Source organism: Phoenix dactylifera, chromosome 1 (genome assembly GCF_009389715.1).
Source record: "Phoenix dactylifera cultivar Barhee BC4 chromosome 1, palm_55x_up_171113_PBpolish2nd_filt_p, whole genome shotgun sequence".
Lineage (NCBI taxonomy): Eukaryota > Viridiplantae > Streptophyta > Magnoliopsida > Arecales > Arecaceae > Phoenix > Phoenix dactylifera.
In genome coordinates this window covers 18,735,407-18,805,981 of record NC_052392.1, presented here as the reverse complement: position 1 = coordinate 18,805,981, position 70,575 = coordinate 18,735,407, and the positions used below count along the sequence as shown (strand labels likewise).

The window sequence follows — 70,575 nt, the reverse complement described above, 5'->3', positions numbered from 1 at the left end:
GACAGAAATTGAAACAAGACAATTGTTTATACTACCTTTTCATTGAATATAAACTAAAACATCAGTAGTTTCTGATGATTCATTACCAGAATTCAGAATGATATAACATCATGCCAGGACATAGAAGAGTCTGATGATTTCTTAACTTGGTATGAGGTACATAAATGTAGAACTGACTTCATTACTTGTACTGATGGATTAGCTCTACTGCAGTTTGTCTGCAGATAGCTACCAATCCAATTTGGATCCTGATAAGGATTGAACCATAACTTGGTTGCAGAATTAAGTTTTCTGGAACTTGAAAAGAAAAACATCCTCTCATTAGTCAGATAAAGAAAGAAAACATTTCTCCAAAGACTTAAAAATAAATAAATAAGTAAATAAATAAACAAAACAGATTATGGTAGTGAAAAAATAATGAGGCATAGATAAAGTTATAGTGGAATTTAAACAGAAGACTAGGCAGAAGAGAGAAGTGAGAGGGAAAAAAAAGAGGTACTCAAGTTGAATACATGCTGATTATCAAATTTGCAACTGGAAAGCCCTCCTTTTGCAGGATTAAATAAGTGCCCCCTGTATTTTGTACTCTTTTGTTTTTATGCTTCCAGCTCCTGTTTTCTACCTCAAACTTGTGACAAGCTACTTTTTTAAACTAGAGATTGAGCACAGGTTTGTTAAATTTAAGACATGAAGCAGTCTGCTGTTTAGTTGCCAACTTTTATGAAACGAGGCCGACACAAAATATAATGGACGAAATTAGCATTACAAAAAATAATGTTTGATCGCTTTTCTTTAAGGCCAGTTTAACAAAATGACAAATTATAAAACCTGGATCATTAACCAGAACTATAATTGGCACTTAGGAGGCCTTTTTGCACCCTTGGCTCATGGAAATATCTCAGATGAGAGGATTGCTTGCTCTGATTGGTGGAGAACCAGCATAGCAGGGAGGTGAAGCGTGCAGAGTACTGCAGCAAATATCTTCAGCTTATTATCTAGCTTTTCTAGTGCTTATGTACTTGCTGATCAGCCAATGCAGACAAAATTTAGAAAATTAAGAGAAATACTAATAATGCCAACCCACATATATGGGATGAGGCTTGTAAGTCTTCCTCTTTTTTATTTTTCTCAACATCGCAGATAACTATTTTCCAATCATATAGCATATCATAATTTTCTTTAATAATGAAATCCATTATCCTGTAATTTAGTGACAAGGAATTTACAAAGAGATGGATCTGGTGTTTTCCTGTTCTTCTTGATAGATTATATACCTTGATTTTTAGTGCCAACTCCAAATATAGATGGTTCATCCTGTGCATCTAAGTTAAGCTGCAAGCAGCTTGCTTCGGATCAATCTGTGCCTCGATCTCAGGCCATGAATCAAAGATTCCTCCTAGCGAGCAGGACCATGAACGTGAAGGAAACGGCAAAACAAGGTTGCTTGCTCTCAACCGCAGCCTCCTTAACAAAATAGAACGTTTCTTCTGTAACACAAGGCTGATATGTTTCGTAGCAGCCAAGAATTAGTTGATCTATTAGGTTCTTCGATTTTTTTCTTGTTTGGAGAAGAAAGATCCAAACAAACAAAAAAAAACATCTTTGATTATGAGGAAGGCTCCCGTTTCCGATTCATGTTTGGACCTTCACCATCAATCATGAAGCAATCTAGAAAATCCTTGCTTTTAAATTTCTGTCAATTATGTGACGGTTGCAAAAAGATACACCTGGTGTTTCTTTTCTTTTGTACAGGACAGATGACGACTTCATTCCTGCTCAGGCATTTTCCCATCATAATGGCTGTTCCCAATTCTCCGAGCTCCTTCGTTTCGCGCTCACTAAGTAATCCATTGCTAAAGAGCAGCAGGACCTAAAATACGTCTCTAGGAAAATACCTTGTGGCAAGAGTGCATCACTTAGAGCATCAAAAACTATAGAGGAGAAACCATTCTCCACAATTAAGGGAGATAGCTGATAGTATGAATTAACATTCTTATTATTCCATCTCCAGAAATTCGAGTCCAACCCACGGCCTTTGAAATCGCACAAATTAAATCCTACTGAACAAATTTTCAATCAAAGAAAAAAAAATCCTACTGCACAATTCAATAAACTGTTTTTTGATGTTCCAAATCAGCAGATTTTTACCATGAAAAAAAAGAGAGAGAAAATATGAAGAAAATGAGATGCCATCACTAAGAAAAGGTACAGCATGTTCCGAGCAACTCCAATCCGGGCAATTAAATGAACTTACCTACACGATACATAGGGTATTTCTTTTCTAATTTCATCGGAGAAACCTAATCTCAAATTGCCTCATTTTAATGGAAGTAAGTTACAAAAATCTTTTGATGTTAGGGATAAATTATATTTTTCTTCAATAATTACAAAATCTATGCTTATCTTTTTATAATTTATATTTATCTAATATTTTAATTTACAACTTAACAGAGTATTAGTTAAACCGTTAATTTCAAATGAAATATAAATATCATATTAGAAAAAAGTTTCAGAAATGATCAAAATAATCTTAGTGGCATAACAGCCACTCAAAAACATAAGAAAATATGCACATCTTCCTAATTTTAATTTTTCACATAAGGTAAATAGGTCCACTACCATCATTAATTTAATTCGGTGTAAGTAAAAATTTTACAAACTATTAGATATAAATGCAATGATTATAAATCTTAAAGAATTTTTGTAATTGATTTTTTAAAACAATTATAGTCTTTGACCAGAACTCTATCTTCATGTAACGGGCGATTGATTATATGGTGGGTAAAAATCCCTGAGCAAAGTTGCGGGATCTGGAGACGGCTATTCGAAGCACGTATCGTGGAGCTGCATCAATTCCTAAGAATGGCATTGAATATGCCTGTAAAGGAGGATGGAAGTGGAGGGACACTAAAAGGTGAAACCATCGCACTATTGTTCGTACCACAAGGATTTCCTTGTAGATTTAGGATCCGCATCAACAGTTGTTTCGTCGCAGTTTCTTTAGGATCTCCCTGCAGATATAGCATTTTGATCTGGACGATTGATAATTTTTTTTATGCATATTTCTTTATTGTTTCGGTTTTAGTTTCTTGTGATATGGTTTGATGGTGTTAAGGTTTTGAGGATTTGATAGTTGTCTTAACAAAAACAAGGTCATCATGTAAACATCATCATCCCACATAACACAAACATCAAACTCTTATTTAATATCCATACTGCTTGTCAAAATAAAATTTTACGATCATGGTTAAATATATATTTGGGCATTGTTCTATCTCATGGGTAAAATGTATCTGTGCATACGTACTGCTTCTTTGAATAAAATAATATTTAAAAAATCAAGATTATTGCCAATTTTCTCTCTAGATGAGCGTATACATCTGAAAAGGAAAATAATATTTTCTTATTAAAGTGTCATTACTTTTTCCATTATTTTCGATTTTATAACCAACTATCGTAAGAACTATTATTGAATACTGAAACATATGAATCACGTATATTGTAGGACAAATAACAGTCATCATAACTATTATAGTAATCAATAATGATTGGAACAAGCGTGGATTAGAACAGGATAAAACCTACTATTAAAAGCTTAATATATGCTGAATTCACCTGTACAAGTCGTTCCCTTTATTTTCTCTCAGGTTGATCGAGGTCATCCGACTGTGCCCCCATAAGATTCCAAGTCCTCATCAAAGTGGAGTTCGGATCGTCGTGATTCGAATCACAACCATGGTTTTGCCTTTCCCTTTGTTTGTTGGACATTATTTTCGATGTTGTGGTACTAATGGTAGCAAAAGCAGTAACCTAATCTGATTAAGTTGCAGCACCTCACAGGCATATGAAAATCGTAAAATCTTAAGAAGAACATGAGGCCATCCCCAACTATAAGCCACCTATTCACAATCAATTCAGAGACCATAGCAGACACCACCATTTGCTTCAAAACTTAACCACATGTATTGAATCCAAGAGTAAAATAAACTGTGCAATTATTTTCCATAAATATTAAGCCTCAAAGTGCTACCAGTGTCTCAAGGCAACCAAATCTATAGATCCACAACATCCTAATGACATATTCAACTGCCATCCAACTCAAAACCAGATGCTGCAGTTTCTTTGTTTTTTCGGCATATGATCCTGCAATTCTTTTCAAGGACTTGGCTTATCACCATCTTCACCCACCTCACTTTCTCTACATTCAGATTGATCGGCAGTTTCGGGGCTCTCGGGAGTCAAGTAACGGCCACTCAGGGGATCAACAGGACGGGTGTCACGCGGCCCACCTTTGCGGGTCATTGCAAGCATTGGTGGTGGTGGTAGAACACCTGCTCTGAAGAGTATGCGTTGGACAGGCTCTGAAGGCTGTGCACCAACTGATAACCAATACCTACAGCAGCAGAAACAAATAAATAAATAAATAAATTGCTGACTTGCAAGCCTGACTGAGGAATGCATTTATTCATTATTCTAAAGTATGAAACAATATTCCATGACTAACATCATTTTGTGTATTTCCTGTATATCTCTACATAATTCATGGTTAACTTGTGAGGAAAATGCATACAACTGCTTCAATAGACACTCAATCATCACAGTGCCATTTTTTAAATAGTCCATAACATCACCAAAAGTAATAATATATTCTGAGACCACGACTCCTTATCTTTTCATCACAAGGACGTGCATATCTGGTTTTGGTGTCAGCAAATTACTTGTTCTCAGGTATCTGACTGGTAAATAGATACACCGACTGCACGTGGTGTATCTTATCACCCATATATGAACATAGTAAGATCTTATCATTCAAATCCCGCAGGAAGTCCCTAAGACATTGCGAATCATATGCAAGTTAAAAAAATGATGTACTAATTAGTTTTTTTCTTTTAGAAACAAGGAAAACTGATATCGTTCTGCACTGCGGATGACGAAATTGGTGAAGGCACATTTGCTGAAAACAGATGTATGGGTATCAGACAATTCCAAGCAACATGACAATGAAAAAAATGATAAACACAAACAGTTCCATCTATTTGGAATCTGAAAAATGAAATTCCTTTTTTTACTACGATAAAATTGTTAAAAAAAAAGCAAAAACAGGCCTTAGAATCAGTCTCTGAAATGTCACACACCCCTGGGTGACCGAAAAAGGACACTTTGAAAAAGAATTCATAGATGTTGTTTCACACTCCTGCCCCTCCCATTCATAGGAATAAAAAACTTATCAGTTATCAAGGCTGTAAGACAGAGTCTTGATTATAGGATTTTGCAGAGAACGTCATTGTTGTGTCTAGCATGTAATCGGTAGCCAGAATGGGAGCGAGGCATCCTGATCTATTTATCCTCCCAACTGTACCTCAACTGTGTTGAAACCTTGAAATATGAAAACTTACAAAAGATAAAAAAAAACTTATTACTCCTGTACGAAATTACAAATGAAATGATAGCAAATAACATTGCAATCAAAGTGACTAAACAATTGGTATGAAAATGCCTATGACATAAACCAACATGACAACCATAGCAAGACAAATCTCATAAATATAAGAAACTGCGATGCCAAGAGTAGTTTCCTTCTTACTTCCATTAAATTGCTAAGAATTCAGAAGTGGCCTAAATAGCACACTTTTGTAATTTGCTATTTAACCTACTGCCATCCAGGTAGCTATAGCTTGAGTTGGTCCAGTAGAGGCTGGTACGCATTGATGAATGTTAACCACAAGCTCATAGAAATGGAGGCTTTTGGGGGTTAACAAATTCCATATTGTGCAATAATTGCACATGATTGCTTGGAAGCGAGAATAGAAAGAATATGAGCTAGAACAAGGCATTAACAAACAATGTTTTACCATCTAGATGTAAGCTATGCCAGGCAATTGCTTTAAATAGTTAATCTGTAAGTTATTAAACCATTTCTTTGCAAAATTTACATGCATGTTTAAAAAATGTTATGACAAGAATAAGCCCATATTAAGATCATGGAGCAAACATCTAACATCATAATGGCAAGGATTTTGTTACAGTTGTCACATGTCTTTTTCTCTTACCCAACTCTCATACTCCTTAGCATTTTATACATCATACCCAAATGTCTCATTGCTTACATCAAATTTGACAAAGAATTTGCAACCCTAGCAATTCCCGTACAACCATAAGTCTGCAGGTTTCTTAACTCCTATGATAACATCATATACCAGGGTATTAATTTCTCAAACAATGAAAAATGGTAGCATTGTCAATGTGATGAAAAGAAAACAGGTTCATCAAAGGGTAGACCTTGTAAATCCCTATCATGGCTAACAAAGTGGAAGGAGAAGGTCTTGAGAACAGGAGTAAAGTCTTAAAAGTCTGGAGAGGCCATAATGCATAATGAGAGCTCAAGTCCCCTGGACATGTCAGGAAACAAGCCCAACATCCTGGAATCGTAGATTCAATGTGGCTTTCTATAAAGGAAAAAACATACAACATGCTAGAAGGGCAACTGGTTCTCATAACATCAACTGATTTGTCTTTTCCAACTTACCTTACGTCACTCAAAGCACATTGCTTTTGATTTTATGCCAAATTAACTATACTGCATTTGTAACTATTCTCTAAATTGCATTGCCATCTAATCTTTATGATGTTCTCTAGGGGTATATATTGAGGCAATGGATCTACAAGAGCATCACCTGTACCGTTTCTTATGGGTTTTAGCATCAACAAAATGTTCTTCAGTACATGTATTTCATTTCATAACAGAAAAAACTACTGATGTTGCCTCTGCTTTTCCTTCTCCAACTGAGCACTCAGCTCAATTGTTTTAATATGGACATAATTTTTGTGGCTTGGTTTTTGGATAGACAATATGACTGAGAATTGACCAATCCTAATTTCAATCTCTTTCTGAAAGAAATTTCTACTTAACATTTTCTCTCGGACAGTGACTTCCTATTCCAATTTGATGGAAGTGGTACATGAGTTACCAGCGTTAGCCAGAGAGCAACAATTTGCAGCAACACTCATTTTCTGTGGACTTTATAGTAATAAATGAAATGAAGTTGACAGTATTTTGTCACTAGAAAACATAAACCATCATAAGCATATACATGTCTGTATAAAGCACTCTGCAGACAAGTTTTGAAAATACACACATTATACCTTCATAGAGCAAAGCAGATTAGCCAATGGAACGATAAGTAATGAAAATATAGTAGAAGCAGATCCTAAAATCCAAAGAAAACTTATTTCATATACACTTATATTGCTTGTAAACAATAACAACTTGAGTCTTCACATTCATGGGCTAAGAACTTATATTGAAAAGAAAATCAAACATTATTAAACATCAATAGCGACACAAGTGTTAGCTGTCAAGAAAGCTCGTTGGCTAAAAAAAGAAAGAAAAAAAAAAAACACTTACTTCACCCTGTCAAAATTCAGCCCCATTCGTTTCCCACCATCCTGCCCTGAAATAGCCACCAATATATTTGTTCATTCAGTGATTTCACAGGAGGGAGGAGGGGAATTCATCTCTGGAAGTCATAGTGGCATCCATACGAGAAATCTAATAAGTGGGTGATGCCGTGATTGTTACAACCGATGCACCACCTATACCCCAACTAAAGGAAATTTACCAATATAGCCAAGAAATAGGGGAAAACAATTTTTTTTTTTTGGGAAAAACAATTTCTTTTTTTTTTTGGGAAAAATGTGATTCTATGTGAGAGATCCAAGAAGTGAGTGATAGATAGATTACAAGCTTGGAATCTAGGCAAAGGGGGAAGTCAAAAAAACCTAAAAGATACCAGGTAACGGATTATAGTAGCCGAGGACTTCGAGATGCTTCCCATCTCTTGGAGACCTGCTGTCAGCGGCCATCACTCGATAGAATGGCTTGTTCCTGCAACCAAATCTTGACAACCGAATCCGCACAACCATCTTTCCTCCTCCTTCGATCCCACTTCTCCCTTTCTCAGCTGTTATTAATCCAGGAAAAAAAAAAACCTCTTTTTACATTATATTTCACCCATATATCAGAGATTAAGAAAGAACCCTAACTCGGATATGGGTTTAATTTGAGAAAATATCTGAAGAAAAAAAGAGGATTTAATCGATCACCTGGTGTGCAGCTTCTTTTTTGAGAAGAAGAATTACGGCGCCCCTTCCTCCTCCCCCGCTCCTTCCCACCCCTCGCGAGAGTGAGAGCACCTCATAAACCCGCTCAACGGGGTTAGACCCGCTTCGTTCGGTGCCAGTGCGGCTCGGCACGTACCCAAATTGAAGAGGGTTAGCCATGAATTTAATTGAGGGCTTAATATTCAATTGGTCCCCAACCTAGAACAATCCAAATATAGATTTCACTTGATCTAGAAAATTTCTTGCACCACTCCATTGTCCCCATACGGCGATTGGTAGCAGCAGGCAAATGGAGTGGTGCTAGGAAGAAGCAATCTTTAATTACAAATAGAAAAGGAGAGAAAATTTTTGGATTGAATCTTAGAAATGTGGATCGAACCAATGAAAAAAGATAATCGACTTGACGTATACCCAATCTACTTGGAAGGAAGGATAGGGGAAAAGAAAAAGAAAAAGGCATCTATTACTTATGTAAGCTACTTTGCCTGGAGGGACATCGAAAAATAATTTTCCATCGATTGGAAATTGGGATGTTGTTTTCTAAAACTACCCTTCAATTCTCAAAATTTATATATTAGACTTTTTTTATTAAGGATATAATAAATATATCGCAAAATCTTCTCAAAATAAATGCTCAACCAAACGTAAGCCACTCTGCAATGACCACTTTTTTGTGGTCAACTAAATATGCCGAAATTATTTTCTTAAGCATCATATTTCTAAAAACCAGAATTCAAAAAAAATATTTCGATGAAGAAAATTTGTTTACGCAAACCAAATGAATCCTTACATACTTGCTCTTCTGCTCTTCTTTATATCCTTTGCTCTTTCAAGATAGTACCTTTGATACAATCTGGTTGATGTTCCAATAAATTGTGATTGTCTTTTTTTAAATTTAAAACAAAAAATATTCATGTATTTTTTAAAAAAAAAACCTTCTTATTTTTTAAAAGAATTCAATTTTTTTATCAAATTAATCATCGTTTTGTTAGGCGCAAAGGATGTTGTTTTAGGGCTCAAAGACTATTGTTCTATCCAACAAAAATGCTGCGTTCGGGTTATTTATTTAGGAGGGGTAATTTATTCTATAAAATAAGTTATCTTTTGGCGTTTGGTCGAAGGATAAGTGAAAGGATTCATCACAAGAACAAAATTATCTTCCGTCTTTTGGTGTGTTTAAAAAATGGATAGGGGCAAAATTATAATTCAAAGGGAAAAGTCCCTCTCATGTCGTGGATAAATTTATTTCACTATTTTGACGGAACAGAATTATCCAAATAAATGAATTTGTTTGAATAAAATTATTCCATGACCTTTGGGATGTTTAGGGGATAATCCCTACTTGGGGAGATAAACCCCATTTATCCCCCTACCAAACGCAGCCCAAAGGGAATAAGCGCGGGCCAAGCTTTGGTGACAACGGCCCCTCGTGGCTGCAGGTGTTCCAGCTCAAGTTAGCGTATCTTCAAGTCATCAGTTGTGGGACAGAACTCAGGGCTGTCTACGACGGTGTTTCTAATACGAGCCGAGTTCTAGAGTTTGAGTGGATTCTACAGAAGGAGCCGGAGGTTTTCGACCATCCGTTTCTAGAAGACGGCTAGTGGCTACTGCAAGAGTGTGACGTCTTTTAGGCTAGGCATGTGTTTCGAGAGGCGAATAAAGCTTCTGACTTGGTCACCTCTTTACTGCTCATCATTTTGAAGAGGTTCTTTGGATTTGTTTTGTATCTGTTCCTCTACTTTACGAAGTATTTTGTCTCTTGACTCTATGGGCTCGTTTGGTTTGCGAAAAACATTTTTCCTCCTAGGAATATGATTTCTGAAAAGCAGATTCCTAGAAAGAGGATACCTAGGAAAGTACTTTTGGCATGTTTGGTTGACCATGGGAAAATGATAAATTTCCAAAGTACTTATGTTTGGTTGACCATTCACTTTCCTGAGAAAATTATGTATAATTCCTATTATACTCCTAATAAAAATTAGGTCTTTAATGCCTGTTTAAGACTTCTTTAATGCTGAAGGGTTTTTTTGGGAAAAAAATAAAAATGGAGTGATTCCCGTCGCCTCATGGGAAAGTAACTTTTTCATGTTTCTCATGGAAAAGACTTTTCCATAAAATGTGGGAATCATATTTTCATGAAAATATAACTTTTTTATTATTTTTTTTTGTGTGAAAACTCCAATCAGACATCTCATTATTTTTTCGTTAATGATTTTTTTTTTTTTCCCCGAATCAAACGAGCTCTATAGGTAGTGCTCATGCAAGAGGGAGGGAGGGAGGAGCAAGGAAAAAAAAAAAAGAAAGAAAGCAAGAAAAAAAGAAAGGTGGAGGGATCAAGAGGCTTCCGTTACCGTATGCCCAATTTACTTCGTGCCATGGCCGCATCCTTGCTATTTTCGTGTCTTTTCTCTTCCCTTCCATGCATTTGTCCAGCGACAGAAGTTTGGTCCCGAGAAAAAGTAAAAAGGATGACAGCGTTGACGCTTTGACAGCGCATCTAATAATATCGGCGTTGATAGATTTCTGCTTGCACGCATTCCAAAGATAGCAATACCCTTCGACTCTCTTTTTCTTTTACCGCCAATCTCCGTCTTTCTTGTTTTCTATTCTTATTTCGTCCTCATCTTTATCATGACTTTCCCCTTCCCGACAGAAGTTCTCCAAAAGCAAAGAAAAAATAATCACTAGATATTTCCTTTTCTCCCCGTCAAAAACCCCATAATTCTTTCACAAAATACGCCTTCTTTTCTTCTTCCTTCCCAAATTCTCCTTCAGTTTCTTTCTCCCAGGAATCAAAAATTCGGCATTTGGGCCTCCGGTAATTGGAGACAAGGCCATGGCCACGTCTCAAGGTGAGACCGCGTTGCCCGAGCCCTTGTCTCCGTCGCGGTCGTCGTCCTCCGGGTCGAGATTCTCCAACCTCCGGGGAGTCCGATGGCGGATCGATCTTGGGATTTTGCCGAATTCTCCTGCTTCGGTAGATGATCTCCGACGCGTTGCTGCAGATTCCAGGAGGAAGTGAGCTTACAATTTAAATCGATGAAACTTTTTTCTTTATTGGTTTATTTTTTCCTTGAATTTTACTGCGATTTCGATTGATTTTTTTAATTTAAATGTCCAAATGAATTAAAAAAATTTCCTCCTTTCTCGTTCTCATGTAAAAATATCCTTTTTATGTAAATCTCTATCGATTATTACCTTAAATTCTAGGGTCTATTTGCTTTGAAGCATAAAAATGTTTTCTTTATTCGATTATGGTTCGTACATGAGCTAAATTAGCTTATCTCAACAATCATTTTTCTCTTTTTGTTCCATGCATCTGAATTAAGACCTCGATTACTAAATGCTATGGAAAGCATACAGTTCTGTATACACTATTCATTTTTCTTCACAGATTTCATAAGAAGAATTTACTTTGTATTGATGGAAACTTCACGATTTTTATCTAATCTATTAATCTATGCTTGTGCCTCGGATAGATATGTTCAATTGAAGCGTCGTCTTTTAGTCAATTCTCATCCCTCTAAGGATGAGAATAGATCATCTGGTGTTGTCATGGATGATCCGCTATCGCAGAGTCCAGGTAAATATATGTGTTTCTATTTCCTTCTGAGGAATGTTCATAGCTTTCCAGTTTATCTCAATGCACATTTTGCTTTAAGGTCCCACCATAACCAAAATTGTTCAGGGTTTTTTTTCATTTTTCTATTGCCCATCTGACAGTTCATTTTCTAAGAATTTGACAGTTCTTCATGCATTTATATTTCATGGTCATGAATCTTATACTGTCAAGAATTCTACTTCATAGTAAAAGATAAAGAACATCTTGAGACACACATTTCACCATACCAGCTACAAATAACAACAGTAATATTAGCGTAACAAAATCCTTGCAATCTATTTCAACAGTTCAAAAAAGAAAAAGAAAAAAATGCAAATTTAAACTGGACACCCTTATGTTACATTCAGCATTAACATCTGTTCACCTTTTAGATTTAAATATGCAAAGCTTGATTATATCGTTCTTTCTTTTATGGTTTAATTAGATTTAGATGCAAAATTTTTTACCACCAACCACTTCTATCGATCATATGCTTCATAATGACCCAACCCAATCTGTTAGACTTCGACTGTTAAAAGTTTATCACTGTCAGATTAGCTTTGTCTGAGCTATTATTGGTAATCTTGCATACTTTCTTTTCAGACAGCAAATGGGGTCGCTTTTTCCGGAATGCTGAACTAGAGAAAATGCTAGATCAGGATTTGTCACGGCTGTATCCCGAACTTGGGAGCTACTTCCAGAAAGCAGCATGCCAGTCGATGTTGAGACAAATATTGCTTCTGTGGTGTCTCAAGCACCCAGAGTATGGATACAGAAAAGGCGAGTTCTCCTTCTTGTTTGGATAATTTGCATGCATTTCTTATTGGCTCAACACTGAGAAGTATTACTCAATCCCTCCTTTTGGAATTCTGAAACTGAAACAACCAAGGTACTGTGATTTGCAATTTTTTTCTTTTTTAAAGATATGAAAGTTCCTATTTCCAAATAGGATCCCCGTACCCAATTCTTTACTAGCCTGAGCTAATATTTCATAATAGTTATATATTGCCGTGTGGATACTTCTGTAAATATTTCTTTAGTTATTTCTTAATGGTATTTTGATATTGCGTGGATAAAATTCAAGAATCTTTCCTTCAAAGTTATGAAAGAGGCCAATAAATTTTTATATTGTTTTGCTTCCTCTCCAATAGTTGCTCCAATATATTTTAAAAATATAAAATGCATTCAAGAAACTACAGGAATGCAGTTATAAGGAAAAACATTTTTTGGTTTGGTTCATATGGATTTGTACCTTGATTGACTATTTGTGTCAAATAAAAAAACCTTTTAGTGGTTAACAGTGTTATCACATATTAATGTGTGATACGTTTTGGTTATTGCCATATTTTAAGTAACACATATACGCCTTTATTTGTTGACATAGCATGCTTTACATGCCACTTTTCTGAGTATAAAGAATGGCGGATAAGCTATTCATAAATATTTGATCCAACTGAAGTTTGCTTGTTCATGACAAAGGGTGCCACTTGTATTTCACAGGAATGCATGAACTATTGGCTCCTCTGCTTTATGTACTTCATGTTGATTTGCAGCACCTTTCCCAAGTTCAAGAGCTCTATGTAGACCATTTTAATGATGAATTTGATGGGACCTCATTTTCCGAAAGTGACATGGTTTCTGATTGCAGTTTTAAAAAGACCGCAAACATGAACAGAGGGACTGACAGTGAGAAGCATTTTTATGGAGGTGCTGCCAAAGTAAGTTGCCTAGATAAGCTTGATCCTGATACAAGGGAGTTATTTTTGATGAATGATGCTTATGGAGCAGAGGGTGAGTTGGGTGTTATCTTATCTGAGAAATTTATGGAACATGATGCCTACTGCATGTTCGATGCTGTAATGAGTGGTTCCCATGGTGTTGTTGCCATGGCGGACTTTTTCTCTACCTCTCCTGCTATGGGATCTGGTACAGAATTACCTCCTGTAGTCGAAGCGTCAACTACATTTTACCATTTGCTGCATATTGTGGATTCATCTCTTCATAATCATCTTGTTGAGCTTGGGGTAGAACCTCAGTATTTTGCACTCCGATGGCTTCGTGTTTTATTTGGACGTGAATTTTCACTCAAAGATCTTCTACTAATTTGGGATGAGATATTCTCTTCTCCTAATCATGTATCACCTTCAGATATAGCAAATGATGCAGACTTTAACTTAAGTCTACTTTGCTCTCCTCGTGGAGCCTTTATTTCAGCAATGGCTGTCTCCATGCTTCTTCATCTAAGATCTTCACTGCTAGCTACTGAGCATGCAACCACATGTCTCCAGAGGTTGTTAAATTTTCCTAAAGATATGAGTGTGAAGAAGCTGATAGAGAAGGCCAAGTCTTTGCAAACTCTTGCTTTTGAAACAAATCTCTCATCATGTTCACCCTGGGGAGGAACGGTCAGGAATAAGCGAGCAGTAAGAAGAGCACATAGTCTTTCATTTGATTCAGCTTCTCCTAGAGCTTCACCGAGCTCATTACCGGAAAGTTACTGGGAAGAGAAATGGAGAGTGTTGCATAGAGCAGAAGAAACTCACAAAACAAATGGTGTGTCAATTTTAAGTAAGATTAGAAATGGTTCGTTAAAAGAAAAATTTGGTTTATTTCGAGTCGAATTGGATGCCTCTATGATGGAGACTGCGAGTGAGAAAAAGGATGTTCAGTCTTCCATTAGGCATAAGATTTTAGATAATGCATGCCAAGAAGGAGACCCTAGGGTGAATCTTGGTGAGATTGGATGCAATGAAAATCCTGATATCTCAGGCACCAAAGAATCTTTCTACATGGATGCAGAAGTTGGGAGAGATAGCCCTGGGGAGCAGGCTGATCAAAATTTCATGGGAGGGAGTTCAGGTGTGGCTGAAGAGGCATGTTTGAGTGCTAAGCAGTTGTCAGTCTTATGCACGGCCGCTGGTCCTCGTAGAATGGCCAGTGAGCATGACTCAGAGAAAAGCAGCGTCACTTCAAATTCTTTTGTTTCTGATAATGACTGCAAAACTGGCCACAAGGAGGAGTTATGCAGTTCCAATTGCCGCAAGAAATTACTTCAAGACTCTGAAGCTACTTCTGTTACTGATGTCAAACTTGGACAAAGAACTAGTAGCACACAGAAACATGCAGCAGTTTTAAAAGAGCAGAGACCTCTATCTGGTAAATTTCAATGGCTTTGGAAGTTTGGTAGAGTCTCTGGTGAAAGGAACTTGGATGATGGAAAATGTGTAGAGCAACAAAAATTCTCTGATGTTGGAGGAACCTGCAAGGACATATCAGAGCCTCTGACTTGTGATGGGTGCTGTAACTCCTGTGGAGTCAGCAGAAAATTAGAAGCGGAACACAAGGAGGTGCCGGGCACTCTGAGGTCTCTTGGGCAATCCATGCTTGAAAATATCCAGGTTAGATATGTTTAGTTGATTTATTGCTGATGCATTTTCACCACAAACCTCCACTCTCAGCTCCAGTACGAGGTGTCAAAAATTTGCGCACAGAGCATTTGTCAAATTTTTCCTTTTCCCCGTTGTGACATACCGACTTTTTAAGATTTGCATGATGATTTCACTGGAGGTTTTATAATGATTCCTTTTAGAATTGATACATGCTACTACCAACCCTAAATTTTATGTCTACCTTGTAATAAATAGTGAGGCCAAGGCACAAAATGGATCATATCATTAGGTACCATGGCTTCAATTAACATTGAGATACTAAAAACAGTGCTAGCCTGTTGTTTGATTTCTTGTTCAGAAAGTGATAGTGTTCTTTAGGTGTTTGGCCTGTCACTTGCTGGTCTAGACCTTGCTCTCATATTGTTGTATCCTTTCCTGAAAGATCATCATGTTGTTGTATCTTGTATGTACTAATTGCTTCCCATCCAAGTATGCTAATTGTTGTAAATATCTCTTGCCGTAGGTCATTGAATCAGTCTTCCAGCAAGAACAGCGCCAGGTCGGCGTTGCGGATAACTCATCAAGCACCATTCTCGAAGCTCAAGGACAAGTCAAAATAGCCACTGCTCTCGAGGAGCTTCGGAAAATAAGCGGCTTACTACTGGAGATGTGAGGTCTGTTGTATGTATTAAGACAACTTTAACCGCCATTGCGCCATGCTCGATAAATAATTGAAGTTTGTGGATTTCCTTTTTGCCATGCCTTACATTATGTAAATATTTTCCCCATTCCTTGGGGTAGCTATTCAAATCTTCTTTGAGATTCATCAACTCCTGCAAACAAGTTGGCAAAGCTGGTCCATCAATTAGTCTGGCAAAGGCATGCAGCTGTTTCCATGCCTATTTGTTCTGTCAACAAAATGTATCATGCAACGCAACTCCCAGGAAGTCAATCTCTTTGGTTAATCTTGTGAAGAAATGGTGGTATGAAACAGGATTGAAGCAAGTAGAGAATGGTTACATGCACAAGTTGGATGGTGAGTTGAAAGGATCAGTTACATAGGCCATAGAAAATGTTTTCTTCTCGACAATAGATGCTAGTAAAAAATATCAAAAAGAAGAAAAAAAGAGTACAAGTTACAATGGCAACAGTAATTCCTCATATACACACACACACACACACACACACACAGATATATATATATATATATACACATACACACACACACATACACATATATATACATACACATATCTATACATACACATATATCTATACATACATATATACATATACATCTATACATATACATATACATATACATCTATACATATACATATACATAGATACACACACACACATACACATATATATATATATATATATATATATATATATATATATATATATACATATATACATATATACATATATATATATATATATATATATATATATATATATATATACATACACACACACACACACATATATATATATATATATATATATATATATATATATATATATATATATATAGATAGATAGATAGATAGACACACACACATACGTACACACACACACACACACATATATATATATATATAGATACACACACACACATACATACATACATACATACATAGATATATAGACACACACACACATACATAGAGAGAGAGAGAGAGAGAGAGAGAGAGAGAGAGAGAGAGAGAGAGAGAGAGAGAGAGGGGTGTTAATTTAGGGAAAAAAAATTACATTAAGTACATGTGGTATAGAAGACGGGTGTTGCCATGATAGCACGTCTAGACAGAAAACCTACATGTGTATCTAAATTCTCCCCCTTTTAAGATATCCTCTTGCAAGCCATACAGGAGCACCACAATCTGAATTGCATTATCGATTTCCTTGTTGACAATTTGTTTTTTAAATCAAAAAAATTAAGAGTGTCTTTCTAATTGCAAAAGTAGCATTCTTAAAAAAAATGATTTGCAGAGATGGTCTATTTTTAACTACACTGAACCTCTATCAATTTTACATCAAAAAAAAAAAATGGTGGTCCGCATGAACGTTTATAGCATCATTTTTATAAAGCCTGCCAATAGTCATCATGTATGTATTGACAGAAATAATTATGTGGAAACTTTTTTTTTCAAAAAATAAAGTGCAAGCACCTGAGGGAGTGATTATGTCAAATAAAGTACAAAAAATACCAATTCCCAAGGAATAAAAATGGCGCACCTTAGTTTTTCAAAAATATATCTTTACAAATATGAAAAAAGATTTTTTTTTTCCAATGCAAAATCGCCTTGTGTATTCCAGTCTTTTCAGCTAAATTTGTTTAGAACACCAAATTGTTTTTTTCTTAAAAAAAAAAAAAAAATCCAACAGAAAGCTCCTACCAGTCAATAAGAAAGCTTTAGGACAGAGAACTAATGATTCAGTCTTTTTTTACTGAAGACGAATCTGGCTCGCTCATGACATCCCCTATACCCATTGTCGAGTCCACATGTAGTAGTTACTTCTCAAAATAAAAAAAAAGAGCAAAGTTTTTTTTCCTTGCTAACTTAGATAACAGAAGCAAACTTGTCGGCATGATGACATCATTAAGATCATTTTCACCCAAAAATTAAAGCAATATAATTACAGGCATCACTCCTCAAACATGCTGAATACGTTAAATACAAAATGACTGGAGGACTTGATCATCAACCAAAATCATATTTCGTAACACAAGGTGAACAAGAGGAACAACGATCTTGCTGACCAACACAGAAGCGACATCACTCGAGTTAAAAACCATGCAAATGGATATGCCGTTGCTAACAAATATGAGTATATACAAACATATTGATCAAAAAAGACATTACTTCCTGTAAAACAAGAACTTCTTATTGTTCTGCTTATGTCTCAGTTGCGAAAAAGCTACATCCAATAGATTGCTTGCTTTGGGATCACAATATGGAACCTAATCATTGTTATGATAACCTGGAAGAAGAGAAGCGACGAAACCAACAACAAACAGCTGGATCTCTTTCACAATTCCCCACCAATTGAAACCATTCCCCCCCTCTGGTTCTCTCTGGTTCTCATTTGCTGCTGGTGGGTCCTGGTTTTCCATAGGCTGATCCAAATTCTGGTTTTGGTTCTCATTCTCAACTGCAGGATTTTCTCCTGCAAATGTTGTAATCAGTACTTGATTTTTCTTTTTTGTGAAATTAGTTTTGACAATGCACGTTTAGGTCCGTTAACTGTCATAATGCGGCACCATTTCTGTGTTAAACTAACAAACTTGCAGATGTGCATCTAAATTTGTATTGGCATTATATAGCAATTGTGGATAGAGAAATTACCAGGCTGAGGATTATTCGCATCACCCCGGGCAACTGGAGGGCCATTATCTGGCTGGACAGGGGGCCGGGGTTGGGGAGGAGCTCCTGCTCGTCTAATCCATCTTATAACAGGGTTAAGGGCTCCAGTCTGATACCTGTAGAATGAAGTAGTGAATAAACAAGGCCAGCACAAGTCAAAAGGAAGCGGCCAGCCAAAATTCTTATACAGTAAAAAATGAGAACAAGGTCAAAGAGCAGAAAAAAAGTCTAGATCATCACTGATTAACTGGCACTAAAATAAATACTTTTTCAGAAATTTGTTAGTATCAGTACTATCAATGGAAATGCACAGGGCAACATATCTGGGTAGTGCTCACAGGTACACAAGTGAAGCAAAGAACATGAGAAGAAAGAGCCTCTGTCTTGATCCATCCGGGTTGAGCAGAAAAACTACTGCAGCTAACTTAATGATGAGAACCAAGTCAAGCTGAAATGCAAAGTGAAATCTCCTCACAACTACTTGTCTCTGAGGCCCCTGTTGCTGCCTAGCTTGTCCTTGCTGTTCACCAGCCGCTCCAGAATTTTCCCTCCTGAAAGTATGCATGAGCACAATTGATGAAAAAAGAAAAAGAACTTTACTAGCTCATGATATTCTTTGCATCACATATTTATGTACTTCTTACTATGAAGATAGGGAGGAAAAGAAAAGGAAAACTATACAAAGGATAGTATAACAGTATCCTTTATTTATTTTTAATTGGAGAAGAGAACATGCATAAACTGTAGAAAAAAAAAAAGAGAGACATTTAACGCTAAACGAAAGGCATTGTTACATTAAAGGATGAATGACTGCAAGCCCTAAAGAGCATGAAGTCCAAATCAATATGATAGCTAGAACCCATAAAATAAAATTGAAACATATTCACATCAACATCAATAATGATTTGTCTACAACTTGTCTGACAACCCCATCCTTGGAAAACTGGCATGCAAAAGCAATCAAGGTCCATTTGCTCTCTCTCTCTCAACCCACCCATACAAACCCGCCCACTTTATCCTTTCTTTCCTTTTCCCTTTTCTTCTTTGTTTCTTCTTACCTTGTTAGCTGACATAAATGGAACAATCATCTTGCTACAACTTGCTATACCCTGGTCCAAGCATTGCAGTAACTTTTTTTTTTGGTAGAAAGAGGCTGAAAACTACATTACAAATAACAGTATGACAAAATATAGACATTACATCATAGCCCAGGAAGACCAAACATCCAGACATATGACCTGGAAAAGGAACCAATAATTGCAATAACTTGTTAAAACCAGTCCCACGTACAAGCATATACTGCCATTCTAACAGGAAAAAAAAGAATCTAACATATACTTCTCGCATATCTGGCTGCAATAAACTGCTTTCTTTCAGCTGATTGGATCATTAAGCCGATCAACAATCAGACCTAGATCCTTTAGCAAGCCTAGGAAAAACCCCGAAGTGCTTTCTAACCACCAGTTGACCTAACATTAATTATCCCTTCAATTTTCAACAAAAAGATTGATTGTTTAGTTTTCCGAATGGGATTTTCTTCACAATAGAATCTCGATTGCGTGTTTAGAACTAGTAAAAACATCCCTTTTCCAGTGCACGAGGGAAAGTAGATCCAGAGTTCTAACTTTGTTCCATTCATGAACAAGTTCAGAAGGGTATAAACTTACAATACCACTTACAGTCTCTCTTAGTTTCGCTAGTCTAGTTTACAATCTAAAGCAAATTATCTCATTTGAACAAAATATTGTGTTAGCAGGCAATAACCTCGGGGCATGGTAAGGGGATCTTCTGTGAACTTCAAGGGAATCAAGGCATGCTAGCATAGCTTGTCTTGCCCAAACAAGCCATTGATTGTAAAAGCCAAGATGTCATGAAGTTTCAAGGCGAACGATCATTAACTATGGCATCTACTATAATATAGAACCACTGAGGAGATTTGTAGCATGTTGTAAGTCTACTTAATGAACAATCTACATATCTTAGGTGATTTTTCATTAATGTGCACTAAATATTTATTTTATCTAACTTAATTTTACTTTTACATGTAAAGGAAATGAATAAAAGCATGAAGAAAGAAATGGGCATAATTTCAAACCGCTTCCATTCTGATGAAAACAAATTAGATAAAAAAAAAATCAGGGTTCAACAGATTAGAAGGAAAAGCTTACGTGGGTATATTATATTTCAGCGGAATAAGAGTGTTGGGAGGAAACCCAACCATCGGCCCCATGAATGGACGAACTGGAACAGCATAGATCCCTGGACCATGATCGTTGTTTTCTGTATTCTGGAGAGGAAACATTCCTGGCATGAGGGCAGGATACATCATGGGAAACATCTGGAGAGCAGCATCTGGAGAGCGTTGGTAACTGGATGCATTTGGTATCTGAAGCAACATGCCAACAATCACTAGATGCGATAAGAACCAGAAGACAAGGAAAGTAGATAGAGCCTGAGAACACTTGATTAGAAAGCTAAAAGAACGAAGAATGTCCGTATGGGTTAGCTGGGAGACGGAATAGTTTGTAAACTATTGGAAAAGACCTCTAATTAGCTCAAATATCACACCAATGTTTATAGCGAAAGGAGAGAAAAAAAAAAAAAGACATTGCAAAGGCCTTTTGAGAACATATCAAAATGAGAGAGTTCTTCCATAAGCTCCAATTCTACCACGCAAATTTAATTTCTAGTCTGCCTATTCTACTTCAACGAAACCCATCATTGTGACCTCATATTCTTGATCATCCACAACGCCACCTGCCTCAGATTGCTCATCACCGGTCAGAATTGTCATAAATCGTTCGTTCATAAAAACCTTCATTCCCAATCCGTGGCATGTCAACTCATATATATAAGAGAAGGACATGCAAAGGGAGAAAAAAAACTATAAAAAAACAAAAAAAGGAGAGAGAAATTAGTAAAGATGATCACACCACCGCGGGCATTCCATCATGGTAAATGGATTTGGAAAATTTTAGTAGCTTCAATTATCAACCTGTTCACTATAAAATTAATTCTAGGGCTAAATTTGTAGAAATTTATTCCAAAAATCCTGATTATGAATCATTAGAAACATACGCAGCAACTGAGATCCCTAGACGGACGCAATAGATAATGAAAGCAAGGTTAAAAAGGGGGAATTTGATGCCCTCGATGGAAGGATACGAACCCCAACCCCGTATCGATCTAACTGGGTATCGAGATCGGCGGGGGGGGGGGGGAGAGAGAGAGAGAGAGAGATTCGGAGGATCTAACGATTCCGCGCACCTGAGATTTCGCGAGACCGTCATCGGTCGGGGCGGGATGCGAGGGAAGGGGGTCGGAGAGACGGGCTTCGGCTTCTTCGTTGGCCATGAGAAGCGAGAGACCTTTCTTTCTCGAACCCTTCTCTCGCCCGGCAGAGGCGCGGCGCGGTGCGGTGCGGTCTGTTACTCCCGCAGTGAGAGGAGGAACAACATTAATAAGGTTTCCGTTTTCCTTTTCCAGCGGTGCCGAACCCAAACGCAGCCATCTAAGCACTGCGTCTACGGGCTGACGTGGCTGCGCGCCATTGGAAAAATCATGACATGGCAGCGTGTGATTGGAAGGGAGGCGCAAACATGGTGGGGCCGCAGCATTACTCTCGATTTTGAAATCCAGCGGTGGTTTGTCCTTTGGGCTAACAACTGTAAACTTTTGTTTAGGCATGACTCAAATTGCAAGATTGCCATTATGCTATATTTATTTTAGCTGTTTTAGAAATCCAGAATCGAATCCATACCGAGCAAAGATGGATTTGGAACAAAGAGAATCATAGGATATGCATAAATACATCCCGATGTTTATTAAACATATTTAAAAATATAATCTTATTACTATTTTTTTTTTGCACTCAGAAATTCACTTCATGCATCCATACGCAACAATAAATAATAAATCGATCATAGGGTATGATCGGCGAAAAATTATACAAATTTGTATTAGCAAATAGTAAATTTATGTAAACATTCTTAAACTCCTCACTAGTATTAAAAAGAGGCTTAATTTTTTCACCTATAACTCAAATGTAACCATAATCAGATATTCTATAAAAGATAAAAATGTTTGTATAACAACCCTCATTATGTTTTCCTCTTAAAAGATTTAAACATGCTAGACTTGATAGAAAAACGAATTCTCACGTCACTAGGCTTTGAGAACAAGAAAGAGAGGAGTATGAGAAAAAAAACTCAATTTAGCTAAAAGAAAGAATTCAAAAACTTCTAGAAAAAGTATATTTAGACGTTTAAGAACTTTCGAGCAAAAGACAAAGGAGAGCAAATATAACACACTATAAAAAAAAATAATTAAGAGACTATTTTGAATTTTGATTAAATTAAATTAATTTTAATTTTTCAATATTCAGATACATTTGCACATGCATTATAATGATTTCATGCAATATATATTAGAATTATTGTATAATATATATAAGAAAAATCCTTGTTTTTTTTCCTCTAGGTTTCTGAAAAAAATCATCCTTTCATATGCGAACTACATAAAGCACATCCTCCACGGTTCATCTGTTGAGCCCTTCAAACTTGTATGTCCTTGCCTAATGTGTTTTAGGATTCAAATATCTCATTATCGGCAAGGAGGAAACTTTGGTATGTTGATGTTGGTGGTGTTATAGAGGGCACAGATAGCAGCAGTGGGTTTTGAAAGAAAAGATTTGGTACTATTGAAGTTTTAGAAACTCTTGGGATCTTATCCAGGATGAGCCAAAAGATGGAAGGTAGGAGAATTTTTAGAATAAAGGGGATCTTGGGCAATTTATAATGATTGAGTATCATATCAACTACAATAGTTAAATGAGATTAGTTGCACTTGAAGGACTCGCTCTGATGTTTAGCAGTTAATAACTCCATAGAAACTGTTAGAGTAGGAAAAGGGGTTGCATCCCGTCACGAGGTATTGTCTGTTTTGAAAAGACCCCCCGTCTTTCCAGGACGGAAAATACCTCTCACAACTTTGTCCAAAAGGTGCGTCGCGAGAGAAAGAGGATGGAGACCCTTATAAGCACAATCTTTTCCATTACTCAAGCAGTATGGGACTAAAGGTTTGTGGCCCCCCTTTACACCCCTAAAATTACCCCCCAAGTGGGAAGGATTGTGCGGAGGAAGGTCCACGCACCCGAGTCGCCCTATCTGTTAGAGCAGAACAAGGGGTTGCATCTTGTCACGAGGTATTGTCCACTTTGGGGAGACCCCTCCGTCTTTTCAGGATGGGAGATACCCCTCATGGCTTTGTCCAAAAGGCGCCCCGCGAGGAAAAGAGAATGGAGATCCTTTGTAAGCACAATTCTTTCCACTACTTAAGCAGTATAGAACTACAAGTTTGTGGGCCTCCTTTACACCCCTAACAGAAACGTTAGTTGAAAACTGTATTAAAAAAAAACTTGAGATATACTAGTTGATGGATATTAATCCTTTATAAGCCAGTGTATGAACAACCATCATATTATATTTGTTGAGCAGCAAAAGCTAAAACTTTACGGAACCCATTGGGTGCTCCCATCTGCAATTTAGTATCTTTGACCAAAATAATTTTAAAAAAAAATACTGTAGCACTGCAGTTAAAAACATGTCCACCAGGATCGATTTTGCTTGATTCGTTGTGCCAAAATATTGGTGGCTTGCAGATTGATTGATCAAAGCCTAACATTATAGAGATTATATTATTCACTTTTTTCATCATTAACGTCATGGAAGTGATAATAAGTTAAATAATTAAAAATAATTTGTTATTTATTTGACTTTTTAAAAAATAAATTCTATTTTCGTTCTACAAAATCATATGCCCAAGTTCTGACAAATCACAAAAAAAAAAAAAGTTCTGCTTTAGTCAGAAAAGTTGACCGTTACATGCTGTGTCGGGGACGATCTGCTCTTCAGAGAAAAAGCAATCAGATGCCAAAAAAAAAAAAAAAGGTTGACTATTTGCAAAATTAATTTTGTACGCCACGCCCACGCGCTGATATCTACTTGAGGCACGGTAACCTGGGATTTTACTTCAACTGTCAAACATCGAATCGTAGTTGACAAATTGTCAAAGTTGCTGATTGACAAAGAACCGTGAGACCATGAAGTCCAAGCAAACAGTGTAAGACTGGAGCCTGTAATAAACACAAGCTTTAAGACTCAGACAAACAAATAAAACAAGATATGAAGGTTTTTATCTGTAAAATCTTGACAGCTGAGTATCATCTTCTGAATAATCACGCATATTTGTCTATGATGAATGCAAACTTGGGCTTGTCCCACTTCTCACACCCTTCCGCCTTGCAATCAGAGGTTCTGATATCAGGAACACAAGATTAAATGATCGTGGTTTGGAAAACAAATACCATTAAGGTGAGTCTACCTGCACTTCTTTCTGATAGACAAGTCCAACTTAGATCCTCTTTTTTCTGGGAAAAAAAGATCAACACATGCACCCGGAAGCAATTTACATGCTTGCGTCTCGATCAAATCATATTTTTGCTCAAATCAGTGCACTACGTCTTCAAAAAGTTCACATATATAACTTTACAAAACACGAGACAAACCACAATTTCACATTTGACTGGTTGCGAACATGAAAATAGCTCACAATCCATTCCCTATATGGATCAGAAAAGCATAGACGAGCAAAGACATGTGAAAAACAACAATATTATCAACTCAACAAAAAAGAGCATTATCCACTCTTACAAACATTTCCAAAACTTCATAGAGGTAGATATACATACTGAGTCTCCTTCAATAATGTGTTTGAAATGAAAATATAGGTCGTAGAATAAAAGGCTTTAGATCCACTTTAAGATTTCAAAAAAGCAAAAAAAAAAAAAACTTGATCTCATCCTCATGGTCAAAAATCCATCCAATTATCACTATGTCTGCAGTGCCCCATCACATTTTTTCCTTGCTGCAAGGTACAGATTGGTCAATTACATCCTAAACTTTATTTAACTGGTATCTTGACGAGAACAGAATATTACATCAACAAAAATAAAAAAAAGTCAGAACAGAACATGCAAATTGCATTTAAGCTTCAATATATAGGTTTATCAGCAACAGTCAGTGGAAGGATTTTATGATGTAGAAATATTACATCAAATGATTCCAATTACCATGTGTGCGAAGAGCATCATAACCTCCTTTCAAGCAAAAATGGCTTTTATCTTTCATTATATTTCCTCTTCCCCCAGCTTTCATTGACAATAATTTGCATTAAGAAAGAAAAATAACAAAGATAGTACCACTGCTTCAAAGTCGGTGAAAGAGCATTTGGTTACAAAAAATTATGTTATAAATTCTGTGAGCCAACCTAGTCGTAATGGGGATTGTGTATTTCCTACTACATTCATAAGAGCGATTTCAATTTTGTTTCATCTTCAAAAGATTCAGTCTACATGCCAAAAATTGCATGTGTTCAAACTTTAAATTCTTCACAAATGGAAAGATTGTGCATCTAAAAGCACATTCATTTTAAAAAAAGCCCATGCATGTCAATTTTTTTTTTAAAAAAGTAATATATGATTTATACCACACATATGATGCAAAGAAAAAAAATTTCAGCTTCATAGGGAAAAAGTTTATTCTGCACATCTAATTATAACATCAACTTCTAAAAAATTATGATGGGGTTAATCATTCAAAAACCTTGCAGTACTCTATCGTGCTCTAGAAATGTATGTTAGCATGTAGTCTCAATGATCAGGCGAGAGAATACATGTTACCCTATGAGTTCTAATTAATATTTTTTTTAATAATTATCAATTACCAGATCATGGCCAGCAGGATTTCAGTTCATGCTTCAATATTATTCATAAAAAAAAAGGGTTCACAAGGTAAGCTAAGATCAAATAATTTTAACGACCACTAAAACTACAAATCAACATCCACTCTATCAAGATATTCAAAATATTTTCTCATTATCAAAGTTTAATAAAGAAGCCTGCATTGTTTCTGAGAAAGAGGTAAATCCAATGTGAGAATAGCTAGGTTAGGAGTAAGCAAGGAATGGGGTAAAGCTTCAGAACATAAGTCATAGCATAACGGAAAAAAATTACATACACTTCCAACATTACATTTTTCCAATTAGTTGCGTGGATATCAAGTAGCAAGCTAACTATGTGGCTTGGAACAAAAATAGACAACAGCGTTCGCTAATATCTTTTCTCCTAGGTGAGGGCAGCAACTTACTGACTAGGCACATTAGTAAATTAGAAACAGACATTTGGGCGGAACTTCTAACCTATAATTTATCCTGCGGATATAATTATGTCTCCCTAGATAAATCTTTGCTCTCTTGTCTGACTATCTAGGCTCTTTTCAACTCCGCAGGTATATCTATGCTTGCACAATATGCAAAAACCGAAACCCCAGAACTGATAAAGCAGACTCCTCACTGGCTCCGACATCTAATGGAAAGCACTCCTCTTGTACAAAGCTACCTCAGCAAGAAAGATGTGCGTGCCAACCATAAAATATTTTAGACCTTGGTGAAATATAACTTGAACCATGACCCATATAGATGGAAAAAGGTTCTCCTGGTTCACAATTGATTGTGTTGTTCCCTTTTGCTTGACCCAAACTCCTAGTAATAGTAAACAAGCTCCTTTAAAAGTTTTTAAGTGATCTTGAGTGAAAACTCGAAAGCAACTTTACTTATTCTGAAAGCAACTTTCACAGTACACCTTATTTCTTATCTGAAATAAGAACCCTTGTCTACAAAACCCTGTGTCATCTGAAACAAAGATAAATGGAGACCAAATTATACTTCGTTTTTACTTAAAACATGTAAGATTTACAAGGAGAGATTCTTGTTATGTTGTTTATAGGAGGTACTCCTCCTTAAAGGCCTCCATACCATTGTTCTCCAGAAGCCAAAAAACGCTAGTACAATCTCCATATTTATGCAGACAAAGATGGTATAAATTCAAGTTCAAACTAAATTCTCCATCAAATCTAATATTATACGCTTCGATAAAATCAAATTGTAAAGTAATTTTGTGTTTGGAGGATAGAGAACGCCTATTAAGGCCGTTGATTCCTATCAAGAGAGAATAGAACAAGGTAAAGCACCGAATCCGCTAATCATCCCAGGAAAACATCAAAATCAGTCCAAGAAGCCCTAACCTGAGAGCCGACTAGAACCGATGCAGCTCAAGCGACGACCAATTTAGGGCTGACGCTTGAGGGCGGGGGTTGCTTCCTCTCGGGATCGGGGAAATCCTCGGGGTTGTAGATGACGGTGATGAAGAGGGAGCAGCTGGGGCAGCGGGCGATCTCCTCGCCGGCGCGGAGGTCCTCCCTCGTGATCTGGAACAGGTCGCCGCAGGGGCACGGGTACGTGAACACCTGCAGCTCGTCGTTCCACTCCATGTCCTCGATCTCCACCTCGTCGTACGCCGCCATCCCTTCTCTTCCCTTACCCTTCCCCTATCGGTATCCAAGATCGCTCCTCGCCGCCGCCGCCGCGAGACCAACGGAGATGGAAAAACGCGCACGTTGGTATTCCCTTCTTTTATTTATACCCGAGGGGAAGAAAGGCGGTTACGGGGAACTGGGACTCTGATTCTCAAAGGGCCAGAGGGGGCTGTGATTGGACGGTTACGATTGGTTTCTGCGGGCAAATAAAAATTTATATCGGAAAAAAAATTCCTAATAAACCGACATTATGTTCACATTTTTTTTTTTTTTTTTCAATTCATAAGATATCTCCAAAATGATTGGTCACATAGAAGACGATCTAATTTACAGCCTCAAAATTGTAAACATTATATTCTATTAAAATACTGAATTAGGAGAGCAACTGTAGCTCGACTCCTGGCTTCTAAATTGTAGATATTATATTCTAACGAAATTCTGATTTAGGAGAGCAATTATAGCTCGACTCCCACTCGATCAGGGCAACACATGGGAAACGAAAACAAAATCATCAGGAGAGAGTCAGATAATTAACAATTGATGCTTTTGGAAGAGCTACAAAAATTCACCAATTCCTTCATTAAAAGCCACCGTATCAAAAAATTATTTGCTACTTAATGCAATCAAAGTCTTTCTTTGGTAAAAACCAGTAGTTAGTGTTTAGCAACCTTTGATTAGATTTTTTCCGTAAGTAGAACTAACACGTAAAAGCAACTTCAGATCAGACTAATTATCTAAAGCAACAAGGAGCATCAACTACAGAGTGCATTGCAGAACGATTTCTTCTTAAACTCATGCATATAAAAAATATGCTAATTCTACGTGCGCTTCGCAATAAAGCAAGTTATAGAAAGTTAAATTATATTGTCAAGCCCAGGATTGCCTGTTTTCTTGCTTTTGATATGGAGAATGACGACCTTCATGACCAAAACTTGCAGAAATGTATCAAGCTTGGGATGTCAAGGATCAAGGATCCACATGGTAATAAACTTGCACATTTCTTCCAGCATTGCTGTCCTTTACTCCAGGTGTTTGTTCAAAGTAATTCTTTTGCCTTGTTTTATAATTTTGATTAGTGTTGCATGTGAATATGAAACAACATTTTTCAAGGAGCCCTGAGAACTGCAGAGAATGTGCCAGATGCCTGTCATATTGGAGGCTAATCCAGCAAAATGCTAGTCGCCCGGTGGCTTCTCCTCTTCTTGTGAGAACAATGGAAAGGATCCAAGCGATCGAGTTCGATCTTTTTCCAGTTCTAAATGTATTGAGAAGTTCTAAATGTATGATGCTAATTATCATAAGTTGTTTGCAATGGTTTCTCTCATGCCACCTGATAGGTAAAACGTTTCATATGGCAGAACAGGTGCAAACAATCCTTTTCTCACGTCGCCAAAGAGGAAGAACGTAGCATTTAACTTCAAACCGAAACCTCGGCGAGGCAGCCAGGATATCGAACGAGCTGTAGTGAGACTAGGTCATGACACGCTGCCAAACCAAAGAAATATTTTCCATGGCACATCCTTGCATGGTCAGCACGAAGCTCGTGCATGGTGTCGCCGGTTTGCAGGACACCACAAGCCAACTCCTTAACGCAAAATAAAGTCACAATCAACCCACAATCTCTTCTAGAATAGAGTCCCAACGACTGCATCCAAATGGTGTAGAATTTTGATCGCAACTAATAACACGCATCATTCTTGCCATCTGGAATTTTGACCGTACCAACTCGCTCCTCTCCATCAACCCACCCCCATCCTTCAGTTGTAACTTATGACCGATCTTCTGTTGGATTGCGCAGTTGTAACCCCCCAACAGACACAGCATCATGTCCTAGATCCTCTAGCAACAAAATTTCACTTTCATTAAATTAAGGAACCGTTTTTTGTTTTGTTTTTTGTTTTTTTTTTTCTACATCGATTACTCACACTGCTCTCGCATAAGCACAGCCAGCTACATCACTAACCGATCATCTTTTTACTGATAGAAAAATTAACAACATGGGCCATAAGCTTCCTTATTCTAATCATGGTTGCTTCCTAACGCCCAACATTAGATACAATAGCAAAGCATACTTTCCAAATCACATAATGAATCCAAGACCTGCCTGCTTCTCACATGCCAATCTCAACTATATCATGCAAGACAAATAAAGAAAAATCAGATATTTTATGCATTAAATTCAGAGAACACCAACACAGTTAAATTACATTATTGATCTTTATCGGGCATCAAGGTAAAGGAGGGTGATCTTCATGGGCATCCCATCCGTCGTCAGCCTCCCTTCCTCCCTATATGTACAACTTGCACTGAGCTTCTGGAGGGCTTAGCATTATCCAAAATCTACATTGCCGCAGAGCCTGCACATTAGAGAGAGATGGTTCAACCTCCTGGTTAGCCAACCAGAACTAACAGAGCCAATGCCTGATATTGAATTCTGATATGCCCCAATTTCAACTTGCACAGAAGAACAAGTTTGTCTCTGTTTATATTGTCCGCAAACCAGAAAGATTGACAGGAATGCACGACGAAACAACTAATTGATGACTCCCTAACTCGCTCATTTATATTCACAACGCTAATATATCATCATTGTACTGCCATAAATCCAATGCAGGGAAGTTATCTCCCCGTCAAATCCATGGAACTAAAAATAAGATGATGGCTAATCCTAATGGATGCCAACAAAAATTACTCACCCTGCTTCTCAGTCCGATACCAGTCAGCTTTCTTCATCATCAGACTGTGCAGAAGCTTTCTCCAGGCCCTTCTTCGCTGGATGTGGAGACACGCCTGTAATTCATGAAGTAATGAGTCAAAGTACCTACAACAAAAAAGTAACTACTAGTAGAAGGATGGGATAAACATCTCACCTCTTCGTTTGTTCTTTAATGTTTACAAATGGAACACATGAATCAAAGGTGATTCCTTGTAACAGTAGAGTTTTTTTTCTAAGCACAAAAGAAACAAGAAAGAAACATGCTTTGTGCACGGCTATGAAACAACAAATGAATCATCTTTCTGACAATTTAAATTATTAAATCCTCTTTCTCAATTTCGAACCAAGAATTTGTATATTTCAATCATGATTCATCTTGATTTTGAGAAACTCTCACCTCATCCCAGCATCCACCTTCCGCACTCCCCAAATATTATAAATAAATAACCCCCCCACCCAAACACACACACACACACACACAAAAAAAAAAAGAATGAATGAATAACACTCCTCTCCCTTCCCCAACCCCTAGGGAAAAAATGGTGCTTCACATTATAGGCTGTATTACTTCCCTCGAGCATGTTTTATGCATGGCCTGTGTTGCATCAAACACTTCCTTTACCTGGAACATGTCCCCAAGTTTTAGTTACCTGTTTCACTTCGAACTACAACCAAACAATCATGCAATTCTAATTTTCTTTTTTTCTTGACATATTATTGGAACTTTTTTCCACCCAAAAAAAAGAAAGACATATTATTGAAACATTTCAATTAAATCCCAAAATCTTTAGATTTATACTGATGATGGACTCCATAACAATCAACTTTAACTTCATGAAGAATAAAATCATAATAACTATTGAGTTACAAGAATGATAAAAGAAACATCACAAAGAATTAGATATGCCAACTTGCCAACAAAAGCACCCCTGCTGTTTTTAACCAGCCTCATGTGATGACCTATGCAGGCGTGTATTTAGTTCCACATCAGTTATTCGCTGGATAGATCTTGAGTAATTATATAGAATCAAAGAACCCAAATAATACTTTTTGATTAGCCTTTTTGGGTAAGGTTCTGGGTTATGATTAATCCATAAGTCTCAGGATCTTGGGTACTTATATATTATCAGAGTGGGGCAGCGGAAGCATGGTGGACCCATAACTCACAAGTTGATACCATTAATCACAACTCAAGACTTCACCCAAAAAGGCTAGTCGAAAGATATTATTTGGGTTCATTGATCTTATATAAGTACTCAAGATCTACCTAGCAAATAACTGATGTGAGACTAAACACACGCCAACACGGATCATCACATACTACGCTCGTTTAAGCCCTAACGTCCTCGCCAGGCTAAAAATCCAAATCCAATCACAAACACCACGATTAGCTCATGGTCAGCTCAAATATATCCATGTTGCAGTGTCCTCTAGTCCACATAGGCCATAGGCTGGGTCCGCTCTAATACCATTTGTTATAACCCAAGACCTTACTCAAAAAGACTAGCCGAAAGGTATTATTTGAGTTTCTTTATCCTGTATAAGTATCCAATATCTACCGAGCAAATAACCAATGTTGGACTAAACACATGCTTGTATAGGTCCTCAAACTACATCAGGCTAGTTACCCAGATAACTTGTGGATAACATAACAAGGATAGTCAATGTATCGCGAGCCCATAAATTCCAAATTTTAATTTACCGGGATAATTTTGTGGTGCATGTCACATCTAGAAAAGTAGGAGAGCAAATTGAGGAAAAGAATTTATTGCAACTTGTCATAGGTTAAAGATAGAGAACCAATAAAAATAGTATCTACTCTTCATATCAGTATTCAGACGTTGGGACTTGGGAGGCATTTAGCAAAAATGTATCCTCAATAATTTAGGGATGAGAGACAAAAAAAAAAAAAGAATTTTTTTTAGTTATACAGCTTTTTAGAATAAGACAGCATAGTCGAACTTCATAGCTTCAAACGGTCCTATTTCCACTTGAGCAATCCAAGTGGTCTTGATAGATAAGCTCCATGGCAACATTTGTGAAAGACGTTTTGAGATTCATCACCTGTGCAAGTTTCAAATATGAGATTGAAACAGATATATCCTCAGATGAGTTATTCGTAATACTCACTGAGCTGGTGAAATACCGATCACCTTGCAGTATTGCCACAAGAGACTAATGCTAAGAGGTATGAACCAATCCCTTCTACAGTTTACCAGGAATTTTGGGGAACATAGGAAATTTATAGACAAATCCCAAGCTATATGATTCAAGAAACAGCAATAACAACCCCTAACACATATTGCCCAAAGCAGTTATATATACCAAAAACGAAAAACAGCTGCCTTATAGTTAAATAGTAGGCCATATTCTATATATATTTATTGATAACAGCCACTGAATAGTGTTGTTCAAAGAGCCATGTCTATCATGACACACATCCAATATAAACAGGGTAATACTCAACATGCATGCATCAGCACAACATTGCACCATGAGGTGACCTAGTCTGCTCCCAAATGATATTATAGAAAGCAAATCTAACACAAAGATCCAAATAAGTAGATTTCTGCCCAGAAAAAGAGGAACCTCCGACTTTAAGAATCTATTCTTTCTTTTTCGTAGGAAGTCCGGATATATTTCATTCAACTAATATTCCATTACACAATTTTTTGGAGATGAAAAAAATCTAGACCTTTATAATCACCAAAACGGCACGCTAAAAACCCATCTTGTAAACAGAATTGTAGCATCAAATAATAGGATTTCCCAGAGACCTGCCTGAAACACCACGCTTTTCCTCAAATCTATAGATCAATATGGTCACCAAACACAAACCAAAAGCCATTATTATCGTCCATCAGTAGTCCAAATGAACCAGCAGAAACTCCAAAATAGAATCGCAGAATAACGTCCCACGCCATTCAAGAAAAAGGTTGTCAATTTCACCAGGAATAATGAAATAAATTCTTATACTGAATAGATTAACAGATAATTAGCTAAAAAATATTTTTTTATGATTAAATCATCAATGAAGAAATCAGCCAATCTACGAAACCATCTAAGAAAGGGATCTGACATCTCGCAACGCTACCTTCCACGAAAAAGGCGGACGAGGGCCAGCCGCGGACGCTAGTGAGCGAGAGGACCTCCTCTTCCGTCATCGGATTCGCGAGCCTGCCGATGAGCTCCACCACGCCGTAGGGCCGCTTCCGCGGCGGGACCCAGTAGGAGGCGCCCGGGATGAAGGGGAGCCAGTCGGGGGCGGATCGGCGGACAATAATCCCGTGGATGGCGTCCTCGAGGCGGCGCATCCCAAGGACCTCCACATCCGGCCCGGCCGCCTCCGTCTCCAGGTCCACCTCCACGAGCAGGGCCTTCTCCGGCCGGCTTGCCCGGCCGCGGTGGCCCTCGAGGCGGTTGGGCGGCGGCGGGAGGAGGCGCGCTCTGGTTGGATCGTGGACTAGGGTTTGGGACTGCCGGGCAAGGGTTTGAGAAAGGATGCGCGCCATTGCAACGGGCAAGAGAGAGCGAGAGAGAACAGAGGGGGATATGGAGAAGAAACGACAGGCCAAAAACAGGAAAGGGAGGTATTTAATTATTTATAGGGAATGGGCGATCTCGAGGGTTCGAGTTTGTGGTTGGTTCCGAGAAGGAAGCGTGTAAGACGCCTGGGTTTGGGTCACCCGGTGGTTGGAATAATGCGCGGCTCTTCTAAGGGGGCACGAGAGATTCCAGTCTTTCCAGTGGGTCGCGAGCTGGTAATGGTATCCGGCGCCCAGTGTTTTCCAATGCTCCCGTACGGATTGTCCCGTATACAAAATGTATGCGGGAAAGGAGGCCCTACCATACGCATGAACAGGTTGTTGATTCATGTGTCCGTATTATTGGAATAATGGTTTTGTGATACAAATAAGTTATACGCTGACGTGCAATTTTTTTTCCTTTTTTTTGATCCGTGTTACACTACCATCTCTAGTACTTGGCTGAATTTTGAATGTAGTGCCTGATCTAGAAGAGAAACTAAATTTGAGTATGATGATTCATAATTATCTAGTTGCGCTAATGAATTTAGCTTGTTTTTGTAAAGATGGTTCAAAAGAAATGCGTAAATCTGATATGAATGGCTCGTACGGTAGCTCTCTTCGTGACATTATGTCGCTGGGTGTCTCCAGATGTACATCTATGCACTTGTTCGATACTTTCACATGCAACGAGGGTGCATGTAGTTCATGGATGTCGCAAACGAGCCTGCACAAGGCTTCAATGGCAGGTAGTAAGTTTTGTTCCTATTGGGTGGATTCCATCAAGATTAGATCATATATGATCATTTTTTTGGGTAAGACTAGCACCATTGGATTTGCTGGATGAGAAGAGAAAAGGGGCATTGAATCATTCATGGAGTTACCAGTGCCGGATCACGAGGGCTTATGGGAAGAAAGTGAAAGTCCGAGTCCAAAAGAGTTTGGTACAAAAAGTTAGAGATGCATGTAGTTCATGGATGTCGCATATGAGCCTGCCCTTCAATGCCAAGTAGTAAGTTTTGTTCCTATTGGGTGGATTCCATCAAGATTAGATCATATATGCTCATTTTGTGTTGTAGGACAGCATCATCAAGTATCATCATGGTTTTGTCATAGAAATGAAAAACCATCAATAGAAGATGTCCCAATCACCACTCACTCTGCTCTACTAAAACTTGCACCACGGACTAGGAAACATGCGTCAGTCGGCTAATCTTGCGACCAATGTTAGTAGAAAACAGAGTGTGATGGTAACATGACATCCAACGTCAACAGATTTTGTTCATGGGTCGGTAGAACAGATATCTTTTGTCACACAACAAAAACGATCCTCAAAACAATAAAAACTCAAGTAATTGTTGCACACTTTTGGGATGAATTTATTGAAAGCCTCTTGCCAGGCTAGACGAGGAAGCGGATGAATGAGGTGAAATCCTGAATGGTCTTGCTATGTTAGAACAGAATGAATGATAATAAAACTGTCAGCCGCCGGCATATATCAAAGTGCACTATTATGTTTGCCAAAGTATCATGAATACAGCAAAATGGAGTCCTGGATCGGTAGACAATGATTTACCGATTACAAAGAATGAAAGAATACTTGGCCATGAGAAACCTCTATAACAGGCTCGACTATACAAGAAGCTCCACTCAATGCACCACAGGGTGACCCTTTAGAATAATATTATAAAAAATAGGGAAAAAAATACAATGCTTTTGAAGAGGAGGAGGGGGGGGGGGAGGGGGGGGTGTGGAAGGGGAAGGGGAAGGGGAAACAGGAAATGACCTTCTCAAATCAAATTTGAGTTTCGTTGTTGTGGAGCACCTTGAGGGAAGCTGCCAAATGGATCGCTGAAAGGATTTGCAGAGCCCATCTGGGAATAAGGATATTGAGGTTGAGAAGTGTGTGGAACCATCATCATATGCTGCTGCTGATGGTACTGCTGTTGTTGTTGTTGCTGCTGATAATAATACTGTTGTTGCTGCTGCGCCATTAAAGCCATCTGGACATTGGGCGGAGGTGCGATGCTGTTGGACATGGCAAACGGGTCCCTGGAGTTGAATGGATTGGCATCTGCCCCAATTTGTTGTCTCCTGGATGCATCTTCATACAGGCTATCAAGCAAGAGCTTGTCAAACCCACCAGCCTGTTCGCGCCAAACAATATAACTGAATCAGAATTGGGGATTCATGTCCCTGGAAACTTTACCAGCTTCGTAAACTAGACTAAATAAATGATCTCTATTTCCTATGGAACTGAATTCGCACAGAAATGATGAATTTGGTAAATCGTTATAGAAAAGTTTGAGTGAAATTTCAATAAATGGAATGAAGTATGATAAAGCGCAAGAATTGCAAACCAATTTGCTTTCAACCACATAGCTGGTGTTGCTGCTTGGAGTAGTGACCAGTGCTAACTCCCATCCTGAAGAATCAGTTCCACCACCAAGCAAGTCATGAGTTGCTGTGGGCTTTGAACCATCCCCTGCAAATAAACAAAACAATGTTAAATTATGCAGAAAAGAATAATAGATCTGCTCATCTACTAGTGAAAAGCAGAGAGGATCAAATATCTAAATTAAAAGATTTTTTGTGCTTGCGCATGAATTTCTTTGGTTGAGGCACGCCCTCATATTCAAGTATAACAAAACGGAAACAGATCTCCATTTGCACATAGTTAACACTAGGCACATCAATGACTGCAAAAATCGAGGCTTGATTTAAAGATCAGTAAAAATTGCAGAGAACTACCAGGCTCGATGATGGCTAGAGCCAATGCATTGCTTTGCTCAAGCTCAGCTGCGGCAGGATTAATTTCGTCCAAACCCTGCATGATGACAGGAGAGATGACTTTAAATCTTGAATCGTAGACCCATCGCAAAATAAAATATAAAAGGAGATAAGAAAACCACCAATAAATCTCCAGTAGTCGCAGGTTGAGTTTCAGGCTTAGGGGTAGTTTCTGGTGGTTCTTCGGCCTCTGAAGGAGGCTCTTTCTCCTCTTCCACAGGAGCTTTTTCACTCTCTGAAGGAGGAGGAGCTTCTTCTTCTTCTTGATTGTAAGTTAGTAAGTTTGTTTCTTGATATTCCTATTCAAAATTGGTGAAGATTAAGTTACAATTAATTTATACATGTTCCTGAAAAGCCTCTATCAGAAGAATGCCATTATGTAAGAAATACGCATATGTATATTCTTTTTACTTTATTTCCTACTGATAGTAACAGGAGAGAGACTAATTATGAATTGAAATGACATAATCCTTCCAGCAAGCTCATCAAGAAAGACAAAAAAAAAAAAAGTGTATGAGAGTTGCAAACTTCAAGGTTCATTATTACAATTAACCATATCAAGTGCACCTTAGTTTAACTGAGCCTTCTCTCAGAAGAAATAAGCAGAGGCGGGAAAAAAGAAAGACAATATGAATGCCAAAGAACTTAATAAACCAGAACAGATTGTTAATGACTGATATATGGGCCTTTCATGAAGCCATGACCAAACACCTTAAGAATGAGAAAATTTAAACAGTCCAGTCCAATAAGCGTAATAAATATGAAAATGAAATCTTATGTCAAGGTGCTCTCTTTATGCTGTAGCTCCATATTATTTTTTCAAAAAAAAAACACAAAGCACAACCACCACTAATAGGTGTATAAATTAATTTATATAATATAATATCCATAAAAAACCTGGTCTCCAAGGATTTCATTGGTGGGATCACATCCATCTATCAAATACTCAATTTCTTGATTCCGTCACACACACTACACGTCTAGTAAAACTATTAATAAACTCACTGACGCCAACAATTCAAAAATTAGGTTCACTGCAAAATCTATATCTAAAAACATTAATCAAGGAGATCACACAAAAGCCGTTGAATGGGAAAATCTAAGTATCTGAGTAGGCAAAAGAAATAGTATAAAGAAAGGACATGATCAAGCTATCTTCATCAATCCATGACCAAGAAGCAAGGAAGAATGAGAAGATTTTCACTTAAAACTTCTTTTTCCCTTTTAAGTTGAAAAATAAATACTTTGACATCTCAATCACCAGTAGCATTCTTAAACTCTAAATGCAAAACATGGAAAATATACTAAAGAATATCATCAAACTACTAGCAGCTCAAAACTGTAATACCAGTACAGAAATCTAAAATAAGTTTCATACGTTCCAAACTTGAATGTACTTACAAGTGCCTTGCTTGATTCAGAACCGACTCGAGGTGCTTCTCTAACGTATTCCTCCATTGTTGCTACAAATGAAGGAGGTGGCTGTGGAAAAGGTCAATCCGCAAAAGAAATCACCATAAGCAGCAAAATGGTGGATAAATAAAATAATCTACCCACCAATTGGCAAGTAGGTCTCCAGACCTGCCAACTGGCCTTCTAAATTTCACTGCAAGCTCCTCTCTCGTCTAAAGATGCCTTAATCGGAACATGGCACCAATTCAATGGTTGAAATCACATTTAGAACCAGTTCTAGAATACTTAACCGTAAAGAGTCTAGTTCAGCCTTATATAAACCCCATATAAGTGGGTTGGAGCTTGTTAATTAAGAAATGTATATAACCATACATGAAAAAAGGGAAGTAAGTAAAACCTGTCTGAGAGTTGGAAACTGAAAATTCCTGGCAAGATCCAAACACTTGCAAAACTCATAGAAATCAGAAAGATTTTCTGCCTGTGAAGAATCATAAGACAAAGCTCAATAAAAGATAATTTCTCTGCCAAGTAAAATCATCAATGAGATAATTTCAACTAAGACTTCTGTTTTGATGGCATTTCTCTGCCACAAATGCAATAAGATTTTTGAGAAGAAAAACTGATACCTGCTGCCCGGCTCTTTTATAGATATCTAGGGCTTTGATGGCATCATATTTTGACATCTCAAAGAACTGCATCAAATTAAGAGGTTGAATGGAGAAAGAAAGCTAGAGATTGGAGATCCCAGCACCAATAAAAAAGATATGTAACCAGTTAAAATGATAATACCATATCTACGAGATTGATGATCCCATCATTAATCGCACAGTAGATTTTGAAGCTCTCTTTCAAAACCTAAATAACAAAGATTGGAAAATGCCATAAGTTTCATTTTTATATCTGAGAAATAAAATGATTACTTTGTATAGTAAGTGCATCCTAGTCAATCCTGATTACTTCTTTTCATCCTTTTCTTTTTCACAGGGTATAATGTGGGAGTAGCTATTTTAAGAACCTGTAAAGTGAGGAAGAGTATAAAGAAAGGATAAAAAAGAACATGATTTGCCTGACATTCACATGAAATGGACAAACAAAAGTTTGACCAACCTCAGTTGATAGAGACAATGGTTGGCAAACGTTAGGCAAAATTAGTAACAGGGAAATCCTTGGACTATTTGGCAGACCAATGCTAAGAGAGAAGAAAGATCGAAACACTCTCTAAGCCTATATCAAGGAGAAAAGGCACTTTTTTCTTGATCTTTGAAAAATTACTCTTTTCCTTTCCTACCAAATAAACCAGAAAAGATATGGAAACAGCATCCTGGCACACATAGCCTCGTGATAATGAGAAAGAAAACAGAGATCAAAATGGAAATCTAACATATTAGAAAAAAAATCCTCTATAAAAGAAAATAAGGAAATATGGGCTAGGGTTGAGGTTTAGGTGATTGAAAAGCTTAATTAATGTCCCATGTACTTCCCATGTAAGGACCCAGGTTAGAATTTAGACCGCAATAGGGATGGGAAAAGATTAGAATAAGGTTTCTAAAACTCGCAAAAAATGTAACACAAGTTCAGGATTTTGAAATTTTCTGAAAGGAACTGAGTTTCAATTAAAAGTGAAGTGTAAAGGGATTGCAACTAACGGCTTTGCTATTTTAGAAGGTACTTTATGGTACAAATTTTAAAACTCCAGAAAATAAAATGGTTTCAAAGGGCTTAGTTTAAGAATTACAGAAGACAAATTAAAAAATAAAACAAAATGTTAATACGATATGAAGAAAAGAAATAACTGGCTTGGATCCTCACCATCCACAGCAGTCTACACATCTTTATTTGTTGTTGGAGTCATCACTTCAAAACACGGAGTCCGACACCATAAGAAAATAGGAAAAAAGAAATTCTGAGACCACTACTGAATACTTATTCAGATTTGTCATTCCTTTAAACGTGCATCTGAAGACTTCTGATATTAATCTTGCAACCATGCTACTAATAATACAAATATACAATTAAATCTTCCTAGCTAATTGTATTATCAAAGTTCGAATCCTCACACTTCCTACTTAAAACAAACTCTTGATCCTAAAAAAAACTAAAGGACACATAAATCACCAAAAAGTCATAAGACAACTTAGAAAGCCATGGTCTGGTTTTAAACTCATTCTGCAAAATAACATTAAAAATCAACTGAAAAGAGAATGATACTGAGTAATAGAATACCTAAACTACAGTTGGACTGCTAATACAATTAAAATTAGTAAAGATAATTCAATTTTTTTAAAAAAAACCTACTTCTAGATCATAGTGATGCATAATCTAATGCTTATCACAATCATTAGATTGCTTTAAAAAAAGATAAAAGGAATGCATACCAGAGCTAGTGCATACTGAATAAGGTAGTTTCCGCATGCTGCTCCTTCAGGCTACAATAAATGAAGATGGTAAATCAGGAAAAAGAGATAAATAGAATGAAGTGAAGAAGCAGGTATCAGATATACAACTAATTGACAATTCTTCAATTTTACTAATATTAAAATATAATGGTTATGCATGAAATCACCACCTGGCAGCTGACAAGGCGAAATAATAGCTTTTGCAAAGCCGGCAACTGCTCTAGCAAATCCACGCAACCTAAAGTCCTTGTTCTACTATGCCCCTGAAAATTTGCATTGAAAATGAAAACAGAAGAATAAAATTATAATGATTTTTATTACATCACATAAAATCAGGAAAAATACAAAACAGCCAAAGCACCTTGGGAGCCCCCTGAGGAGACCTCATCAGGCGCTCTGATTCAATATCATATTTTAAAACCCTAAAACACTCGAGCCGTTCCTCTAGGAAGAGCGCATAAGTTCGGACCCATGCAGAGCAATCCCAAGCTACAAGGGGAAAAAATGGCATGAACAAAACCAAAGTTTCTCTGGTAAATACAAACATATATATGTAGCAGACAGAGTCATAGAAATTAACCTAAAGGACTTGAATCATCCTTGAAGTTTGAGATTTGTAAAATATTTCCTCTATGAGAATAATTCAACATCTCCTCTCTGAATGTAGGATCACCCTCTCTCAATATCCTGTGAATAACTATTAATGCTTTCAATGCAACCTGTGGAATTTCATCAACATATAATTATTCATCTGGAAGAGAGATGGACACTGACACTATACTAACTTTGCTAAATCTGATAGTTGCTAAAACTTCATTACACATGATAATTATATGAAGCTCAAATTCAACTGATTTAAAGCTCTAGAATTAACTAAAGATTTAATTGGTGTAAGTTCATCCCATCTGCAATGGGAACAAGTCATGTTAAAGGATGATGGAGCACAGTGAAAGATCATTTACCCATTGAAATCAAAGAGTTAGCTTTGACCACCATGAAAGTTAAAAAGTATATCAAAAAATTATAATTCTTTATTAACTGTTAGTAATATAAACATCATATACCCCATATAAGAGTTCAGTAAAGAGCGGTTTAGAGAATAACATAATCTTTTCCTAAAACCTATATCTGTACCAAGATACTTGCAGACCCAAAAGTAATCCAACTTAGATGACAAGCCAAGAGCAACAACTATCATATTGATTATTGTCAACCTTGTATATGAATAGTTAACAATGGTCAAAAAAATATTAAAATACAAACCATCGTTAAGAAAGAAATGAAGCTGCATAGGACTTTGACAGGAATGAACAAATTCATCAATGCACAATTAAAATAATGTCAACTGTAATTCCTATTAAAAGCTATGCTAATGAAAAGGTCAAACTATGCTAATAATGCACTAACTACCACTACAGGTAAGTTCAATTGCTTGTCAGAAAAACTTAATTCTCTAGGAAAAATTTAGTTTTCCATTACTTTATTTCAACAAAAAATGACAATTTTGGAAAGCTTATTTATAGATCTCTAGAAAATATTTCCTTTTCCATAGAACATATTATCTTTTTCCTTTTCTTTTTCCATGTATTTCCTTGTAATCAAATATACCCCAAGGGAAACAGGTATGGAAAACGTTACATCAATGAGAAGCAGGAAATAAAGGTCCCATCAAGGAATCAGAGCAGCTTATCAGAATATGTGGGAGTGGGTACATTGCAGTGTTTTTCAATAATTACAAGTCTGTGTTTGAAGGTTTTTAATATCAAAATCACAACTTCATCCTTTCTGGTTGTCAAAAAGAGAAGGTTCAGAAATGAAAAATGGAAAACATGCAGAAGTTTTCATCAAAAAAAAAAAAAAAAAAACATATATAAGTTTCCAGGAGAGAAAAATCTGAACTTGGTAAACTTTTCTCAAAGTGCAAAATTCCTAACTTCATGGTTTTAAGGCTTCTATGAAATTTAGTTCCACAATTTCCTCATATTATCAAATCATAACTTGCAACATTAAAGCATGTAAAAGTCACAGAATTTTATAATTTTTTGATGCATCAGGTGCATCCTAAATATTTGCACGCATTTCCTGTAATTCCATGAGTTTTTTCTTTGTTACTCCAGTCATTTCACAGTGTGTTTCTTGTCCATTCCTCCTGGAGAAACTGAATTATATCTAGTTCCTAGTCATTTTTCCAGAAAACACTGGGCCGAATGGAACACGTGTTTCCTGGCAACTGTGATCCAAATCGAGGAGTTTATTCATTCCAAGACTTATATTAAACTGTCACAACACTCCTACCCCAAACACTCCCCTCAACAAATTCAAGGTCTAAATATTTATGAAGTCTATTTCTATCAATCACGTAGCATGATTAAAATACTATGTAAAAGAAAATTTTCAATAATAAGAAACAATTGTGCACCAAAAGCATAGTTTCAAACAAGTAAAACTTAGCAGGCACCTTATCTTTTATATTTGTTTTTGTTCTGTAAACCACCTTAACATAATGCCTGTACTCTACCTATTTTGCACATTTAATATCGGTATTCTTTCTTCCAAAGAGAAAGCATAAAGATTTGAAAAATAAATTGCCTTGTATTTGTCGAAGAAGATTTTAAAAAGATTATTCTTGCAAGCAGTTTTGCAGAAAAATAGGAAGACCAAGACGAGTTTTCACTTAAACTGAACCTTGTCATGCCAGACACCATCTCCCTCCCCATTTTGTTATGCTAACCATCAGCCACAAACACGAATGACCTTCTTTTACAAGCAAGTAACACATTTTCAGATGATCAGATCTATAGCCTACAGAATTGGGGAAAAAAAGCTAGTTAATCAACTGGCTATGGGTATATAGTTACAGCACATCCCCAATAACAAAATAAAATATCACTAACAATATGTTGCAGCGATATACATATTAAATTAAAACGATTCTTTCTTTTTCGAAGAAGAATAAAAATACCGTCCAGTTGCGTGTCTTGGATAGCCTTCTCGCAAGGGCATATATGCAATAAGCTATATCACCCCGCGGGCGAACTGCCGATGTAGCAGCAAATATTTCTGGAGAAAAAAATAAAAAAAAATAAAACCATTAAATATAGATATCTACCTAATTACCAAAAAAGCTGAAACTTGAAATCATACTCCGATTTACAGAAGAACTCGGATAACAAATATTCAAAAATTTCAAGATTAATTTATCAATCACAACAAATTAATAATCTACCAACCAAATTTCACCATCATGGACCAAAAAATGACAAATTCCAATTGGTAAATAAAGAAAATAAACCAGCAATCGACAATCCGGCACCAAATCAACTCACTTCTAACATGCCGTTCCTTCGGGGGGCACTCGACATGGTTCGTCGCCTTCACGATCGCAATGTCCAGATCCTTCCATCAAATCAATCAAGAAAACACGAGCAAGAACAGATCAGACGCCAGAAACCGATCAAATTCAAAGAACTAGAGAAAAGAAGAAGAAGAAGAAGAAGAGATCGAAAGGGGGAATGCGACGAACCTTGAATTCGCTGTTGACCTTGGCAAGGCCGACCTTGGTGGAGTCCTTGATGGCTCCGTAGGCCTTCCGCCAGGTCTGGAGAGTGCCCATCCCCCCGCCCGTCGAAACCAAAATCCAAACCCTAGCCCTACCTTCCTGCCCTCTGAGACCGCCACTGAAGGAGGAGGACGAGGACGAGAGGAGAGAGAAAAAGCCCCATCCGGTCTCTCCGGCGATGGTAACCGCGAGTTTTATTCTAACGACCACCTCCTCTCCAAGCCTTCCCTCGCCCTCCTCATATTGCGCAGAGGTTAAAACAAGAAAGTTGATAAAAGTACTCCTTTTTTCGAATACACGCACTTTAAACTGTCTCCTAGCAAAATAGGGTGAAAGGAGAGTTCTTGTCATAAAATGGCGTGTATCTAAGAATTCTCGACCTCGTTGTAGTGTCCTAGAGGAATAAGTTTAAACAAGAGTATTTCGCGGGAGGGATCATTAATAATGTGATGTGGTAGGTTCATCATGACCGTTGGATCACCATACATGTGATCGACTGTTTGTGTGGGGAAAACTCCAGAACCCGACTCCGGAACCCAAAGAGATCTATTGCCACCCATCATGGGGCAGCGGCCGATTCATGTACCGCATTTATTCGGCGTATACGTTTGTGCCGGGAAAACGAGCCTAATGACATGGCATCATCCTGTTGGTTCAACTTAAAGCTGATGTGGCACTCCCTCGAACTAAATTGACTTCATTCAGGTCGTGAAGGCGGATGAATAGATAAAAAGACCTTCGTGATAAAGCCTCACATGAAAGTTTTAGTTGGACCACATCCACCGATGAGTTGGTGGACCAGTCCAACCACGAAGCAACCTACACAAATGCGCTGGTATTGTGCTTATTTCCTTTTTGTTTGTCTTTGTTCATATTGCTTTATGATTGGACTGGTCCATTAGCTCAGCAGCAGATATGGTCCAACCAATAATTTCTCGAAGCCTCATAACTCGAACACTCTTTTAGCCCGGCATAAGCTCCATGATGATCTAAATCCTCTCACCTTGGCTAGCAGTTTTCCAGCCCTATATAGGAAACTATTTTCTCCATCAAGCCATAGATGAAGATTATCATAATAACCTCCGAAGATTATGCGGAATATTTGGGTGATTACATTTCAATCCTAGACGATTACAACACGACTCGAAGTTGTTAAGATACAATTTGCAGAATATTTGGAATCCTGCAACTATAAATAGGCTATGAGCCCCTATAAGAAAGATATGAGTCCTCTATTGACTGAAGCATCTCTAATATCGACATTCCTAAACTCTCTATTATCTTTATATTCCTCTTCCTCTTCTCCTACCAAGAAACGCTCTCTGACTTAAACGTTGGATGATCCAATTAGGTAGAAAGAAAGATCACCATGAATCTTTCAAAAAAAATTAGAAAATAGGTGGAAAATTGTGAAAGTAGGGTTTACGTTCTTTTTTTTTTATTAACGATCCACAACACTATAAACTAAGGTACATGCCCGTATTTATATTTGGGTCGGATTCCTTATCTAATTGTAGTAGAACTAGATCTAAAAACAAGTATGACTGATAGGAATAATCGCAAAAAAAAACTAAAATCTTATAGGAGACAGATCTTGACTTTTACATCAACTTTGCCTTCTATGCCTAATTTTTCATGGATTGAGAGATATGTTTGGGTAAAATCTTTTCTGAACAAAAATGGTTTGACAAGCCCGTTTCAAAGCTCAAATGAACGAATTTCGACCCATTTTAACCCCTTAGGGGTCGGCCCTAAGTTATAGATCTTGAAATCTTACCAAATTTCAATGAAAAGATTATCTACCAAGTTAGGGCCTTAAGAAGTTTAGCTCATGATTTGGCTTTCAATGTGGTGGATCTTGCTCTTGGACCCTATCTAGCCCTTTGTGTAGTGGCCAAAATGGTCTACATCAAGTCTAGTGATCCTTCTGGATTAGGGCTCTTCCTATTTAGGAGATTTAGCTTCTATTAAATCAAAATTGAAGGTGAAGAAATACTGCTTCCCCATCTCGCGACTGATCCTTTTGGCCAATCCGAAATGACCGGATCCTTCCATGCCTGATTTCTAGGACCTTCCTCTTGATGACACAGTCCAGTGCCCTTTCTCGATCTTAATCTTCTTTGCTTTTGTAAGAAAAATAATAGATGAAAGAAGGAAGAACTTATCAGTTGAGGCGTGATTTCACTGTCCTTAAGAATAGATCGCGCCCCTCGGAGATTGAATCTCGGTGTAGCAGGTAATGGCGGCCTATCCTCCAGGATACAACAACTGGATCACTCCAAGCGTACACTCGCAGATGAAGTGACGGTCGAACAGCCCAGAACCGCGCTCTTGGAATGACAACAGAGAAGAAAACAGGGAGACTCTTCTCGGGAACAAGAAACAAAGTGGCTTTCGGAAACAGAGAGAGGATAGGTTAGATTAGATTACTCTATCGGATCTGATAGGGTTTAAAAAGAAATGAAGAGGCGTATTTAAAAGACACGTCGTTTTATGAAAGAGGTGTTTTTAAAGACGCGACGTTTTATCAAGAGATAACCAAAGAGCTGTTTTTAAAGACGCGACGTTTTATTCAAAACAATTCAAAAAATAAAACGGCAAAAAGAAACCTGGCTCAAGCCCACACCCGCGGGGGGGGGGGGGGGGGGTCCCCCTGCGCGTGATAATCGCAACGCGCCCGGTTAAACGTTTCCGGATCGGATTCGCCAATTTTGGCTTGGACCTCCATTGAGTTCATGCGCGCGTGGGCTACTTTCTTTCTTTGCTTCACCAAGTTAAAATGTTGAATACTATATAAAGAACTTTTGAGTTTTGTTCCTTTCCAATGTGGGACTAAAGAAAGTACACTAGACAAAAAGACAAAAGAGAGAGAAGGGCAGACTCGGAATTTTGAAATATTCCAACAATCCCCCACATATTTTAAAATTCAATAATAAGTTAACGAGCGCGAGAGTTCAATGCATCAAATTGGTGTCTTTGAGACTATGAACCATTTTTTAGGACTAGTAAGTATGACTTACAGAACTTTTGGTGAAATATGAAATTTCTATGAACCAAAAGTCCTTTATGTAAAACAGTGACTCATAGCCCACATTGACCTCTCAAGTTCTGGGCTTGTTCTAAACGGGTTGGTGCAAATAGGCCATGCACCTTACCTGGATATTCATGAGTGCTTTAGAGAACTGCCTAATTCTCATAGGAAGCGGCCCCACTCCCACACCCATATAGGTGGATCCATCAAGTGTGTACTGCAGGTATACACACCATCCTAAAGGACTATGGTATCCATTAAGAGCTTTACCTCATCCTTATCTACTGCAGTTTGCACTATCTACACCATAGGGATGGATTTTCCAAAATTAAATACGATAGTGTACTCACAGTCAACTAGCGACTTGTTATTACCCATATGAACATGCTTCATGGGATCTCCAATCACACATGTTGGGTTTCTGTCGTTATTGACTTTGATATAGGCATTAGTCCCATCCCCCTCGATGTTTCACTCACTAGTTTTCTACCTAGTGGTTTTGTCAAAGGATCGGCCAAATTCAACTCTGACTTTACAAACTCAAGAGATATAATCCCATCATCAAGCAGCTGCCTTACAATATTATGTCTCAACCTTATGTGTCTATTCTTCCCATTATAAACTTTATTCTTAGCTCGATATATAGCAGCTTGGTTATCACAAAGAATAGACACAGAAGGTGTTGGTTTATTCCATAATGGAATATCTCCCACAAGATTTCTAAGCCATTCAGCTTCAGAACCTGCCTTTTCTAAGGCAATAAACTCGGACTCCATTGTAGACCGAGCGATGCATGTTTGCTTGGATGATTTCCAAGATACTGCACCCCCACCAAGAGTAAAGATATATCCACTCGTGGATTTCATCTCATCTGAATCAGAGATCCAATTTGCATCACTATACCCTTCTAGTACAGCTGGAAATCCACGATATAACAAACCATAATTAATGGTTCCTTTCAAGTACCTTAGTACTCTATGAACAGCACTCCAATGGTCCTTACTAGGATTATGAGTATACCTACTTAATCTTCCTACTGCATAAGCAATATCAGGACGAGTGCAGTTAACTAAAAACATTAAACTACCAATGATGCGAGCATATTCTATTTGTAAAATACCATTATCTTTATTTTTCCTTAAATGTATACTAGCATCATATGGAGTAGATACGGGTTTACTATCATAATGCTCAAATTTTCTTAAAATTTTCTCAATATAGTGTTCTTGTGATAGCATAAGTCCATTAGAACTTCTTGTTATTTTAATCCCAAGAATTACATCAGCTTCACCCATATCTTTCATATCAAAATTTGAAGCTAAAAATTTCTTAGTATCTATAACTATATTCAAATCAGTTCCCATTATAAGCATATCATCAACATACAAACATATGATCACAACAACATTATTAACAACCTTACTATAAACACACTTATCAGCCTCATTAATTAGAAAGCCATTAGATACCAATACTTTATCAAATTTTTCATGCCATTGTTTAGGTGCTTGTTTTAATCCATATAAGGATTTTACTAATTTACAAACTTTGTGCTCATTACCAGGAACAACACAACCTTCAGGTTGTTCCATGTAAATTTCTTCATCTAATTCTCCATTCAAGAATGCAGTTTTTACATCCATTTGGTGAATTACTAAATTATGAATGGATGCTAATGCAATGAGTACTCTAATAGATGAAATTCTAGAAACTGGTGCAAAGGTGTCAAAATAATCAATATCTTTTCTTTGTGAGTATCCTTTTGCTACTAATCTTGCTTTAAACTTATCAATTGAATTATCTGGTTTTAACTTTCTTTTAAAAATCCACTTACAACCAATTGATTTAGCACCTGGAGGCAAATCAACTAAGGTCCATGTATGATTAGACATAATAGACTCTATTTCATTATTAATAGCCTCCTTCCAAAAAGGTGCATCAGCTGAAGTTATTGCTTCTTTATAAGTTTGAGGTTCATTATCAACAAGAAAGGTGTAAAAATCATTTCCAAAATTTTTCTCTTTTCTAGTTCTTTTACTTCTTCTTAAATCAATTTCATAATTTTCATGTGCCTCCTTTTCTTGTTTATTATGAGACTGAGAGTCAATTTTTTCTTTACCTAGTTTCATAGGAAAGATATGTTCAAAGAAATCAGCATTTTTAGATTCTACTATAGTGTTGGGTTCCATAATATTAGATTCACATTTTAATACCAAGAATCTATAAGCAGCACTATTTAATGCATAACCAATAAATAAGCAATCAAAGGTTTTAGGTCCCAACTTTCTTTTCTTTGGTTCAGGTAATAGAACTTTGGCCAAACACCCCCACACTTTAAGATATGTAAGGTTAGGTACATGACCTTCCCAAAACTCATAGGGTGTCTTACCAGATTTTTTATAAGGTATTCTATTTTGAATGTGACAAGCAGAAAGAATAGCTTCCCCCCACAAATAAAGAGGTACTCCTGAGCTTATTAACATAGCATTCATCATTTCTTTTAGAGTTCTATTTTTACGTTCAGCAACTCCATTAGATTCAGGAGAATATGGTGGGGTAATCTCATGGATTATACCTTTATCTTCACAAAATTTATTGAAGAGATTATACTCATATTCTCCTCCTCTATCAGTCCTTATTCTTTTAATTTTCTTATTAAATTTATTTTCTACTTCAGTAACATATTGCTGAAATTTTTCAAAAGTTTCATCTTTAGTCCTAAGTAGATATACCTTAGTGTATCTAGAATAATCATCAATAAAAGTTATGTAAAATCTTTTTCCTCCTCTAGTTGGAGTGTTTTTCAAATCTCCTAAATCAGAATGTATTAATCCAAGTAATTCAGTTTCTCTTTCTATTGACTTATGACTCTTTTTAGTAGATTTAGATTCTACACATACTTCACATTTATCATTCACATTTCCAAAGGTAATATTATTTAACAAGCCTAGGTCTTTCATTTTCTTGATATAAGAAAAATTAACATGTCCTAATCTACCATGCCATACATCAACAGAATCAATCAAATAAGCAAAAGATGATGCATTTTCATTCATAGTTTCGGTTACATTCAAGACAAATAAACCCTGGTTACAATAACCCTTCCCAATGAAAACATTGTTCTTAGTCATTACAATTTTATCAGACTCAAAATACACTTTAACTCCAGCCTTTCCTAATAAAGAAACAGATACTAAGTTCCAACGGATATTAGGAACATGCAGCACATCATTCAGGGAAAGGACTTTTCCTGATGTTAGCTTGAGGAGTACTTTTCCTTTGCCAACCACTGGCGAGGGTCTCGAATCACCCATGAACACTTGTTCCTCGCCTTCATTCAATGGAGTGTAGGAAGTAAACGCACTTCTATTTCCACAAATATGTCTGGTAGCCCCAGAGTCTACCACCCAGTCCTTTGCTCCCATAACCATGTTGGTTTCAAACACAACTGCTGCAATAATATCTGTCTCCACCAAGTTAGCATTTGGTTTAGCAGATATATCATTCCTTTTTCTAAACCTGCATTGATTAGCATAATGTCCAGGTTTTCCACAAACAAAACAAGTTCCTTTTCTTTTAAAACCTGGACCTTGGAACTTAGGTTTCTTATCATTTTTGAGATAAGGCTTCTTGGACTTTGAACGAGACCCACCTGGTTTGCTGACTATAACATTGGCTTTTGAAGTCATTTCCTTGGCCAATTGTTCTCGGTCTCTGACTCGATTTTGTTCTTCTATTCTAATATGAACAATAACATCTTCAAGACTCATATGTTTCCTTTTGTGCTTCATGCTATTTTTATAATGTTTCCAAGACTCAAGTAATTTTTCAATCAAACAGCCGGCTAGGAAAACTTCTTGAAGCATTATATCTTCATTTTTAAGATCAGTGACTAATCTATGAAAATCATGTATTTGGGATGACACATCCCTATCCTCGGACATTTGAAAGTGCAGAAAATTTCCTATAGCATATTTCTGTACTCCAGCATCTTCTAACACATATTTTTTATTCAGATTTTCCCAAATTTCTGCAGCTTCTTTGTATGAACAGTAGACATCAAAAAGTTCATTGGACAGTGTACTCAGAATTGTGTGTCTACAGATTTTATTTCCATGTTCCCACTCTTTGAATTTAGTGTCAAAATCTTCAGACCCTTCTATCGGTTTTGACTGATTTAAATACTGAGCAAAATTAAGCATATCCAATGCAGAATAAACACGTTCTTGCCATCTCTTAAAATACATACCATTGAAACTCTCAATTTTAGAAGTATCAGGAATTGATCTAGCAGTAATCATAGCAGAATCCATGCCGAACTATTCTTAAGATTGTAAGAAAAATAATAGATGAAAGAAGGAAGAACTTATCAGTTGAGGCGTGATTTCACTGTCCTTAAGAATAGATCGCGCCCCTCGGAGATTGAATCTCGGTGTAGCAGGTAATGGCGGCCTATCCTCCAGGATACAACAACTGGATCACTCCAAGCGTACACTCGCAGATGAAGTGACGGTCGAACAGCCCAGAACCGCGCTCTTGGAATGACAACAGAGAAGAAAACAGGGAGACTCTTCTCGGGAACAAGAAACAAAGAGGCTTTCGGAAACAGAGAGAGGATAGGTTAGATTAGAAACCTGGCTCAAGCCCACACCCGCGGGGGGGGGGGGGGGGGGTCCCCCTGCGCGTGATAATCGCAACGCGCCCGGTTAAACGTTTCCGGATCGGATTCGCCAATTTTGGCTTGGACCTCCATTGAGTTCATGCGCGCGTGGGCTACTTTCTTTCTTTGCTTCACCAAGTTAAAATGTTGAATACTATATAAAGAACTTTTGAGTTTTGTTCCTTTCCAATGTGGGACTAAAGAAAGTACACTAGACAAAAAGACAAAAGAGAGAGAAGGGCAGACTCGGAATTTTGAAATATTCCAACAGCTTTTAGATCTCAACAAATCGCTTATCCTATTTCCATATCTAGATTTTGTGGTAGAGATGCTCCTTGCCATCCTTGTTGACGATAACGAAGGCGACTTCCCCTCTATCTCGATCTCAATGGATGGAACTAAGAAATGAGAATGTGGCCTCTCATCAGTAGTATCGGTTTCCATATCATCATCACAAACTTGTTGCAGGCATGAACAAGTCGCTTTGTTGGGTTTGCGGCTGCAATATGTATGCTTTCTTGTATTTTAGAGGTATTGATCATGAACTCTTTCCTTTGTCCCCCGTAGAAGACTGCATCTTGATTCCAAAGGTACGATTTCCTAAAGATAACATGGAAAACATCCAAAGGAACTACTTCATATGTTACCTTGTCCTTCTACTTCTTAGCAATTGCAAATATGAAGATACACTATTTAGTGATCTTCGACTTGACATCTTTCTGAATCCAATAGAGAAGTAGGGATGTGAAAAAGTCTTAGTTTGCAATCCTAGCTTCTGAACTAGATTGTTAGAGATAAGATTCTTTTGGCTTTCAAGATCTACAATAGCCCTGATGATGCTCTGTTTCACTTGGATCTTTAAGTGGAAGAGTAGCTCTTGTGCCACTAGGTCTGCCTCAATTATTGTCTCAGGTTTTCTCGCCATTAAGCTCACTTTTGAGTCTGCTTGCTCAAGCTCAAGCAACTTCTTAATCTCTGTATGATTGAGGACCGCCTTCCCTTTCTTCTTGGAATTCTTATTCTTCAGCTTTTTTCTCCTCGACTGCAACTTAGGATGAAGCTTTCAACATTCTTCCTTGGTATATCCACTGATGTTATGTCCCCTCAACCCATTTAGATCGAATCTCTCAAAAGAAATTTAGAAAAAAATAAAAAATTATAAAAGTAGGGTTTATATCTCTTTTTTTTCATTGATGATCTACACATCATAAACTAAGGTATATAGCCTCTATTTACAAGGTACAATCAATGAGTATATGACCAACTAGACCATTCCAAGCATTGAAGGAGCCAGCGGATTCATGGTCAAAAACTACAGTAAGCAAAATTTTGATTTATTTCCCTTCCATGAGCGAGCGTGCAAGTGAATGGGTTTTAGAGGTTTTTGACATATTGCTTACAAATTTATTATTAAAGACTATCAAATTTTAGTCACATTGCCATATTTGTACTAGAATAATTCTAGTATATTTTTTTATTATCAAGTCTTATTTTGAGTATGATTCTACATCGAATTTAATGCTCGAATTAGGGTTAGAGTACCATATCCTAAATATGCATGTAATAGATTATAAGGGACAACCTTGGAGATACTAATAAAGTTATTTTCCAGAGAATTTCTTTAACTAAGTGAAGAATTCTTCAATTTAGTTTTCTTCTATTTGTGTGTTGATCTTCGAAGTATAACCTCGTGATCAAATTGCTTTTTCTTTCTTTTCTCGCTGCATCACTCCCTTGCTCAATTCAAGTTGGATTTCTTTCCTAGTTTTAATAGGACTAGATTCCAAAAATAAATACGACTAATAGAAATAATCAAGAAAAAAACTAAAATCCTACAAGAGATAGATCTTGACTTCTACATTAACTTTACCTTCTAGTAATTTACCTATTTTTTTTCACATTGAAAGATACTTTCGTTTAAAGTATCTTCTTAAAAGGAAACTTTTATTTGACCAGCCCGTATTAGGCCCAAATAATAAAATTTTGGCCCATTTTAACTTTCTAGGAGTTGGATGTAAGTTATAGATCTCAAAATATTATCTAATTTCAAATAAAAATCATCTTTTTTTAGTGTCGTATGATCAAGTTATGGTCTTCGAAAGTTTGGCTCGCGATTTGGCTTCGAATATGGTAAATCTTGCTCCTGGACGCTAACCAACTATCGTTTGTCAATTCATCCATCTCTATTAGGTTGGATTTTGGCGGCAACATGATCTATACCAGTAATCCGGTACGCATGTTTGTGCTTCACCACATGTGCTAGGAGCATCTTCCATATATATTCTTAGAATGGAAATGATACGTAGCCATTTTCTTCTGCCAAAAACTAGGAGTTGATTAATGTGAATTCTCATGATAATATCAACTGTAAGCAAAGTTTAACTATTCCTTACCCCCCAAAAAAAGAGTTTGTAAAATATGAATCCATACAGTTGATTAATTTCCAGCGCCATAACGAAGCCAGCAATCCTGTTGATGCATTCACTTTAAACAATAACTTGATCAAGATCTGTAAATCAATAGAGAAAACTAAAAGTGCGACGAGACGAACAGGTACATCTTTTTACACCTATGATCATTAGAATAAACTCTGTACATATTTACAGGACACAACTTATTTCATCCACAGCATCCTTCTCTTTCAAAATTAAGTTTTTGCTCAGCGGTAATGAATCATCTTACTGGAAGAAATTTATTTCAGAAGCCAACATATACATGTCTACAGTATTCGAGTACGACGGCATGTATTTCATTAATGATCCGTCCGGTAAAATAGCCGTTTGAGGATCAATTGCTGGGCAATTATTAAGCAAATCCATGGAACCAGCATGCATACCACAATTTGGATCAGGGTAACCTTTCTGAACCCGACAATTCCGGCCGTTCTAAGCTGTTCCGGCGGTTTTTTTTTTATCTTTTGTAATTTTTAAGTGAAGTCAGCAAGCGATTTGCTGACTTTACTTAAAAATTTCAAAATAAAAAAAAGGGCAAGACCTCTGTTTCGAACGAAATAGGGGATCCGTCATATTTTTCTGCCACAGAGGTTTTCTTCACCTCCTATCCGAGTTGTCGGCCTTCAAGGGCCCTCCGCCAGCCTCCCTCCTTCTCTGTCTCTTCCTTCCTCTCTCTCGTTTTCTCTCTCCCTTGCATCCTCTATTATGTCGGTACGGACTCGGCATGATACTACGTAGGCCCATACCGACTCGTCCCATCGGACTACCGGTATGGTGCCCGGTACCGATTCTGCCAACACTAGTTTGGATCATGACCATCTAAAACTAACAACATGGTTGGGTTCTTGGAGCAACACATGCCATGCCAATGAAATTGTGGCCATCAAGAGGTGCCAACTTTCAACTTTGAACGATATTTATTTTAGAATAAATTATAGAAACCTTTTGAGATTTACATTTATTTCACTTACATCTAATAGTTTATAAAATGTACACTTACATCCAATTAAATTAACGGCGCTAGTGAAACTAAATACCTTATATGAAAAGTCAAAATTATTCTTAAGTGGAGAGGAGGATACACACATATTCTTATATTTTTGGATGGCTACTATATCATTTAAGGTTATTGGGTTTTTTTTTTTGTGCTACATTTGGGTTCTATTTAAGGTTAACCAATTTGATTAATGTTCTGTTATAGATTAAAGTATTGAATAAGAAATTAACCTCGGAGAGATAAGCATAACTTTTTTTAAACTATTGGGTGTCAGTATAATTTACTTCTAATCCTGAGGGTAGGTGGGTTGTAATTTATCCTCGATTTTAATCTCAAAAAATGCAAGACTGAATCATAATCCAGTACTCGTCACAATCTCAAGTACTCCGCTCAAAAGATACAAGAAATGGATAGAGATGTGCAATCCTCCAATGACCCACATATATCAGATACAATGTATAAGGTGCATTAAAATGCTCAGAACCATAGGCCATCCCCAACTAAGAATTCAGAGCTGTCATTTTGGTTTGTCATAGTTCTCACTTTTGAGAGCCAGAGGAGGCCTCAGCTGCATGGCAATTCATTCTATATGAGAACACTAGCTTGCAAATTTATATTAGTGATCATGGTGTAATGTGAAAATTGTTGGTTTGAGATCACAGACTATTAGGAATGCACCAAATATTAGATTTCACCTTAGCATGTTAACAAAACAATATCTTTTCATTGGAGATTACTATCAACACACCTTGTCTCCAAGGTTTGAGCGCATGGCGCTCAGGACTCGAGTGTGCTTGAAATTGGAGCTCAGTTTTTCGATTCCATTCAAAGTTGCTGGATCCAAGGCTGCAAAAGTAACTTATATTCCGCATCAAATGCGAAAAAATGACATCACAAAGCAGTTCATTAGGTGGAGGTTAAATCTTGTGCTGAACTAATTTGAAACACAAATATCATTCAAATATTAGATAAACGGTTTATTTATGGGTCAAACACTTGACCCTCTTCTTAAACTAGGACGTGAACCAGCATATATACATTGATCAGGATCAAGTTATACATAACGTAACTCTAATTTCTAATGAATATATATATATATATATATATATATATATATATATATATATATATATATATATATATATATATATGCGGACGTCCTCCCAAGAATAATGAGCAACGGTCAAAAAGTTTGAATTGAAAAGTTTTATGCCGTATTGACTGGGATGCCGGCTGCCTCAAAACCATTCTTTCTTTCTCTGCGAAGATCACAAGGTGAGGATTGATGTGATCCAAAATGGTGGAGGAAGAAATGAAGTCGAGATGCCACCACTAGAATTTGAACGTTGGACTACATCTTACAAACGAAGAAATGAAGAAGACAAAACAAAAAAAAACGAGAAAAAAAAATCTTTTTTAAAAACCTTGAAGCCATGCCAACCTAAGGAAATGAGCAAGTGATCGCAGGTGGAGCTCTACAAGATTCACAGACAAAGCAAGAATATGGTGAAAACAAGACCAATATTTTGCTCTCTCTTGGATAATGTCCTTTCTCCTAGCTCCTGAAAACTAATTATTGGGAGTTGCTTCTGATTTCAAAAAATTCACGTTAGAGAAGTTAAACATTTATTCTAGGCGAGCAACCGCGTGTTACCCTCCTTTTATAGAGGAGGTTCTTTAGATCACTTTCATTGAGGTGCTCAAGGACATCGAATCGTTCCAAATTCTACATCGCGGATGTCGTTGTGATGAAATTGACATGATCTGAATGGTCCTTCAGTGTATGAACAATGGATCCATTGCCCAAAAGTTGAAGGCCTTGGCACCCCATTCTAAGCATAGCGTTGAAAGAGGATGAAAAAAATTGATCCGCCGTCCCCAAAAAATTGAACCCGGGCACCCCATTCTGTGAACCTCAATCCCGCCGTCCCCAAATTCTAATCAAAGATTCCGCTAATCCTTAGGACAAAACTGGAGAAATATCTCCTAAATCCTCATCGAAGGCCCCATGGATCTTCAGAGCAAATCTGGAATGATGTCTTCCAGATCTTTCGCCGGCAAGATTAGTCTTCGTAATTCGCACCATCAGCTGATCAAAACTCAGCCAAAAGGCTACAAATAACAGCCAAAACCCTCACTCTATAAAAAGGGGTAGGGAAAGGCCCTCGGTAAGCAAGAAAAGGACAATAAAAGCTATAAGAAAGCCATTCTAAACCCCTCCAAAAATTCAGCTAACTTAGCCATCGGAGGGCCTTCACTGGAATTCCTGGCCAAGGCTTTGTGTAGGTTCCCTGGAGCTCAGGAGGTGGCTCTCTTCCTCTATCCCGACTGGTGTCTTCTCGGCTTCTTTCGGCGTGGTCACCCTCATGCTAGATTTCAACCACAACCTGTGCCAAAATAAAACGTCTTGGATGTCTCTTCTGAGAACTATTTTGTCATTGCTTTGTCTTGTTCTCCTTATTCTATCCTCATCCAAATTTGATCGGTTCATGACTAGCCCCTTTGATAAAACTTGTGTATATTTGAATGCATTTGTGAATCATCATAATTCTTTCAATAATTAATGCAATGAAATAATGTTCCAAATTCATATATCTACTGCTGAGATTTCCAAAATATGTGCTTCTTGCTCTATTTCGGTGTCTATATTAGTATGCTTTTCTAGGCTATGGTAACCAAACAAAACCCCTTCACTTCTTTTGTAAATTCAGAATCTTTGATGGTGGAAAACTTAAAATATGACTTTCAAAGCGATTTTTTGCATATATATCTTAAAACGAACGACTTCTTGATTATTTGTCGGGTTTACATGGACCACTTCCAATAAAATTAGGGAGCTTCTCCTTGTTCCCTAGCAATTAAGTAGCTAGGTTGTTAGTAGGATCAATCACATTGTGAGAGAGGCTAAAGTAAATGTTACTTATAGCCTTAGCAAACTCATTGCTTGTCCCTAATTAATTATATTGACAAAATCACTGTGATTTTCTTCTGAACTAAGAAATCTCCCTAAATTATTGTTTTAGCCATTCCCACATCAAAAAAAAAAAAAAACCCATTGTTGAAGTTGTTTGTTTAACTAATAGAATAATAACGAGGAGTAATCTGCCTCTCAATGAACAAATAAATATACCACCACCAAGGTGGTAGCTCAGTTGGAACGAGGCGTTTACTTCCAACCAAGTGGTTCCAGGTTCGAAACGCGCGGGCGTCGATTAAATTTGGGGACCGAATGCTCCACGCCTGGACACGGGGTCTGGAAGTGCTACTGGTCGGCTGGTAGCCTGGGTGGTGCCAGGTGTGACGTACTCACACGGAGGGTCGGGTCGGGTAACCGAGCCGGCTCACGGGTGGGGAGGGTATAAGTAAAATAGGTCGGCGTGCCCAACACACGACCCGGTTTGCCCGCATCGAACATTCTCTTGGCGAGGTGGGGGGCCCAGTGGGGGCTGCTACGCGGGGTTGAGCTTGTCCTTTTCTCCCCCTGCTCCCTTTTTTTTTTAGAAAAAAAAAAAAACAAATAAATATACCACACCATTTGTACCTTCTCCCCTTGAGCCTCGTTGTTATGTCCTTTTTCACCCCAACCGCCGAACCTCATCAAAGAGACCTAAACCAATATATATATATACATAGTCTCTTTTTTATATGGACGTCGCCTACCCGGATACGTGATGGAAAGCAAGTTGGGAACTGCCATGGAATCTCCCCTAAAATCCTCTTGACAAGGGTTGTTCTTCGAACAAAAATCATATGGGACGGGCACAAGAGAAAAAAAAATATAGAGCAAATTTTCTATTTTGCCATATTTTTTTTTAGTGCGCATCTTAAAGAAGAAATCCAGAAATTATAGATTTCTTCTACTAACAAAGTCGTCAATTTCGTGGTTAAAAAAAATACAACATATTGTATGGCCAAGTAATACATACTAAGTAAATTAGTTATTTAGTAAGTCAATATATACATCTAGATAAATAGATATGCAATTTCTAAAATATAATGTTCACCAGTATACAGTACACAGTAAGATAATGTACACTTAGCAAATTAGTCACCTAGCAATCCAATACATACTTCAAAACAAATTAATATATATTTCCATAATATCATATTCACCAATACACCCTACATGGCCGGTCATATACACCGTCGACTTTCTGATACACACCTAACAATGATCTAATATAAACTTTCAAGTTTTGATATACAGTTTTATCAGTACATATTATATGACCAGATAATACACACCAAGTAATTAATCATCTTGCATTTATTTTCTTAAAGTTTCGAGATTAACAGACTCTATTAGTAGCAAGAGTCTTATTCTTATTTGACTTTTGGATTTTTTTTCTTTAAGAAGATGCTACAGGAAACATGACAAAATCCCATAAGATATTCTATAGTGCCCACCTTATATGATTTTTGTTACTGTTCTCTAATTGAAATCTCTTATACCAAGAAAATCTCTAGCTAGGGCATTCACATCATGTTGCCTCAAAAAGGCACAATACTGGTTTTGGAGCATCTTATGAATCCAAGTTGTCAGGACAACTTTTCTTATAGAAATGTTCGGTTCCTGACTTATTTCTTCTTATTGTTTTCTCATCTTGTTCATACATACGCCAAAACATCTCTGCCTATTTATTTATGCATACTGCACATGCATGTACATTGAATCTCAGAAAAATATATAGCATTTCTTTTGGTCATCAAATGTCTCCTATACATATATTTTTCTTTAGAGGAAAACGGATTCAAGAAATAATAGTTTAGCATTGAGTATGACATAACAAATGCCTTGTTCAAGTCAATTTTAGCATTGAGAACTGAAAAAAGAAACTATCATGGGATCAATGCTTTTACTCAGAAACATTATATTCAGGCACAGCTTTTTTCTCTTTTTTTATAGAAAAAAGTTAAATTGATTGGTTGTTATTGCTCAAGCTGTCTCAACCTAGGGGTGGCAATAGATCACATCCAATTCGAGTTAGGTTGAGCCGAGTTTGAGACAAAAAGTTGCCAACTTATGTCCAATCCATTTATATTTAGATTGGAAAATATAAATCCATACCCAGCCAATTTACCTATATAAAACCTGGACCTATGTACCAACCTGTTTGAGTTTTTACTCGTTGATATCGCGCGCGCGAGTGTGTATATATATATATATATATATATATATGTATGCATATGTATATGGGTATATGTATATATGTACCAATTTACTTATATAAAACCTACACATACACACACACACACACACACACATATATATATAACTGCACTGGTTACACTCGAGTAAATCTCTAATAAAATCTGGTCAGATTTACATTGGATAATAGAAATCTTATATCAATAATTCAAGCCATTGGGTATAATCTACTACTTTTAAATTACTTGTATACCAAAATCATATGATTTGAAGATCCGTAGCTTATACAACAAATAAAAAAAATACATAATTTAATATTATTTAGATTGTCCTTTTTTTGATCATTTGATATCTAAGCTAAGGTCTCGAAATCACAAATAATTTCTTTTTAATTGGCAAATATATATATATATATATATATATATATATATATATATATATATATATATTTGGCTCCATTAAAAAAATCAAACCAGCATTATTAGCAGACATGCTTGCCATTTAAGGGTATACATATCAAGTAGAATCAAAGCCACCAATGCTTTCTCCAATACGGTCCCAGCCATCCACATCTTCTATCACGCGCATAGCACGTGAATCCCGGTTACGCATCGGGGACGGCTGTTTCGCACCGCGCCTTCGTTCGCACGTCGTTATCGGGCGCAGAGGAGAGACGGCGGCCGTGGGAGCTGGAAACACGAGGCGGGGGCAAAAGAAAAATGTCCAAAAAGACCGCTCGCTCCGTAACGTGGCATCCAAGCCAGCTCAAACCTGCCTTGGTGGGAAACAATAACTATGTTGACCATTAAATGACAAGGCCACCAATTTTATTCCTTGATTAATTAATCCTTGCCGGTTGATTTATTGGACTGCCCAAATCACCCTTTTTTTTTTTTACTTGACTGCCTAATCACTCCATCTGTGCTGAGTTTAAGTCCATGATAAACCAATAAATTAACTCGTAGCTACCGACGATTCGACCAAATCCATTGTGGACCAGATACGTGGCTCTTACGATTGAACTCGATGCGACAAAATCAGCAAGACTCCAAGAAAACCATACTGGAATAACCTGTTTTCAAATAAGCAAGTTGTATGGCTCTTTTCCTTAGAAATTTATATTTATGTGGATTTTTTACATGAATATCCTTCTAAATACCAAATTTTATATGAGTACCCTCTCAAAATTGATATTTACATGTATATCCTTATAAAATACTTGTTTTGTTATTTTACCTTTATTATACTTGTTTTTCATATGTATCTACACTATCTAACGCCATTAAAAAATTAATGATTTCAAAATAATATAACTAAAATACTCTTAATAGATAGACGTGCAAAAAGAAATATTTATAAAGCCATCGCAATAAAAGACAAAAAAGTAATTTTAACATTTTATTTTATTTTTTGTTAAAATAAATATATTTTTTATTAACGGTGTTGGAAGAACCGTTATATTAGAGGTATTTATGCAAAAACAGTATTTTATAAGGATACAAAAAAAAATATAAATTTTAAGAAAGTATTCACATAAATTTAAATTTTAAAAAAATATTTATGCAAAAATCTCTATTTATAATTTAAATAAATCAAGTAGTTGGAAGTCTAATATTGACTTGAAGCCAATCGGTTCGCACCTTAGATAGTGCGGCACAGAAAAAATCTTGAAATGCCTTGTAATTATAAGTTACATGGTTTAGGTCAAGTAAGATCGATAAATCATAAAATGCAAATGTCGGCCAAAATATATTCCGGTCAAACTTTTAAAGAAATCGATAGATTGCTATGGTTTTCAGTAATTAGCTGCTTCTACCAACTTGCAGATACAGTACAAGACTAATCCATGATATCTGGCTTTGAAACTCGCATGAATTAATCTTTAGGGACCATCTATGTAGGCTTTGTCATTGTACCAACCCTAGAAGGGATAATCTGGTCAAATATCCAATAGCTTCTTCTATATACATGAAAAAAAAAAAGGACATAATTTGTAGTTGGGCTTTACCTAGTACCAATCCACACAAATTGATGTGTCCAGTGCAAGCTCTTGATTAAAGCTGCCTTAAACAAGACAGGAAAAAGTTTTGTTATTACTTTAATACACAGACAGATAGATCTTGTTAACTGTGGGCCAATGCTGATGACTGATGAGGCGCCAAGAAGAAAGCCAATGGGCTCGCTGGCCCACCTCTTGAAGCCATGTGATCATGACGCCGAGCTAATGGCATTTCGGAACCACCTCACAGCCTGTGGGTGGGTTTCATGCCCATATGCAGCCAAAGCGATGGAGACATCATACCCAAAACCAGTGTGCGGTACTCACACCATGATTGCTGCGGTCAAGTGAGATTCTCGTAGCTCCTTCAACCAATAGCTCCCAGCCAGCAGAAAAATTTAGACAGAGATAGTTCCTGTGGATAACTTTTCGAGATATATTAAAATATTTGTTAAAAGAAATATGAGGCAAGAGATGTAACTAAAAATCTATATATATATAAAAAAAAAACAAAGCTAGTGTAGAAGTTGCAAGGTGTGCCTTTCTTAAATCAAGCATCAGAAATCTAATGATATATCAGCAATGTACAGGGACTGCAGTAGAAAATTTGTAGCAGTTTTATATGAATGTTTTCTTTTTATGGAGTCCTATTATGAAACATTATGGTTCTGCAGAGTCCTATTATGAAACCAGATTATTTTAAGAAGATTTGATTAGAAATGAAGGGTCAAATGTTTCAGTATTTGTCCATTTACATCCCAAATTTTCTCTTAAAGGAGTGTATATCAACAGCGGCATTTCCTGAGATCACAAGAGGTTGCACGTATCATAATTCAACATTACCTTGTTACTACTTTTTTTTTAAAAAAAAAATCATTGCACAAATTATATATATATATTTGATACATTGGTAGCTTATATTAATTTTGCGTAAGTATTATCATAAGAGTCAAGAGATAAAATATTCTATGGAGATGAAAAAATAGATACAAAATGAGTCCAAAATCTCTCTAAAATAGTAAGTAGTAAAGGAAGTAACCTAATTAGTAGTTGGATTCGATATCGAAACCATAACGACGACTATATCTATGTACGTATTTATGGAAGAGCAATAGGTTGAATTATCAAAATGTACATTTTTTACGTAAAACTTTTTCCGGAAATAGTATGATACTAACAGTAACGTTGCAAGACCTTAGGGATATTTTGGTCATTGGAGAGATCAGAAAAGGGCATGGTGGAGAGAGAGAGGGTGGAGGTGGAAGGTGTGTCTCTACTTTTCTTTCCCCTCTTATGACCCTTTATTTTTTGGGTTGATCTTCCTCACTCTTCTTTGGAGGTTTTGTGGGAGACAGAATACAGTAGAAACAGGCAGCGCTCTCTCTCTTTCTGGCGATGGCGATTGTTAGCAGCTTAAGCCCACCCCCTACCTCCTCCTGATCCCCGCCTATTCGCCTCCAAGCCGGCTATCTCATGACTCCTATCGGCTTCCCCAGGTACGGAGAGATGTCCTCTCTTGCTCTTCTCTCTCCCTTTCTCTGTTTGTGCGTTTCCCTCCGTGGTGGGGGGTTGGGATCTCGAATCTGGGTCTCTGATCCATCCCGTCGTGTCCGTTTCTTTTGGGAATGAGAATGTGCGCTTGTCTCCTTTCTCTGGATTGAGATCTGGGAGGGGGAAGGTGGGAAAAGTCCGGTCTTTGGGGGGATTTGGGTTGCTCTACGTGGTTTTGGTCGCGGCCGTTTGGTCTTCCTTCGATGGGAGTGGGAATGTGGGCTTGCTTTCTTTCCGGATTTGGGATCTGGGAGGCAGGGATTTGTGTGGATTGATAGATGGGTAAAGGTCGTTCCTTTTCTCAGAGGGAAGTCGGAATGTGATGGTATGGGTTACTTCGTTCCTCGGTTTACTACCTTACAGTATGGGATCTAGAGTTCTGGTTTTGGTGACCGACTTGAGGGAAAAAGTTCGGATTTTTTCGAGTTCTTGCAGTTTCTACTGTTTCAGTTGCCTTTCACTCGAAAATATTGTGGAAAAGAGGGAGGATTTATGGATGTTTTGACTTACAAATTGAGATCTATGGCCTGTTTTTAGAACAATATTTGTTGAGTTTTTCGTTGCAGTGCCAGAAATTTTGTGAATGCTTTTGCCTCGCCATTAGAGATCTGGGTCGTAATCCTGGAGTGATGGATCTTGGTGATATGTAAGACTTGGTTTCAAATCTCGGCCTCTTTTGCTGGATTTGAGATTGGGGTCTTTGTGCTCCCCCAGGATGTGATATGGGTTTTAGTTTCTGGTTTGTAGGTGATGGAAAATGGTAATTTCGGGCAGGATCTCCATCCTTGCACGCGCTTCTTTTTTCAAATATATTCACTTTTGAGATGAGGTTCTGGGTGCTCTCTTACGGATGTTAATAGATCTGCTCTCAGGTTCTTGTAGTATTTGGATGTTGAAAACAGTTTGCAAAGACAGATAGGTGGGCATATCTTGCCTTGCGGCCTGTTTCTTCCTCTCGACCGCTTGATGTCGAAGATGTTGGATTAGTTAATTAATCCCATGCCCGCTGGATGGCGAGCTATGTCCCTAACCATACTGGATCTACATTACGAGATTCTTTTACATGTCCTCCGCAGCAATTTTTTAATGTTCTATTTTCTGATTTTCATCGATGTATTTACACTCGTTTTAAATAATTAATTTGTTCGTTCTACCAAAAAAAGAAAACAGTTGGATTAGTTAGAAATATTACTAGAACGTCGGTTTCAGTTTGGTCATTTCTTCTTCCTTTTATATATACTTATTGATTTGAGAATTGCCAATTCTATAAAGGGTTAATTGAGAATGTGCTTTTTCTTGACATTAGGTGTAGACTTCGGGTGTCAAAGATAGTATAATTTCCGTAATTCTGCATGGCTTTTAGTGTTATTGGTTGGACATGACCTGATTTCAGTGGAAACAAAATGTCTACTCGTACGACATTAATCTTGACGTGGGATCAGGGTTTGCATTTCTACAGTAGTAAGTTGATGTTGGTGTTACTTGCCGTCTAAATAAATATCCTTTTTTATTGGAGTTCTTTGCAGTAACATGCGTTACAGTCCTGCTATGGTGTAATTGAGCTGAACCAGATCTCATTTTCCATTTAATATTTTGTGCATCTACTGTGCTTGAATCCCTGCCCTAGTACATAAGATATCACAAGTCCTGATCATGAGATCAGTCACCTTTCCTAGAAATGGGTGACTAACTGAAAGAAAATTCACCAAATGTGCAACTTAGAACCCTAAGTTAGTCCAATCTTCTGTTATAAATAATCAGCAAGATGACTTTGTTTCAATTTGCTGATGCAAGTGGGGAAGTCTATATTGTTGAACCAGGGAGATAAAATCTTACCAGAATATGATTAGGCACCATGATGTCTCCTGGATATAGGAACATGTAGGGCTGCAAGTGGGTCAGGTTGGGGCAGGGATAGGCACAACCCAAATCCAATCTGTATGGCTGGGGCTGAAAAACTAAACTCAACCTAACCCGATTTCATTCGGGTTGGACTGGATCGTGTATAATATTAATTTTTTCAATCCATCATGTTTTTGGGGTCAAATCAGGTGAACAATAATCCCATTGCAATCCATAATAAACAATTATAAATTGATTATCTAATTATATTATAAATATAGTATGAAATAAAATAATAGTATGCAACATATAAATGTTATTAAAACATATTCTATATAGGATTTGATTGATAGCCATATATAGTTATAATTAACAACACAAGTTATTACTAACTATACTACAAAAGATTTGGAAATTTTGAGAAATTGGGTTAACATTACCATCATTAGGATGAAATCGTGAGAAAGGATTTTTTCGGGCTATAAAAAGGTTGGAGCACCTAGGAATTTCGGGGAAGATATTGGAATACAAATTTGTTGGAATGAGGTTTGATGTTAACACTACCATAATTATGACGCAGTTTGCTTCCATGCATATGCACATATTGCATAGATATTAGATTGAAACTAATTCCCACAGTTCCATTCTTTTTCAGTAATCTTTTGTAAACCCTTTATTTCATATAGCTTTCTCCCTGCATGGACATGAATTCATTGATTTCTGACGTGGTTCACAGGTTCTGCCTACAGAGTGCTTGAAAAGAAATATACTGTGAAATGGTACTTTCATTGTAAATTTGGCCTCATGATAATAATGTCATCGAATACTAGCGCTCGACTTTGATCCTTTGGACTATAGCAGATATTTGGCATTTCATCTGCTGAGATCTAGTGGAGCAAATTTGACAAAGCTTGATGGGTTCCAGATTCCCATCGCATCAGCTCAGCAATGGCCTGTATGTTTCAGGCCGGCCAGAGCAACCAAAGGAGAAACCTCCAACAATGAGCTCTACAGCCATGCCATACACAGGTGGAGATATCAAAAAGTCTGGAGAACTTGGAAAGATGTTTGATCTTCATGTGGAGAAGTCAAGAAAATCTGGACCACTTAATAATGCTCCTTCAAGGAGTACATCATTTGGTGGTGCAGCTTCACACTCAGGACCTATCATGCCTAATGCTCCTGGTCGCTCTAGCTACTCCTCTGGTTCTCTTTCATCTGCAGTCCCAGTCACTGGAGGCTCAAACAGACAGAAATCCAATTCTGGACCGCTTAACAGACATGGAGATCCAGTTAAGAAGTCATCTGGTCCTCAATCTGGAGGGGTCACCCCGATGGCTCGCCAAAATTCTGGCCCCCTTCCGCCAATGCTTCCTGCTACAGGGTTAATCACATCTGGACCAATTTCTTCAGGGCCACTTAGTTCATCTGGTGCCCCCCGAAAAGTCTCTGGTCCTCTGGATTCTACTGGGTCAATGAAGTTACATAGCATCTCCATTGCTCATAACCAGGCTGTCACCAATCTCAGCCAGGAGGATGAAACTTCATTCAAGGGGAGCTTGCCCAAGCCAATATTGTGGTCTGTTGTTCTGCTGTTTGTGATGGGGTTTATTGCAGGTGGTTTCATTCTTGGTGCTGTTCACAATGCCATTCTTCTCATTGTTGTTGTGGTTATATTTGGAGTGGTTGCTGCTCTTTTCATTTGGAATAGTTGTTGGGGAAGGAGAGCTATCATTGGATTCGTTGGCCGCTATCCTGATGCTGAACTTAGAACTGCAAAAGATGGTCAATATGTTAAAGTCTCTGGGGTATGCACCTTCTTTTAAAACATTGCTGGATATTTTCAGAACCTAAAGAGGAATCTTGAAATTAAGATTACTGAGACACAGTAATATTTAGTTGGTTTACATGAGCTATGCATTAAACCAAAAAGCATATGCAGGCGTTTCCAATTAATTTCACATTTTCCACTTTGCACTTTTTTTGAAATGCTATCCTTTTGTCTATTTTTGATGGTCAGGGCTACATATTGTTTGATTTTTCACTTAGACTCATGCTTCTCTCAGGTTGTTACATGCGGAAATGTCCCCCTGGAGTCATCATTTCAGAAGGTTCCTAGATGTGTGTATACATCTACTAGTTTATATGAATACAGGGGTTGGGACTCGAAGGCTGCCAATTCCAAGCACCGTCGTTTTACCTGGGGACTAAGGTCATTGGAGGTAAGAAGCTCTCGTATATTGTTGAACTTTTTTTAGGACCAACTGATAAATTATGGTTCAAAGAGCACCTAAGCCACTGGAACTCTGCTGTCATGATATCAAATCATTCACGTTTTTTGGACTTCTCAGATACTTGTTGGGTTTGCCTTTACTGCAACCATCCCAAATGCTCTTTTATTTTGTGGTAATTTTGTCATCTTGAGCTGACTTTTCCATCATCAAAAACTGGAACTTTGGCAGAGGCATGTGGTTGACTTTTACATCTCTGATTTTCAATCTGGGTTAAGAGCCTTGGTCAAGACAGGCTATGGTGCAAGGGTGACCCCATATGTGGATGAGTCCGTTGTTGTTGACATCAACCCGAACAACAAAGATTTGTCTCCTGAATTCCTCAGGTGGTTGCGGGAGAGGAACCTTTCAAGTGATGATCGTGTAATGCGCCTGAAAGAAGGGTAATATGTCAAGTTAGAAGCATTTGTTGCTTTTCTTTCTTTGTTGGACTTTGCAAGCTTTTTACCCAGAAATATCCAAATATTATAAGCATGATAGAGCAATGCCCATTTTTTTGGGGGAGAAACTTTGAGTATTGCCTGCTGCACATAGCGCGGGCTAGCATCAGGACTGATTTGGCATAAGGCAGAAAATTGGAAAGAAAACTTGTCAATGAATTTTCTGCTCGCACTTTGTAGTTAACTACTCTGTCTTTTCACCTGTAGGTACATCAAAGAAGGCAGCACTGTTAGTGTAATGGGGGTTGTCCAAAGGAATGACAATGTGCTCATGATAGTTCCTCCCTCAGAGCCCTTTTCCACCGGATGCCAGTGGGCGAAGTGTATACTCCCAGCAAGCCTTGAAGGAATAGTTTTGAGATGCGAGGACACTTCAAAGATCGATGTCATACCAGTTTAGTGGATACAGCAGTTGGGTTCACATTGTGGGGTAGTTATATATGTCAACTCCAGTATTTGTTTGTTGGCTGTTGGCATTGGCAAGGTCTGAGATGATGATGGTGATCTATGATGGATTAAGATGGACGTGCTGTTTTCCTGGTGTTCGATTGTATAGCTTTTATGTGTTTTCTACCTTTTTGTTTATTAAGCTCGAATACTCTTGTAACAAGGTTGGTTTGGTCAGTATAGTAGAGGGGATCTTTGATGTGTTGGAAGAGAAGGATAAAGTGGCATTTGGTTTATATGTTCAGGAGTTACTAAACTTTGGTTTGACAGAGAACTTTATTTTCTTGTTGGTTCTCTGGCGCTTTTCCTTTCTCAACTTCTCTGAATGCTTTAATGGTTTAGTAACATGTGTTTCTCATATGGTGGCCATTGGATTTTCTTTTGTGAAAAAAAAATAGGAGCAGCTCCACAAATTGTTCTGTGCATATATACTATGGTTGCTAGCTTCTCGCTGGCATGTGGATTTTTTGGTTGCAATATGAGCAAATTCAGACTTTACAAGTATAAAAGTGGACTGTTTGACTTTAGAAATTAGATGACAAAAAGCCTTATCCCATCACTAGGTATTTGGGTTTTATCTCAGCATTGCCTTAATCTGAGTCAGCATCTCCAGTGCTAAGAGGGAAGCGAGTTTTTTGAATCAAGTGTTCTGATCGGCTGCACCTGAAACATGATGTATTCTGAACATGTATAATTTTTTCTATCAAACCTCTCCACAATATATTCAGAAATGTACCTTAATGTCTGTTTACTCTATAAATGAAAAAACTGGTGATCTCTAGATCCTTGTGTGACATTTTCTCGATTTTTAATACATATTCGAACATACCAAAGGATGCAATCCTCGGATCATTCATTGTTCAGTACATTTACTCTGGGTAAGCTGTTACATTTTTCAGTACGTTTACTCTGGGTAAGCTGTTTCTTGAGCTTGCCCTCTAAAAGATGCCTGTTTTAACCTGGAGCACCAAAATATTAGTAAACTAATGTATAATCTGTCCAATGTATAGGGTACAGTTTTTTTAAATGCAATATAGGATAAATATAATAGAATAAAAAACAGAATGCATAATAAAATACAGTAGATATAAGAATCTTAGTTATTATCCAAAATATCTATGTGACGAATGAAGAGTTTAGCCAAAGCCGAGTCTCTCTCTCTCTCTCTCTCTCTCTCTCTCTCTCTCTATATATATATATATATATATATATATATATATATATATATTACTATCTATTCTATTTTATATATATATATATATTATATATATATATATATATATATATTACTATCTATTCTATTTTATATATATATATATATAAAATAGAATAGATAGTAATATATATATATATATATATATATATATATATATATATATATATATATATATATATATATATATA

At 37.2% G+C, this 70,575-nt stretch overlaps 8 protein-coding genes across 14 annotated transcripts in view; 3 read left to right on the top strand and 5 right to left on the bottom strand.

Annotated features, from left to right (window-relative positions):
• Positions 1-2,329, top strand: part of LOC103701473 (putative RNA methyltransferase At5g10620) — a 30,216-nt gene extending 27,887 nt beyond the window's left edge. For 3 of the 5 annotated variants that reach the window (XM_008783533.3, XM_008783534.3, XM_008783531.3), the window contains one exon: positions 864-1,269. The gene's annotated coding sequence lies outside the window, so the exon portion shown is untranslated. Of the gene's footprint in view, positions 76-863; positions 1,270-1,752 lie in introns of those variants that run through there. The other 2 variants (XM_026802368.2, XM_008783532.4) reach the window with 2 other exon arrangements.
• A 1,610-nt stretch (positions 2,330-3,939) lies between these two features.
• On the bottom strand, positions 3,940-8,237 carry LOC120111563 (30S ribosomal protein S16-2, chloroplastic/mitochondrial-like). Its single transcript, XM_039128863.1, has 4 exons — positions 8,104-8,237; positions 7,791-7,961; positions 7,406-7,451; positions 3,940-4,393 (listed from the first exon to the last, which is right to left on the bottom strand). Exons 2-4 carry the CDS (start codon positions 7,921-7,923, stop codon positions 4,156-4,158), a joined length of 417 nt encoding a protein of 138 aa, XP_038984791.1. The 5' UTR covers positions 7,924-7,961; positions 8,104-8,237; the 3' UTR covers positions 3,940-4,155.
• Positions 8,238-10,673: 2,436 nt separating this feature from the next.
• LOC120111559 (TBC1 domain family member 5 homolog A-like) lies at positions 10,674-15,941 on the top strand. Of its 2 annotated transcripts, XM_039128842.1 has the most exons (5): positions 10,674-11,139; positions 11,601-11,704; positions 12,326-12,502; positions 13,223-15,120; positions 15,635-15,941. In XM_039128842.1, exons 1-5 carry the CDS (start codon positions 10,958-10,960, stop codon positions 15,782-15,784), a joined length of 2,511 nt encoding a protein of 836 aa, XP_038984770.1. In that variant the 5' UTR covers positions 10,674-10,957; the 3' UTR covers positions 15,785-15,941. The 2 variants fall into 2 exon arrangements, with proteins under 2 accessions (XP_038984770.1, XP_038984773.1); XM_039128845.1 differs by lacking the exons at positions 10,674-11,139; positions 11,601-11,704 and having other exon boundaries at positions 12,364-12,611.
• A 1,871-nt stretch (positions 15,942-17,812) lies between these two features.
• Positions 17,813-21,924, bottom strand: LOC120111557. Its single transcript, XM_039128837.1, has 5 exons — positions 21,750-21,924; positions 20,651-20,868; positions 18,821-19,033; positions 18,465-18,598; positions 17,813-18,285 (listed from the first exon to the last, which is right to left on the bottom strand). Exons 1-5 carry the CDS (start codon positions 21,834-21,836, stop codon positions 18,080-18,082), a joined length of 858 nt encoding a protein of 285 aa, XP_038984765.1. The 5' UTR covers positions 21,837-21,924; the 3' UTR covers positions 17,813-18,079.
• A 5,697-nt stretch (positions 21,925-27,621) lies between these two features.
• On the bottom strand, positions 27,622-28,025 carry LOC120111555 (diphthamide biosynthesis protein 3-like). The gene has a single exon (XM_039128836.1). The coding sequence runs from the start codon at positions 27,899-27,901 to the stop codon at positions 27,650-27,652; it is 252 nt and encodes an 83-aa protein (XP_038984764.1). The 5' UTR covers positions 27,902-28,025; the 3' UTR covers positions 27,622-27,649.
• Positions 28,026-30,060: 2,035 nt separating this feature from the next.
• LOC120111554 lies at positions 30,061-34,224 on the bottom strand. Its single transcript, XM_039128834.1, has 3 exons — positions 33,724-34,224; positions 30,610-30,703; positions 30,061-30,270 (listed from the first exon to the last, which is right to left on the bottom strand). The coding sequence occupies exons 1-2, from the start codon at positions 34,139-34,141 to the stop codon at positions 30,633-30,635; spliced, it is 489 nt and encodes a 162-aa protein (XP_038984762.1). The 5' UTR covers positions 34,142-34,224; the 3' UTR covers positions 30,061-30,270; positions 30,610-30,632.
• A 1,425-nt stretch (positions 34,225-35,649) lies between these two features.
• On the bottom strand, positions 35,650-44,506 carry LOC103701480 (putative clathrin assembly protein At5g57200). Its single transcript, XM_008783543.4, has 15 exons — positions 44,276-44,506; positions 44,079-44,148; positions 43,715-43,812; positions 41,333-41,471; positions 41,114-41,241; positions 40,923-41,015; positions 40,732-40,782; positions 39,146-39,211; positions 38,983-39,048; positions 38,754-38,834; positions 38,345-38,425; positions 37,066-37,242; positions 36,905-36,980; positions 36,514-36,638; positions 35,650-36,300 (listed from the first exon to the last, which is right to left on the bottom strand). Exons 1-15 carry the CDS (start codon positions 44,363-44,365, stop codon positions 35,944-35,946), a joined length of 1,698 nt encoding a protein of 565 aa, XP_008781765.2. The 5' UTR covers positions 44,366-44,506; the 3' UTR covers positions 35,650-35,943.
• Positions 44,507-63,860: 19,354 nt separating this feature from the next.
• Positions 63,861-69,529, top strand: LOC120103734 (uncharacterized membrane protein At1g16860-like). Of its 2 annotated transcripts, XM_008783545.4 has the most exons (6): positions 63,892-64,096; positions 66,730-66,772; positions 66,855-67,801; positions 68,060-68,215; positions 68,456-68,667; positions 68,932-69,529. In XM_008783545.4, the coding sequence occupies exons 3-6, from the start codon at positions 66,908-66,910 to the stop codon at positions 69,122-69,124; spliced, it is 1,455 nt and encodes a 484-aa protein (XP_008781767.1). In that variant the 5' UTR covers positions 63,892-64,096; positions 66,730-66,772; positions 66,855-66,907; the 3' UTR covers positions 69,125-69,529. The 2 variants fall into 2 exon arrangements, with proteins under 2 accessions (XP_038984758.1, XP_008781767.1); XM_039128830.1 differs by having other exon boundaries at positions 63,861-64,096; positions 66,730-67,801.
• Positions 69,530-70,575: the final 1,046 nt, after the last annotated feature.

Bases quoted from the DNA above. Each gene is read 5' to 3' on its own strand.
- LOC120103734 (XM_039128830.1), top strand. From the start codon at position 66,908: ATGGGTTCCAGATTCCCATCGCATCAGCTCAGCAATGGCCTGTATGTT. The intron at 67,802-68,059 runs GTATGCACCTTC...TGCTTCTCTCAG, and splicing joins AATATGTTAAAGTCTCTGGG to GTTGTTACATGCGGAAATGT. The intron at 68,668-68,931 runs GTAATATGTCAA...TTTCACCTGTAG, and splicing joins GTAATGCGCCTGAAAGAAGG to GTACATCAAAGAAGGCAGCA.
- LOC120111554 (XM_039128834.1), bottom strand. From the start codon at position 34,141: ATGGCGCGCATCCTTTCTCAAACCCTTGCCCGGCAGTCCCAAACCCTA. The intron at 30,704-33,723 runs GTAGCGTTGCGA...CATGAATTACAG, and splicing joins GTCCGCCTTTTTCGTGGAAG to GCGTGTCTCCACATCCAGCG.
- LOC120111557 (XM_039128837.1), bottom strand. From the start codon at position 21,836: ATGGCCAACGAAGAAGCCGAAGCCCGTCTCTCCGACCCCCTTCCCTCG. The intron at 19,034-20,650 runs GTAAGCTTTTCC...GCATACTTTCAG, and splicing joins CTGAAATATAATATACCCAC to GAGGGAAAATTCTGGAGCGG. The intron at 18,286-18,464 runs GTAATTTCTCTA...CAACATTTGCAG, and splicing joins TGCGAATAATCCTCAGCCTG to GAGAAAATCCTGCAGTTGAG.
- LOC120111559 (XM_039128842.1), top strand. From the start codon at position 10,958: ATGGCCACGTCTCAAGGTGAGACCGCGTTGCCCGAGCCCTTGTCTCCG. The intron at 11,140-11,600 runs GTGAGCTTACAA...TGCCTCGGATAG, and splicing joins GCTGCAGATTCCAGGAGGAA to ATATGTTCAATTGAAGCGTC. The intron at 12,503-13,222 runs GCGAGTTCTCCT...TGTATTTCACAG, and splicing joins AGAGTATGGATACAGAAAAG to GAATGCATGAACTATTGGCT.
- LOC103701480 (XM_008783543.4), bottom strand. From the start codon at position 44,365: ATGGGCACTCTCCAGACCTGGCGGAAGGCCTACGGAGCCATCAAGGAC. The intron at 44,149-44,275 runs GTTCGTCGCATT...ATTTGATGGAAG, and splicing joins AGGTCAACAGCGAATTCAAG to GATCTGGACATTGCGATCGT. The intron at 40,783-40,922 runs GTGGTGATTTCA...CATTTATTGTAG, and splicing joins TTCGCCTTGTCAGCTGCCAG to CCTGAAGGAGCAGCATGCGG.
- LOC120111563 (XM_039128863.1), bottom strand. From the start codon at position 7,923: ATGGTTGTGCGGATTCGGTTGTCAAGATTTGGTTGCAGGAACAAGCCA. The intron at 7,452-7,790 runs GTATCTTTTAGG...TGGCTATTTCAG, and splicing joins CTACTATAATCCGTTACCTG to GGCAGGATGGTGGGAAACGA. The intron at 4,394-7,405 runs GTAAGTGTTTTT...CTGCTGCTGTAG, and splicing joins CTGAATTTTGACAGGGTGAA to GTATTGGTTATCAGTTGGTG.
- LOC120111555 (XM_039128836.1), bottom strand. From the start codon at position 27,901: ATGGCGGCGTACGACGAGGTGGAGATCGAGGACATGGAGTGGAACGAC.